At 56.5% G+C, this 70110-nt stretch overlaps 1 protein-coding gene across 1 annotated transcript; it reads right to left on the reverse strand.

The window, feature by feature from the left end:
* Positions 1–5474: 5474 nt before the first annotated feature.
* On the reverse strand, positions 5475–53354 carry SHANK3 (SH3 and multiple ankyrin repeat domains 3). The gene is made up of 22 exons (XM_044229404.1): positions 53055–53354; positions 52458–52661; positions 51500–51571; positions 49197–49305; positions 48970–49121; positions 48709–48876; positions 48421–48537; positions 47951–48028; positions 46914–46980; positions 40761–41034; positions 37525–37727; positions 36302–36415; positions 31172–31247; positions 30799–30881; positions 30145–30269; positions 29912–30044; positions 28913–28993; positions 24948–24971; positions 21083–21213; positions 20443–20527; positions 14464–16717; positions 5475–6073 (listed from the first exon to the last, which is right to left on the reverse strand). The coding sequence occupies exons 1-22, from the start codon at positions 53352–53354 to the stop codon at positions 5476–5478; spliced, it is 5448 nt and encodes a 1815-aa protein (XP_044085339.1). The 3' UTR covers position 5475.
* Positions 53355–70110: the final 16756 nt, after the last annotated feature.

The raw sequence follows: 70110 nt of genomic DNA on the forward strand, positions 1-70110 counted from the left end.
TGCATCTCTCCTGTGGGAGAGCACTGAGGCTTCCTGATGTGCCAGGAATTCTCATGCCCCCACCTGGCTGCTGGAAGTCTCCTGCCCCTTACGTGAGTACAGTCTCCCTCCCTGCCTAAGAGTCATGAGCTTTTATCTTCTCTACCTGAACATCACAAGGTCTCCTTTACTCGGGAAATGTCTGACAATCTCATCCCAGCTCCCTGATTGTCTGAAGGTTTCTCTCTCCTTCCTGGGGATCTTGAGGTCTCATGTCCCCTACTTGAGGATCACAAAATCTTCCCTCTCCCATCTGAGTCTAAGGAGGTCTCCATGCCCTCCCTGAGTGTTCCTGCTTTGTCTCATCCCCCTGAGCGTCAGGAGATGCTCTCACCTCTTCTGCTAGATCTGGAGTTTCCATCTCTGGTCTCTTAGGGACAAGGGGTCTTCTCTTCCCGCCCTGCAAGTCAGGTGTTTGCAGTTCAACTCTGTTGTCAGGCCTTTTATTTCCTCTCCATGACACTCCATGAGTGTCCCCATGTCTCCTCTAGGCCAGAAGATCTTGCCTCTCCTCTTATGGGGTGCCGGGTGCTGACAGTGCTGATTCCACTCAGTCCATGTTTGCTCAGTGACCTCTCTCGGGGCTGCGTGTTCCAGGCCCTGTGGAGACGGACTTAACCCTGAGAAACGCCTGCAGAGGCCAGGATGAGGGGAGGCTTGTCTGGGCCTTCCAGGAATCTCTCAGAGATGGCCTCGTCTTTCCCGTCGCTGAGGCTGGGTGGCGGCCCGAGATCTAATGACAGGCTCGCTGTCAGTTAGGGGCATGCACGTCCTCTGGGCGGCTCTCACTGCAGTTCCTTCTACGAGTCCTGTTGCTCTGTGAAATCTGCGGGCTAAGGTCTGGAGGGAAACCCTGCGGCCGTGCAGACCTTCCTCCATCGGGACTCCTGCCAGGGAGTCACCTGAACAAAACTGTTCCGCCGGCGTGGAGTGGCCTGCTGGGACTTCCAGTCTCCAAGTGCCTTCTCTGTTTGGGGAAGCCCTTCCTGTCCCTCCTCCGCCTTCTAACGCAGGGCCAGGACATCTTCTCTTTGTTTGGTAGGGAGAGGCAAGGCCGGGGGGGTTATGAGTATGCTGTTCCCATTCCTGCCAAGCAGCGAGCTGGGTTTCACCCACATGAACGTAACTGGGCCCCAGTAGCCTCCCCTTGGGGGGTCTCACGGCTTTGATCACTGCTCCCTGCTCAGCGGGGAGCCTGCTTCTCCCTCTGCCCCTGCTGCTCCCCCTGCTTGTGTTTGCTCTCTCTCTCTCTCTCAAATAAACAAAATCGTCAAAAAAAATTTTAAAAGAAAGAAAATATTTTAAGCTTCAAGATGAAAACAGCACCTAGTTTTTCAAAACACTTTGGGTCACGCGATGACGCAGTGGAAGACCCAATGCCTGGCTTCTAAAAGGCAAGTACTATCTGACCCCACAGAGTAACACTCACTTCTGGCTCTAGAAAGAGCTGCTGGTCACAGTACCTGGCCACAGGATAGGCACACGGTCCCCCAGGTTTAATTTTGTCCTTAACCCTAATGGAAGAAGCAAATGTCTCAAATACGAGTGTTCCAAAGCCCAAGCGAGAGAGGTAGGAAATTGCCAGACAGGTAAGACTCCAGCAACAGAGGGTACGGTCCCAGGGGCTACTGGGGGCTTGACTCAGGCCCAGGCAAAGCTCCCATCATAGGAAGCACGATGAGGGGCTCCCCACCCCATGCCCCTCCACCTCACCTCCCTCCCTGCCCTCCTCCATTCCCACCTCGATATGCCCTCGTGCTTACCCCAGCCTCCTTCTGCTCTTCACTTCCAAACCCTACCCCCGCCCACCGGACCAGTCCAACTCCCACCGCATCTTCCCTCACCCTAATCCCTAACCCCTCTCCAGAGAGGTCCTCTGCAGAGCCGACACCATGTCCATCCAGCCAGCCCAGGTTGTCCACGGGACCTCGGACAGGGGTGGCTGGGGTGAGGGAGAGTTAGGGCTACAGCCTCTGCTCCAGGCCTGAGGAAGAGCGTTGGTGAGTTTCTTGGGGGCCCCAAAAGGACATCCTGAGGCCAAGACGAGACCTTTGCCCTGAGTGAGAATGTCTTTGCCCCAAAGTGTGAGGCTGCAACTCCCCCAGCCCTGAACCTACACTTTCCTCTGCCACATCTTCTCTCAAGGTGTGTGTGTGTGTGTGTGTGTGCGTGTGCGCGCGCGCGAAGGGTCTGACTCCCCTTCTGAGGGGAGGGGCATATTCATCTTCTCCCCCAAATCTCTTGGGAGTCAGAGTGGGTGTTGCCGTGTCCACGGAAGGCTGCCTCTGCCCCTGCTCTTACTTTCTTCTGTCGGAAGCTGTGCTAACCCCAAGCTCGGACCCAGCCCCAGAGCGACTTAGGGCTCCGCGTGCAGCTCGGAGGGTAACAGCCCCCACCCCCAGCAGAGGCTTAGGTCCAGAGCAAGTCGGGGTCCTGCCTCCACCCCTACACTGAGAGCCCCTTGCCCAGTCCCTACTTCCAGATCCCAGATTCCTGACTTCCTTCATGGCCTCTTGTTTGATGACCACAGTTTCTAACTTGAAAGTGAAACTTAAAAATTTGAAAAAATTGGAAATTTGAAATTGTGGGGCTTTCTAGACAAATGGCAAACCTCTCGGGGTCCGAGCCTCACAGGGCCTTCCCCACTCCCTCCCAGGCGGTCTGGACCTGGCTCACACCCTCCAAGCCCCTCTGCCGCCCCCACGTCTTCTCAGGGAAGACATGGGAGTTCATGCCTCTCCTACGCGCTTTGCTCCCTCTGGGGTCTTCACACTTTCCCATGGCGTCTCCCACTGGCCCCACGCCTGACCCAGCAATAGCCCCAGTCAAGGTCCACATTTATCACCGTGTCCTATCCACACGCCCCCTCGCCTTCTGACCGGTGCCTGATATGTCTTCTGCTGGGGGGGGGTACCCTCAGCTCCCACGGGGCCTCCTGCGCCCACTCTGCAGAACACCCACCCACTGGCCACACTGTGACTCCTCCTCCCACCCGCTGAGATGCCTCTGCCCTTCCTGTGGGCGGAGCACCCCCCACCAGGCGCCACAGCAGACTTGCCACAGGGCTGGCGGGAGGGGGGTGGCAGCTGGAGGCTCCTGAGACGGTCAGCTCGGTCAGTTCGGAGGGGAGAAGGAAAGCCTGAACAACAGGAGGAGCCGTGGGGGCAGGACAGCTGGGACAGACAAGAGAGGGTTCAAAGACGGGAGCCACAGGATTCAGAAACAAAGGGACATGGCGGGGGAGGGGTTGCAGCAGGGGTCACAGAGGACAGACAACCGGACTTCTAGCCCAGGGCAGCTCCTCGGTCAGCTGGTAAACAGACGGAGAAACCTCCCAGTCCGCAAGCCCAGGCTGGGGTCCTGCAACAGTGCCAGACGAGACGAGAAGCGCGGCGTGTGGCCACGGAGGCCGGCAAGGACACCGGGTCGGAGGTCTGAGAGTTACCAGAGCCCAGGCGTGGATACCTGCGACAAGGCTGGGGAGATCTGTCCAAGGGACAGCAGTTGGTGCTCCTAAGAATTCCTCAAACAGGCAACTGAAAAAGTTTCATTTCTTATAAATTTATTACATAATAATATTATAATAATTATTATCAATAATAATAATATAAGAAACATAGATCTCTGTGGGGTGTATCACAACATCAGGGTCAGGAGGCCTCAGGACTGGAGTAGGGGTGAAATCCCCTGGATGGAACTCCATACAAAAGGAGGGGTGAAGCGGAACTGACCCTGTAAAGTTAAAAACCCAAATTGAACGGAACCAAAAACCCACAGGTGAGTGTGAGACCGAGTGTGTATGTGGCAGTCTGTTACAGTGACTGCTGCCGTGTGTGTGACCTGGTCTGTTGGTGAAGGGGTTACTGGGTGTGACTCTGCCCAGGGAATGGGGCCGGTGGGCCAGGGCGGGGCGGGCGGGCACAGACCGGCGTGCCAGGCCCCTGGGCTGTGAAAACTTCAGTTTTCTGTGTTTTTTTTTTTTTTATTAAAAAAAGCTAGAAATATAAACAGAAACTTGTGAGTGACGTGGATGGAGCTTAGTCCAGACTCCAAACCCTAGGTTTAAAAACGTCCCAGGGCCCCCCCACCCCACAGATCATTGCTGAGTGTGAGGAGTCACAGTAAGGGGGGCTGGGGTGTCCTCTGGGGTCTTTGCCTCTCCCCAGGGCCTGCGGTGGCCTGACTCTAGGGGTCCTCTATGATCCCCCCAGAAGCCCAAGGTTGGGGGGGGCATTGCCTCCAAGGGCCCCTGGGAGCCTGTCGCAGCAGCAGAGCTTCACCAGGGAGGCGGCTCTGGAAGGACAGGCTGGGCAAACAGCAGGTCCTAGGGTGCCTCTGACTTTCTTTGGAAGTGGGGATGTGCTTCCATGGCGCACACCCATACGCGCACCCCCGCACACACTGCTGGAGACCCCCCAGGTCCGGAGTGGCCCCGGGACCGCGCTCCAATCAGGCACACACAGGGCTCCCATGCACTCAGCCGCACCCAGAGCTTCACGCGCTCGCTCATGTGCGCACACACAGGGCAGGAACAGGAGACTTTGGGGTCTGAGGCAGGGAGGCTTCTCTGCTGTGGTTGCCCAACAGTGTGGGGAGGAGGCTAGACCCCTCCTGGGAAGGGGCCACGTGAGGGACTTGGCTGGGGGGCGGATGCCAGGGCTCTGCCCCTCCCCAGGGCAAAGGTCACCCAGGTCACCTGACCTTGCTAGTGCCCAGCAGGACTCTGCTGCCTGCCGCCCCTCCTCGCAGCACCTGAAGGGTCGGTGGGGCACACTATAGCTCAGCGATGGGAGAGGGCCGAGCCGTGGGCCCCAGGGCGGGCTACTAGGACCCTGGCCAACCCCAGACCAGCTGGAGCGTCCCCCGCCCCACGTGGGGTGGCAGTGGCAGTGAGGGGCCAGAGATGGAAGACTGGGCAGCAGCAGCGGAACCAGTGGGGGGCTGTAGGGGAGGGGAAGGGAAGCTATTAAGGACAGAGATATTTGTTCCTTTTCTCGTTCCAAATATAGGGTGGATTAAAATATGCAAAACAGGGGGGCTCCTAGGCCCCCAACCGAGAACCCCAAGTCTCCCCCCTCCCCCCGAGTCACCAAGGTGTGTCCTGACCTCGCATGCTGGACTAGGTCCCCCCCTCTGGGAAAGTAGCCACCAGAAGCTGTGCGGGAGATGGTCAGGCCGGAGCACCCCACCCCCAACCCTCTCCCGCTCCAGCCCCCCTGGCCCTCGCCCTTCCTGACCGTGTGCTGGGTGGGACTCGCCGGCCGGGGAGGGCACTAAGCAATGTACAGGGCAAGTCTCCGAGCAACAGCAAACAGGACGATTCATGCAACATTCCTGGCCCGGGCGCCGTTGTGGGGGGCGGGCCGAGCCCGCGGCCCGGGGGTCGGGGTGGGGGGCCCTGCCGGCAGGGCGCGGCTGGGGCGTGGGGAGGGGGCGTCAGCTGCCGTCCAGCTGCCTGAGCGCGCGCTCGATGTTCATGCGGTGGCCCACGCGCGTGACGCCCAGCTCCACGAAGTCGTCCTTGGTGAGCGCCGGCAGGTGCGCGCCCTCGATTTCGTGGTCCTCGAAGCGGTCGCGGTGCTCGCCCAGGTGGATGCTCTCCAGCCAGTCGCCCACGTCGAACTTGCTCCAGAGCTGCAGCGGCTTTTGTTGGAAGGGCCGGCGCGGGCCGGGGGCCCCGGGGCCGGGGCCGGGGCCGGGCGCTGGCGAGGGCAGCGGCGACGGCGAGGGCGAGCGGCTGCGTGCGCTCACGCTGCGCACCACAAAACGCACCTCCTTCGGCTCGTGCGGGATGGAGAGGCTGGACGACTTGAGGATGGTGGGAGGTGTGAGGCCGAAGGGCCGCCCCGCGCCCCCCGCGCCCGCCCCCAGCCCCTCCACCCGCTCCAGCGACGCGGGCTTCACTGGGCTCGGGGCGCGGCGCGCCACGGGGTAGCGGCCGCCGGGCCGCACCGGGTAGGAGGCCCCGCCGCCCGGGCCCCCGGGGCTGCGCTGCGCTGAGATGGAGCTCAGCTCACCGAGGCTGCTGAAGAGCCTGCGGAGGGAGAGGGGGTCAAGGCCAGGTGAAGGGCGCCAGGAGACGCGGGGGCAGGCGGAGGGGGCGCGGCTGGCGGCCCGGAGGCCGCTGGGGGCGGAGCTTGGGGCTGGGGGCGGAGCTTGGGGCTGGGGGCAGGGGCGGGGCACCAGGAGACGCGGGGGCAGGCGGAGGGGAGCGCGGCAGGCGGCTCGGGACGTGGGGAGCCTGGGGGCGGGGCCTGGGGCGGGGCTCGGAGTGGGCGCCAGGAGACGCGGGGGCAGATGGAGCGGGGCGCGGCCCGCGGCCGGGAGGACGCTGGGGGCGGAGCTTGGGGCTCGGTAGCCTTAGGGCCACCGGAAAAGAGGTGGGATCCGAGGATTACGACGGCCATTCTGTCTGGCCCCCAGGGTCAGAGCCAGGGCCCTGCTGGGGGAGAAGGGGACTCGATTGAATGGAATATAAAGAGTAAAACCAATCCCCTTTCGGAGCCCAGCGGAGGAAAGGCAGCCTTTCGCGGCAAAGGGAAGACCGCCCCAACCCTGACAGCCTCCCACACTGGCCCTGGGCACTGCCCCATCCACCCGTGCCCTGGAGGGGAAGACTGTGGCACTACCCCTCACCACTCCCACACACAGCTCTGCGCCCCTGAGGAAACCCAGAGGAACCTGGGCGGGCTTCAGGGATGGCGGAGTCGTGATGACGCCTGATTGTGGCACAGACTGACCCAGGCCATGAGTCAGAGACAGACCCCAGGCAGCGTTCGTGCCCACGCAGAGCAGCCGCGTGTGCAGGACAGGTGTGAGGCAGCGACACACCCATGACACGCGGCCTCCCTGCACAGGACAGCACACTGCAGCGGCAGGAACACCCACACGTGTCACAGACATGCAGCAGTGTGGCAGGAATGGCAGTGGACTGCTTGTGAGAGACGCAAGTATGTGCAGACACACACACACACACACACACACACAGCGCCTCCCTACCCAACATCAGCTGACGGGACCCCAGACCTGCAGCCCCTCCCCAGCATGGCCGCTCCCCAGTGGGAGGCCGACCTGGGAGGACCTCCGGAGAGTCCCACTCCCTCGTCCCTCCCCCTTCCTTTCCGTTCTCCGCCCCAGTTGCGCCCGGGGAAGCCCGGGGAGGGGGCTGTCCGTGGGACAGAAGCCCCACGAAGCCGAGCAGAGCGGAGAGCAGGGCGCCCGGGACAGCGCGCGGACAGCGGAGAGCAGGGCGCCCGGGACAGCGCACGGACAGTGAGAGGCATGGGATGGGCATGCTCACTTACACAGCCGGCGCTCGGGACCACCGCGCAGCTAGACAGAGCAGCCACATGCAGATGGGCAGGAGAGAGCAATGAGAGAGAGTGTTAGCAGCCAGGGCCGCAAGGCAGGCACATGGCCCCCAGTCACAGCTACAGTGTGCCAGCCAGGTGCAGGGCTCCCTGGCCAGACACCCACGGGAGGAGGGACTCGGGTGTGGTGGGAGGAAGGCACCCTGGAGCCACTCGGGAAAGGGAACTGCAGGCCAGACCTGGGCGGATCTGGGTGGATCCCTGGTCTAGCTGTGGGACCTATTTTCGAGTTTATGACGGGCAGATCAGAACGGTGCCCATCCACTGGCTTTACTTGGAACACTGTGAGGCGATGCTTCCTGTTCCCTTGCACTCTCTGCGGTCTGACCGGCCTCTCTCCAGCTGCCATCCCACCGCCCTCTCCCTGCCCCTGCCTAAGCCAGGCGAAGGACCCTCCTCTGGGTTCTCCCCGCTTTGTGCAATCCTGCCTGGTGCCGGTCCCATAGGGCTCAGGGCACCCTCAGCACCCTCCTCCCCTTCATGTGGGCTTTGTCTTTTCCTCTCGCACCTGCGCAAGGTCAGCCTCTCCCTGGAGATCCAGCTCTGTCTCTCCCACTCCTCCTCGATTCCAATTTCCAACCTCCCTCACCTTCCTCTGGCTTCTCTCCTCAGCCTCCGTCCCCAGCCTCCTCCCAGACCCACAGCAGAGCCTCTAGACCAGGCCTCACACACACCCGACTCCTAAGGGGTCGGATGGATCCCTATCCATCCATATCCTAAGGACACCTGGGGTGCTCTCAGGGGACAGGCACCAACCAGAAGAAATCCTCCCTACTCCCACCACACCTGTCCTCCCTGGCACCACCTAGGCTTTGGGGCACAGTAGGGCAGCAGTGAAGGGGAAGGGGGAGGATTCCCAGGGAGATGTTGCAGCAGGTGGTGGTGGTTGTTGGAGGCGGGGTGGGGGGGCAGTGCTGGGTAAGATGCTGAGGGAATGGTGCCCAGGACAGCCCCACTAGAGCCCTCACAGTGACCCCAGCCCAAAGCCCTGCATCTCAGGAGGAAACCCTGCCTAGCCCTGTCCCAAGGGCTGGGTTTCAGTGGAACCATGTGGGTGTGCCTGGAGCCAAGGGTCGACAGAAGCATACTGACAAGTCGGCAGGACCACAGCCTAGCTGGGAAGGCAGAGAACAGGGTGGGTGCTGGGTAGTGCAACGGAGAGGCTTGGCCTGAGCCCAGAGCAGAGTCTGGGTTCCAGGAGGCCTTTCTGGACAGTGCTGGAGCCTCCCTGCCTGGCGGAGGAGGCAGCTGGCTCTAGTAGCACCCACAAAGACCCCCTGAGGAGAGGTGCTGGGGGCAAGAAGATGAGCCCCTGCCAGAGAAGACGGCTGATGCCAGGAGGTGCCCTGGTCCACCAGGCTGGGAGTAGGGAGAGACAGCCAGTCCCAAAGGTGCCCCGGCACGCTGGACGTGGGAGGACACCTAGAAGAAGAGCCTAGGAAGGAAGGCTGGGCGCTCCCAAGGCCCCCGGACACAGCAGGGCGTGGCCGAGGGGTCCCCATGGCCCCAGTGCCTGCTCCTCGCCCCCTTCCTTTTGGGGAACAGGGAACAGCCCGCATCGTCCCCTGGACAGGAATTCCAGCAGTGTCCATAGCCAAGTTTCCATGCCCTTCTGCACACCCAACACTGTCCATCACTGCTCCCAGCTGTCTGATCACACCACCCCCCACCCCAGCCAGGCCCAACCATGGCATGGACACATCACAGCACCCACCAGCCTCCCAGAGGGCTTCTGGGCTGCCCACCCTCTAACAACCGGTACCTCACCAGGCACCCCTGAATGCTGCCGGCAGCCTCCTCCAGACGGCTCAGCAAGGCTCCATGCCCCGGGCATCTCTTCCACCAACATCTGAGTGTGGTACTGTCTCACTGCCTCAGGACTCTTCAGCCACTGAGGTCTGGCCTTGCCCCCCACCCCCCCACACACACCCCTGTAGTTACCAAAGGAGTACCAGGACCCCTTGCTGACCTTTCTTCCACCCCTTCCTTCCTAGATGGGTCTTGTGGGTTCTCCTTTTGTTTCCCACTTTCCTCTGGGCGGTGTGGTCCATTCCCCGTTAGCTGGGGCTACCTGAGAGACCCAGCTAAGCTCAGAGCCAGATCTCCACGGGGACCACCAAACACACTCTCCCTTGACCCAGTCCTCCCCGCATCAGGGACCAGGGAGCCACCATCGGCTCCTCCTTCTTTTCACCTGGAGGGCTCCTAGCTTTGACCCAGGTCCTCATCCCCATTCCCACCCCTCAGCCAGCTAAGGGTCCAGTCATTTGATGGTCTCGCTCAGGACCGCTCACCTCATTTCCTAACTGTTCTCCTTGACTCCTAGTCCTTAGCACAAAACCAGGAACACAACTTATACTGAAAAAAATGCCATCAAACAAAAATCATTTGACATATCTCTCCCAGGCTTGACTACCTGTTGGCCCACGGGTGCCAACATATGAGGAAAAGCCAAGCTCCGGTCCTGGCATCTGGCTCCGGCCTTCTGCTGCTGCACTTAACGCAGGGCAGGGCTGGGCCTGGGGACCTCTGGGGTCTGGGAGCCCTGCCCGGGGAGAGGGTGCTCAATAGCAGCACAACCAGACACAGACTTGCAGGCTCCGAGGCGCCCCCTCTCCAGCCAGGCGCCTTCTCACCGCCCACATCCACTCACAGCTGCGACCTCAGCACACTCCCGGTGTCCCTGCATCCCCTCATCCCTCCCAGCAGAGTTCAGGGCTCTTGAAGCCAGGGACCCGCGTGCGTGGGAGCCGCGAGGACAAAGCCGATCCTGGCCCCAGTGCCCCGGCCGTCATGCAACGGTGTCCACCCAATCCCAGGAGAAGCCCAGCAGGCCTTTACCACCTGCCATCACACCGGGTTGGATCCAGATCCCTGCCAATTGTGGTAGAAAAACAGGGCCCACAGAAGGTCACCAGAGTGAGGTTCCTACCCCATGATGGGAGAGTGTGACCCTTATTAGTGACTGTCTGAGACCTGACAGCTGAGAGGCCACAGCACAGAGCACATCAGAGGGCAAAGATGTGTGCAGGACATATACCCCCTGACTTCAGATTTCCAAAGCTATGTCTCCAGGAACGCCTTTCAGTAAAACTCAACGTGGGGGCAGACGGATGTAAAACTGAGAGCTGCAGCAGAACTCGTGTCCCTGAGGAGCTCAGAGCCACCAGGGACTTCAGACCACATGCGGGATTCCAATCCACCCGTGCAGTGTGGAAGACAAACGGAGTTGGGGTGCACACGTGGGCCTCAAAGACCGTGGTGGGGCTCTGAGAAGATGGAGGTTCTGTTTATAACCAGGGCTAGACGTGAAGCTGGAAGCATCAAGCCGGTGGGCAGTCTGGGATTGATGTGCCAGAGGTCCTGGACCTTCCACCTGGAAAGATGGCCCCAGTACAGAAGAGCCAATCGTTTCAAGTTCCTGAGCTTCCAGTCTGTGGCACACAGCGCAGCTTGAGCTGCCGAGAAGATCCAGGGCTGCAGAATGTCTTGGGACTGAATGGCATCGGGGCTGTCAGTGGGGAAGTGAGCGGAAGGGGTGTTTACTGTCCTGGGATGCCCACTGGGTGAAGAGAGGGACAGGCCTGGAGCTGAAATCAGGGGAACCCGGGGACCAAGGCTCAGAGGTGTGACCCCCCAGGTGGCCAAGGCTATTACTCTGGGGCCTCTGCCAGGAATGGTCCTGGGAAGAAGGATGTCAGGACCAGATGTCAGGACTTCCACACTTTGAACACCCCTCTAAGAGACAGTGTCACCGGCAGCTCAGCATGAAACGGGAGGTGAGTGCTAGATTCTGGCCGTAGCCGACCGCAGAGCAAGAGCAGCGAGAGGAAGGCGCCAGGGCCCCCACCAGCCACACAGACTCCACGTGGCCACAGCATCCCCTGCTCGGCCCCCGGCCGGGAGCCAGAAGCCAAGGGTGGGCAGTGGGGCCCGCTCCCCAGGGCTGTGGTTTCACCCAGGTCTGAGGGAGAAAAGAAGTGTGAGCGGGAGCAGAAAGGAGTGCAGGGGGGAGTGGAAACGGGAAGGCAGGGCAGAGGGACGGCCCAGGAGGCGGGACTGATCCGGTGGCACTGTGGGGCCTTGGGCATCAGGGATTTCAGAGAACGCATGCTGTCCGGGATACACGTGACCCGTTAAGATGTCCGTCTAACGAAGGAACACGTGTGCAGAGGGACTACCGCTGTCACCAGAAGGGCTTTCACAACAGAGGCTCCAGACTACGGTGAACAGAGACTCAGGCTTAGGGCCAGACACACACCACCACCTCCTGGCTGCAGCGGACTTGCTCACGCTTCGTTCTCCCGCCTGGATGATGGTGAGTTTACTGCTGTCCCTCCAGCAGAACTGCTGCAGAGGTGGAAAAACGGGACCTGTCGTTTTCTAGGGTAGCAGCTGGCACTCTTTTTTTAAAGTTTATTTATTGAGAGAGAGAGAGAGCAGGGAAAGGGGCCCCGGGAGAACCTCCGGCAGACCCCCCACCGAATGCGGCGTCTGACATGGGGCACGATCCCACAGCCCTGAGATCATGACCTGAGAAGAAGTCAAGAGTCGGATGCCCAAACGACCACGTTCCTGGGGTGCCCCTAGCACCTGGCACTCTTATTTCCCACAAAGGGCCTGGCTGAGCACACACAGTGAGAGCCCGCCATGCTGCAGGCCTGAGCTCTGTGCTTCAAGATGACGCCATGTGTCACCCCCGTCATGTCACAGGAAAGGGCTGACGTTCACAGAAGGGAAGGGGCTGGTTGCAGACTACCAAGCTCAGACGCAGCCAGCTGAGAGGTGGGGTCCAGGGTCCTCTGGCCCCAAGCTGATGCCAGGGAATGAAGCCAGCTGCTGAAGTTGAGAAGGGCCCTTTCACAGGGACCTCTGTTGTTTTAGGTCATCTGGCATCTGGAACCCAAGAACCACCCTCCCTCACTCTCAGCATCTGTCTGCTAGGTGAGGCAAGCCCAAGCCTCGGCTCCCAGGACAGAGATGACTCGGGCCTGGCCAATGGCAGCCTCACTTCTCCCTGACCCCAGTGACTCATTCAGAGGAAAGCAGGGGACCCACGTGAAGCCAGTCAGAGGCTGGAGCTTTGTAAAAAGTACTGAGCAAAAGAGGCTTACTTTCCCGTGGACCCGTGGAGCAGAAGGGATGTGAAGTCTGCAGCGGTGGGCCTTGCCCTTCCCCAGCCCGTGTCCAGAAGAGAAAACAAACCAGCTGGTGCCACCCAGAGCCATGGAACAAGAGATCCTTCCCCAGACGCCCACGGGAGCCGGCAGAGCAGATGACAAGACCCGGCCTCACCTGAGCCTGACCGTGGGGTTCAAGAACCAGTAACCCTGAACCGACCGTGCACCGTCCCTCAGTGGTCTTGGTCTTAAGCCGCCTCCCTAGATCTCACATCACAAAAGACAGTGCTTAATTCAGCCCAGTTCTTTCATCTGTTCAGCAAATGTTTATTGAGGGCCTGCACGGTACCCGGCACGGTGCTGCCCACTTTAAATGGCTTTAATTTGCACTGGGGCCAAGGGACACAGAGGAGTGGAGGGCCTGTCGAGGGAGGAGAAGCAGAGATGAAGACAGGGGCTGGTCGGGGGTGGGGGTTGTCAGGGAGCCACCGCCCTCAGGGGCCAGGTCCTGCAGAGGCCCAGGACCTGGACCGTTCATCCCAAATGGACACCCCTGGCCATGCCTCCTCTCGGGGCATTGTCAACAGTGCCCTGCTGGAAAGAGGGCTTTCACATTCAGCTGGAAGCTGGAAGAGGCCGAGCGGGGAGAGAGCCCCCGAGCAAGCGCCCGAGATGACAGGGGCTGAGGGACAGCATTCCTGGACCACTCAGGAGAGGCGCCGCGAGCTCCCCAAGCCCCAGTTCGCCTTTTGAAGAAGGTAAATCAGACAAGCCTCTGTGAGTAAGACCCGAACCCCTCACTGCTTTGGGAAGTCTGCCTTCCAAGGCCAACAGGAAAGGGCCCGCTAAGCTAGTCTTCAGGGAAGGAGGAGGAGGGGCCAGCTGGTGGCACCCCACACGCTCCCCACAGAGCCAGAAGAGGGAGGCGGGCCTACGGGGCACAGAAGGCAAAGGCAGCTGGAAGAGGGCCAACAAAGGCCAGCCAGGGGATGACCAGCTCTGCCTCAGACCGGCACCAGTGGGCAGGAACCAGCTCTCCCACATAGTTATGGAGCCCACAGGCCCAAGAGGCCCTTTCAGGAGCAGAGCCCTGGGAATGGGGTCCTCAAGGAAGTGTCCAAGGGATCAGCCCAGGGGCTTTGGCGGCTCTCTCTACCAGAGCAGCACCCCAGCCCCTTGCTCAGCCCTTCCCCTCTTGGGTCCCCACCCTGGCTAGGAGGTAGGAAGAGAGGACAGACAGACAGACAGACAGACAGTGGAAGTATGGAGAAAGCGAGAGGGCAGATGGAGGGTGCAGAGGCAGTGTGACTTCCACCAAAGAACGGCTTCCAAATGCACTCTGAAAACCATGCACTGGGCTCTGTTTAAGGGACGCGGAGGCAGAGCGAGAGACAGCAAACAGGAAGCTGGTGGTGTGCCCTAAAAGAAGAGGAATCCGTGTTCCCTAAGCCTCCAGAGGCAGCTCCAGGAGCGGTGGTAGCAGCCATGTGGCCATGGGGGGCGGGGGGCAACCCTTGACAGAGGCTTGGACCAGAACGGACCAGAGAACAACCCTTGACAGCCGAGGCAGCTTTAGTCAGGAGCAAGAGAGTGCCAGCCCACGGGAACCCGCGGCAGGGCGTCTCCAGGAGGGCTGCGGAGGTGTTCACACCCCGCTGGGGCCCCTCCTCGGCGGCCAGCTCCCACTCCCAGCACCACAGGGATGGAGAGAACAGCAGACCTGACCTTTCAGAACCCGAAAGAGACTTCTGTCTCAGACAGATGGCAAGGGCGAACGGAGGACAGAGCGGACAGGAAGGGATGCCACGGACAGGTAAGGGGTGGGATAAAATGGACTGTGGAGGGGGGACAGAGGACAGCGTGGACGCACGAGAGGAAGACCACAGAGGGGCTGTGGACCCGGGACAGGACCCTCCCCACACCGCCCTGCTCACCGAGCTGCCGCGATGGGCGACTTCTTGGCGGGGTCCAGCAGGCCGCCCAGGCCACCAGCCGGCTCTTCCCCCAGGGAGCGCGTGTCTTTGTTCAGCTGCTGCAGGCGGGAGCTGAGCTCACTGATCACAGCTGGTTTGTCATCTTCGGGCCCAGGGAGCCCCCGGCTCTCCACGGGGTCCCCCCACAGCTTGGACCTTCTCTGGAAGAGGTAGCGAGGGCGAGCAGGCCCGGCAGCGGAGGCCAGCCCGGCGGAGGCGGCGTGGTGCTGCTGGGCCATGAGCTCGCTGTCCGAGGACTGCTTCAGCAGCGGGTCCCTGAAGGTCACCGGCCCCTTCCCCAGCGGGGACTTGAGCTTGGGCTTGGGAGGCACTGGTGGCTTCTCGAGTAGAAAAGTGTGTCCGTCGGCGAAGGAGGTGTGGGTGTCGGTGAGCTCCCCGCTCTCCGAGCTCAGAGTGGACATGCTGGACACCGTGGAGATGGTGCTCGTGGTCTCCAGGTGGGGGTCGCTGGAGCTGCGCGTGTCGGCCTCCTCCACCCCTGAGTCAGCCGCAGACTCGGGGGCGGGAGGTGGCTCGCTGCTCGGCTTCCCTGAGGCCGGGCCTGGCACCGTGGTGGGCGAGGGACCTGGGCCAGGAAGTGGGGTGGCCAGCAGGACGCCGTTGGCAAACTCTTCGGGAGGCGGCACCAGCCCAATGCGGGCCAGCTCCTCCCTGGTCTCCTCGTCACTGGAGGACAGCTGGGCAGGCGGCAGGTTCACAGCAAATACCAGCTCCGGCTCCTCCTCGGAGCTGCCCTGGCCTGGCCCGGGGTCGCTGGGCGGGGCGCTGCCAGGGGGCTGAGCCCGGGGGCTAGCCAGGGGCTCCGCCACCACTGCTGACTGCGTGGGGGTGGGGGCCAGCTCTGGGGTGCCCGGACGCTCCTCTTCGGCCGCCAGCCCACTGGGCTCCTGCCCATTGCTGGTGGCGTGCACGACGATGAGGCCGGCTGGCCGCTGCAGGGACGTGTCCAGGACACTGAGGATCATGGACTTCTTGTCCTCCGGCGACTTACGCTCCTCCCGGGGTGCTTTCTCCGGCTCCCTGCGAGCAGGCACAGGAACCCAGGCCGGGCTCCTCGGGGAGAAGGCTGGGGAGGCCAGGGCCCCTCGCTCAGAGTCTCGGGCCTGGACATCCACAAACAGGGGCCCAGGGCGGTCGGCGTCAGGGCTGTGCACCGGCGTGGGAGACCGGGAGGGCGCCTGGGAGGCCAGAGCCCGTTCCCGGGCAGCCAGGGCGAGGGCCAGGGGGGAGCTGGGGTCCAGGGGCTTGCCGGTGAGTGGGTGGATGAAGGTGGAGCCTGAAGGCCCAAGGCTTGGGCCGCCGACCAATGGCTTCAGAGCAGAGACGGGGGAGGGCAGGAGCAGGTCACGGCCGGCGGTGGGGCTGGTCCCCAGAAGGCGCTCATCGATGGAGCGGGAGGGCTGCAGGGAGGGCAGGTCCGCGCTGGGCTGGCTGCCCTCGATGGCTCCCACCGACAGGAACACGGTGGAGCGGCGCCGCTCCTCCAGCCGCCGGTCCTTGCCGGGCCCCGGGCCCCCAAAGGCGAGGCCGGGGCTGTCCGCAAGGCCGTAGTCGAGACCGCTTGGCCGAGGGCCCCGGTGCGTTGGGGAGGGCTCGCGGGCGAAGCTGCCGCCGGTCGGGCCCGGGCTGCCCACGGCCAGGGCCGCGCGCTCCTGGGCGTCTTCTACCTGGAGCTGCTTCACCAACGGGCTCTTGCGGCGCTGAGGCTTGGAGGGCGCGAAGATGCTGGCGCTAAAGGCGCCCAGGTTGGCATAGGGGCTGTCGGGCCCTGGCGGCCGCGGCCGACGCTTGGGACGCTCTGGCGGGGTGGCCGCAGGCGGTGGCCGGGGCACGTCGCCCATCTCCGGCGCGGAATCCTGCAGGATGATCATGGAACGCGCGCGCTTCTGCCGCTCGGGGTAGGGCAGCGGCCCCAGCGGCGCGCCGGGATCATACAGGCCTGCGGCCCCAGCGCCCAGGCGCGCTTCCAAGCCGGGCTTGAAGCTGGAGCGCACTGTGTCGTAGGCGCGGCCCGGAGGGGGCGGCGGCGAGAAGGCAGGGGGCGGCCCCGAGTCGAAGTAGTAGGGGGCGGGTGGGGGCGGCGGCGCGGTCTGCGGCGGGGGCGGGATGCCGCGGCCCTCGCGCACAGGGTCTTGCATCGAAGTGCTCCTCGGGAAGCGTCCCTCCAGCAGGGATGCCAGCTTCTCGTCCTCCCCTGCGGACAGAGTAGGTCCAGTGAGACGAGGCCCTCGCCCTCTGCAGACGGCAGCCGTGGTCCCAGACACAAGGGTTGCAAAGACACCCCCTTGGAAATTGGCGGGAAGCGCTAAGTGGACGGGAAGGACGGAGTCAGGGAGGGCTTGGAGGCTGGGGTTGGAGACCAAAGGGGAGGCGGAGAGCCCAGCGCATGGAATCCGAGGAAGGCCCCCAGCCTGGGCTCCTCTCCCAACACCCAGGCTCTCACCCCAAGCCCCCGGCTGGGTTGGGAGGGCTCTTGGGAAGACTTGGGGAAGGTATTCGTTCTGACACAAGGCCGAGGAGGGCTCCACCGATGGACTGAGAAAGGACTCGGGTATACTGGGTTGGGGCCAAGACCTGCCCAAGCCCCACCACACTGAGAGGGCCCCAACAGCGTCCCCAGTCGTGAAGACAGAGCTGCAGAGAAGAGGCAGGCGGCTGGCTTCCACCCCAGACTGAGCAAGGCCACACCACAACAGTGGAACAAGCAGGGGTTGCTGGGAGTTCCTTGGTGGCGACCAGAGACGGGAGGAAGGGAGAAGGTCAAAAGTTAGGGGGACGCGCTCCCAGAGTAGGAGTGGCAGACTGTGGTCACAGGGGAAGCCGACTGTGGCCACCTGTGCCATGCACCTGGCAGAAAGTCAGCTGGTGCCCAGGTGACAAGGTGCTCTGGGAAGAGGTAAGCCCGGAGACCCTCCACCCCAGAGACCCAGATGGACTGATGAGAGACACCGCCCGGTCACTGTGGTCACCTTAGTGGTTAAATCTCAGTAACGCTGAGTGAAAAGGAAGGAGGAAGAATTAAAACGGCATTGTAGACGACGCACCCCATACACGCTTGAGTTTTACTCCCTATTGCCTGTGTGACCCCAGGCCAGGCCCTGAGCCTCTCTGAAACTCAATTATCTCATGAGCAACACAGTCTTAAAATGACGCCCACTCCGTCTGCCTCGATGTGGCGAGTAAGGCTCTGCGCAAGACTGGAGCTGGAATGCTCAGAGGCCTCACTGGCCTCTGCCGGGCCAGAGCCTGGCAAGACCTCCCAGGTGTACTAATGGACACGGTGTGGACCCCTGTGCTACAGGCGTGTTCCATTAGGCTGCAAGTGTTGGCCGGATCTGAGGAGAGTGGATGAATGGCCCGTCCGTGTGGACACACACGGTGCCTGGCAGAGTGCCTTGGGGATCTACACCCGGCTTCACTCCGTGCTTGGTCACATTTTTATGAACTCGCTACCATGCAGATTGCCTGTTCCCAGCCACCCCCTCCTTTAGCCACTGCTTTGGTTGGCTCAGGCCTCCAACACCAAGCTACTGCCATCTTGTCCTGTACTACAGCTCTTGGGCCGTGGGCCCAGCAGAGATGGGCCTTCCTGGAAAGACCGAGGCTTGAACTCCAGCATTAGGGCTACCGGCTGGTGTTCCTTAACCTCCTGACATGCCAGTTCCCTAACCTCGGGAGGAGTGCTGGCCCCTGTGCTGGGGAGCCAGTGCGGGGGCCATTTAAAGCATGCAGCACAGGACTGAGCACCTAGCAGTGTCCGGCGAGGAGCCTGAGTTCCCCATTCATTGTTACCATTTTTAACCTGCCACCCCCTCCACTGGACACAGACGTTGGGGCCGGGTTCATTGGAGGTCTCCACCCCACTGCACTTACTGTACAGCACGTCAGCCCCCGCTGGGCTCCCCTAAGCAGATCTGCCATGCCGAATTCTAACTTAGGGTGCAGACAAGTCACTTGGCTGGGATGAAACGGGGAACCGGTTCTGTCACCAGCCCAGGTAATCTGGTAACACCTGCCCAACAAACACAGCAAGCATTTCTCCAACATTTACTGTGTGCCAGCTTCAGGGTGCAGAGCCTGTGTCTACCAACAATTCCAGCAGCTGCTGCCTGTCCTGTGCCCGTAGGACAGCCCACTGGGTCAGCCTCAGAGCAGCCTTGAAGGCAGGCACGAGACAGTCCTCAAGTTACTGAAGTTTCAAGGACCAAGTCACGTGCCCATGGCCACAAGGGGGGAAAACCTTGGGAATCGGACACCTCGGCCAACATGTTGGTGACGAGCAGCAGGCCAGGGCCAGGAGACTGAAGATGAAACCCTCTCAGTCACGCATGGAGTCTGCACAGGAGGGTCCAGGAGAAAACCCACCAAGAGGCTCACATCCTACAGGGCAGACACTGAGATCTGGACCCGTGGTGGTCAGTCCCAGCATTGGGCTAGGCTGAGGGACAGGCCATCTGGGCAGAGTGAGGGCAGGTGCAAAACAGCAAAGTCTGGTACACCTGGTAAGAGGAAAATGGAGACAAATGCCTCCCAGATGAAGCAGGAGAGACCTGGGGCCAGTCCACAGGGTCCCAAGGCAATGAAGAGCCCTGTGGGTCAACCAGAGGGACGGAGGGTGATGTCTACTCTGCAGAAAGCCCCCATTGGCCAGGCCTGAGCAGTGGGCTGGCCTGATATCTTACCAGAAGACGGGTAAGGCAGCTGTGTGACCTTGGGCAAGTCATTTTACCTCTTTACCTGTTTCCTCATCTGTAATACAGAGGTATTAATAATATTACCTCAACAGGGTTACTGAAGTCTTAAACGAGCCAGTGTGCAGGAAACAGTTGTGCAGTAAGTGCTAAGTAAGCATGACTTGGGTGGTGAACAGATCATGGGTGTGGTGGGGCACACATGGGCAGATGGACGGACAAGTGGACGGGTCTGTAGGTGAACGGATGCACAGGTGGGCAGGGGAGGGTGCCTAGATGCAATGAGCAGCAGGTGAGGCTTGTGAGATGACCCGGTCGAGAGAGACGGCTAAGTGGGGAGGTGAAGGCAGTACTGGGAATGATGAGGTCCCAAGGAGACAGGTGCAGAAGGCAGAGAAACTAAGGACACAGCTCTTCGAAGGACCCATGCTTAGTGGGGTGTGTTTTGGGGCAGGGGGGGCATGAAAGACTGAACAGCCTGAAAACGGAGGGAAGAACTGAGAAATGTCCGAAAGCCCTGGGAAGGTGAATGTCATGCAGGGAACAGAAAGACCAAATGCCCGCTGAGGTTGGAGGCACTGGCCATGTGGTCACTGGAAGAATACCCTGAAACCACTGGTGCCCGCTAGTGGGAGCGATTTCAGTTTTAGGTAGGGACAGAGCTAATCTGCCCCAGGCTGAGGAGCAGGTTGGCGACAGGGGCCAGCACGTATAGGTGGCTTCTGGAGAAAACTGGCTGTGAAGGAGAAAAGAGATACAAGGCAATACCTAGGGCGAGGGGCAGGTAGGTTCAAAGGCAAGTCTAGGGTTAGAAACCTGACATATGTTCACGCTACAGAGGAAGCAACCAGGGTAGAAGACCCAGGGCCAGGGATGCTGCTGTCAACGGAAGGCACAGAAAGGTGACACCACAGGACAAGAGGAACAGAAGGGGTGTGCACATAGGACGGGGACGGCGGGCGGGGGCACACGGCGTGGGGAGAGGTGGACGGAGTAAGGAAGCCTCAAGGGTCTCTTGGCACAGCACATCCAAACTGGGGGAAGGACGGACCCCACGTGTGCCCACAAACAAGGAGATTCCTAGGCTGTGACTTGGGCGAGGCAGTTCTCAGAGGGAAACTGGAAACCCCAGTAGAAGGATCAGGGGAGACAGTGTCCTCCAGCCCCACATCCACCCCAGCCCCAGCCCCTTCCTTCCAGCCCCGTGCAGCCCCCAGCCCAGCCGTACCTACAGACTTGGTCCGTGGAATCCCCTTCCGCAGGGAGCCGGGCAGCTTTTCTGGGCCTGGGAGGCCCTGGCGCTCAAACAAAGACTGTAGGAGTTGGGGGGTTACACGGAGGCTCGGGGGCTCCCAGTTACCCAGCCCCAGCCGTCCTCCTCAGCCTGAGGTCCAACATCCCATGCACTAATTCCAGTGGGGCCAGCGCGGATGGGGCTTGACCTAAGACTCGGACCCAGGTCCTGAGGTCTCCAGGGAGCAGGGCACAGCCAGTGGGGCCCTGGGCATAGAGTATGGGTAGGGTTGGTGTGGATGAGGCTGGAGGAGTCGCCCGGAAGATGCCAAGTGAGAGCAGTGGCGGGGGGCACAGTGCGTCGTACCCTCCACAAGGCCGGGGTGCTCTAGGTGGTCCTGGGTGTGACTGTGCAGGAGATGCTGACCCACAGCCAGGGCAGTGAGCACCCGGCCTTGTGTTAAGCTGTGGCCGTTCTAGGGGCTCGGATTTCCCCACGTGTGGGCAGAGAACCCTTCACCCCCACCCCGGAGAGGAGGGTTCCAATGATGGGCTTCCACCCCAGAAGCACACACGCACCAGCGGGGGACAGGGAGCTCCGACCCCCGTGCCCCCCCGCTGCTGGGGTGACTTACACTGATCTCGGCGGGGGTGATCCTCCGACTGGTGGGCCGCTGTTTGACGGTGGCGGCTCTGGAGTCGGCATCGGCGATGTCCGGCCTCAGCGCAGGCTCCGCGGCGGCTGCCAGGATCTCATCCAGTTTCTCTGCACGGCCAAGGGAGGCACCGTCTCAGCAACCTGGACCCTAACTGGCTCCTTCCCTGTGCAGCCCCACTGCTGAGTCCTCCCCAAAAGACTGGTCCACGCAGGGCCACTCAGGGAGCCCCTGGCCCCCGCCCACCCCACGTCCCTTCCTCCAGACCTGAGACCGGGGAGACCGGGAGCCAAGCAACATGCATCCCATCTGAGTCCCGTGACCGTTCTGTCCTCAGCAGCTGGGCCGGGTCACCCCTCCAGCCTCCCTCCAGGAGAAGCCTGACTGACTACTGGGGAGAGGACCCAGGGAGGGACAGCACTGTTCAGAGCCTGGGGATGTCCTGAATTCGTTTCTTTTCGTCCTCTCCCTTTTCTCCAAAGCATCTGGCGGTCCTCGTCTGTCGGGGCCGCTGCACCAAGAAGCAAGCTGTTCATGGGGCTGCAGACCCAGGACACACCCTGGTCTACACCCGGCGCCCACAGAAGATACAAGTAAGTCAAGAACAAGTGAACAGGGGAGCCTTCTGAAAACAGAGCTTTCGGTCCCAGACTAGGGACCTAAAAAAAATGGCCCTAATGCAGATGAGGAGACCAGAGACCCTTGCCCCCCCACCCGGCCCCATCTCCCCCAAAGAGCAGCCCCACCCTGGGGGAGAGACAGGAGGAAGGCACTGGGAGGGACGGTGCTGAAGGGGCTTCCACCAGCCGCAGAGGAAGATGAGGAGGAGGGCTGACCGAGAACAAGGCCCAGGAAGGGAGAAAGGCAGCAGGAGGCCTCAGGCAGCGTTCAAACCCATCCTAAAGAAAAGCTGTGTTTGCTTATCTTTATTAAAGCTATTTCATCTTTTTACAAATGGTGTTTTTCCTTATCACCATGACTGGGAAACTGTGTTAGATACGTGTGTCTGAGAACGAGCAGCCTGGATGCCTGGGGCGGGCACTCAGGCCAGCATGTGGGGTGCAGGAGGCGTGGGGGCCGGCTCCTGCCCACAGCAGCCCCACCACACCCCCATCATCACTCAAGCTCTGAATCCCCAAGGCCTTAGAGGTTCTGGCACGACTAGAGGGCTGCGCGTCTGGTCACACTCAGCCTCGCACAGAATGCCCCCATCAGAGGACACAGTCAGCCCCAACACCTCCTACTCAGCGGTCGCCATGGGGCAAGAAGTCAGCTCCTCCCAGCTGGCTGGCCCCCAACCCAGACCAGACCCACACCGCGTACCCACTCTGTCCTGACTTAACCTCTCTGTGCCTCAGTTTCCTTATCTGATAAAGCAAGCGTGAAAACGGCCGCTGCTTCAGTGTCTGCTCTGAGAACTGGCAAGGACATGAGAAGTGTTACACCTCCACCTGGGTGGTGAGCCCTGAAGACATGCTGCCCGCATCTCCCCAGAGAGCCTGTGGGCTCCCAGAATGTGCTGCGTGTCCAGCCTGGGCCCTGAGTAAATAGAGGAGCTCAAGAAAGGGGACAGCTCACCACAGAACCCTAAGCCACCTACAGATCTAGCTCACAGGTCCTGTGCATGCCTCCCATCAGCACCGAGCAGGCTCGAAAGAGGTCACCTTCTTTGTTTTCATAAGGAAGCAAGGAATTTCCCTTCGGAAGCTGAACCCACCATCACCACCCTTGGCTCGGTCCTCAGTGCCTTCTGGTTCGGAGAGCTTCCCATGACCCTTCTCTCGTTCCTCCAAAACACACAGAGGAGATGCTGGTACCACCCTCGTTCCACCCAAGAAGAAACGGAAGCTCTGAGAGAGAATGCGCTGCAGATCACAGATCAGGTAAGAGATCGGACGTCACCGTGTTACCCGGAAACCGCAGACATAAAGACACGAACGGAGTAGACACATTTCCACCGGGCATGAGTTCACCTGAGCCGTGCTTTTTAGAGGCCGCATCTCTAGGTCCGGAAGAACGCAATCCCATTAACCAAAGCAATGCGTACATGAGGTTGGCAAAGCAAATGTCGGGAAAGGTCGGGGGGCGGGGGGGAGCAGGTGCTGAGGCCAGTCAAGAATTACTTCCAAAAGAGAAAAGAAGCAAGAATTCTGCAAACTACAAACTGGTGAGGTTGACAACAACACCCACCATTATTAGAAAATACAGTCTTCAATAAAGTATTTTAGATACTTAAAAAGAAAATGAAGGGGAGCCGGGGTGGCTCAGTGGTTAATCGTCTGCCTTCAGCTCCGGTCATGATCCCAGGATTCTGGGATCGAGCCCCACATCGGGTTCCCTGCTCAGAGGGAAGCCTGCTTCTCCCTCTCCTGCTCCCCTAGCTTGCATTCCCTCTCTTGCTGTGTGTGTGTCTCTCTCTGTCAAATAAATAAATAAAATTTAAAAATCTTTAAAAAAAAAAAAAAAAGAAAGAAAGAAAGAAAATGAAGCCCATGAAGCCCATGAAGAACCAGGTCTGGGCCTTGGGAAATGAACCCTGCCCTCGGCCACACATACACTGGCTCTCAAGATTCCAGCCGCAGTGGGGACACAGCTCAGAACCCAAGCAGGAAGGAGGGTCCCAGGGGCGATGACCTGCCCGTCACTTCCCCTCCAACTGGAAGAAGTATGCAGCCCACAGCCCAGCACCCTGAGAGCCCTGCTACTGAACTAAGGGACAGAGCCAAAATATTCCAGAAACAGCTTGTATGTCTGCCTCATAGGGTGAAGAAAAGCGTTCCTAGAGGACACCTAGTTTCAACACCTGGAAAGACACTGAGGAAAGCACCCAACCTGGGACTGGGGCAAGGAGCAACGGGAGAGCCCCAAGGGCAAGACTGTAGGCCATGGTGGAGAGTCGGGGCCCAGATAGACGGGGCCAGCATGGCCCTGGCACAGGGAAGGCCCTGTGGATCCCAGAGTGAGGGGAGGGTGGGCCCCAGGCACACAGACGAAAGTGCGGATACACCTGCCTGGGGCCACAAAGCCACCACAGGCATCCATCTGGCTCTGACTCCTGTTTAGCCAAAAATGAGTGCCCTGTCCACTTAAGAGACGGAGGAGGCTCGAAGAGGCCAGGCCCTGAGATCTCGCCAGAGGCTAGACCTCAGGCTCTGACCCCACAGGGAGGCTGCATTCCTCACAGCAAGGCTAGACACACAGAACATACCAGAAGGAGCCTCAAAGGGTACAGGTGAGGCCTGAAGGGAGCAGCAGGGGGACATATGGGCCAGAGGAACTCCGAGCTCCCTCCCCAGTGCTGCTCCGAAGGGCGATCATCAGCACTGGGCTTGACCCCACAACAGTTCAGCACAGAAAAGGGAACCACACACCAGGCGCAAGGACCCCCCAAAAAACGGGCAGAAAGGAGCACCATGGGCCAGAGCTGAGCACCTAGTCAGTGCTGCTGACCCCACTGGCCCACTCCCCACGCGCCCTAGGGAGACGCACAGCGGAGCACTCCGAGCCCTTCTCCCAGCCAGCTCCAGGACACCGCACTATGGCCTCCACTGGTGTGGAGCCTCACCAGGCTGCCTCAGTGGCCTTCACACCCCACCCTACCCCAACTCACCTGAGACCCCAAAGCCCACGGCTCTGCCTGCCAGGACACCCCCACACAGCCACACCCCTGGGAACTCCCCATCCATCCTTCCCCAGCTCCCTCTTCCAGGGAGAAGGCCAACAGGAAGGTACAGCCCAGGTTTCTAGACCACACTGACGTGAAATGGAACCTCCTCACACATCAGCACTTCCCTAGACGGGGATCAGGTAAAGCTGGGGCCTGGGGACCGAGCAGAAGACTCACCCCCTTTCCTTCTCCGAATGGAGGCTTGCAATCAGAAATAGAGCAAAGGGAGTAAGAGGCAGGCTTCATCCCTCAGCATCCGGGCCCCCTTCCCACTCCCATGTCCCCGTCTTCCCCACTTCCCACCCCTCCCAACAACCAGGACCCCCCAGACCTCCTACAACCCCTGGCCTACACCTCCCTATCAGCCCCAGGGTGGCGGATGTGCCCAAATGCCAAGGCGGTACGTGGCCTGAAACTCACAGTGGAAACCACCCAAGCTGGCACGTGTACTTGCGCGCATGCGAACCCAGGCACATGCATAGACACACACACACACACACACACACACACACACACACACACGCATGCATAAAGGTGCTCATGCACACATAGACATGCTCACGGATCTGGACATGTCCACACAATCAACTGTTTGTTCAGAAAAAAGACACAACCGCCCCACCACCACCAAAAACAAGCTCAGCGGCTGCTAAGAGCTGCAGTGCTCAGTCTTGAGTGCCCCATGCACGGTGTTTCCACCAGACCATGGCCCATCAGGGCCACACACGGGCATGTCTCCTGCCCTGACGTTCTCATCACAAAAGCAAAAGGGACCCAAAAGTTCCAGACTTCTCATGGGAAAGCGGATCAACAGGAGGGACTCAGACCCTCCCAGGCCCTCCCTGGCCTGCGTCTCCACTGATCTCTGCAGCCCCAGCACATTTCTGGCTCAAGCAGACGAACACGTGGTCACAAGGAACCCCCATGCTGGAGGGCACTGGGTGCTTCCCCCTCCTCCGACCACCCGACGCAGGAGGAGGGCTCCTCTCCCAACCTGTTCCTCTCGGGCCTTCTGCCAGCCCCCTCAGGGCCTCATTTTCCGGCATCACCTCTGCTCACAGTATCCCCCACCAGGGCGCTCCTCTCCTCCTCCCCCTCCCGCAGGACCTGGCTTCTCCCCAGCACCCACGAGCAGCGAGCAACTGTCTGGGCGTGAGTCCCCACCCGTGCCACCTGCCTTTTCTGCGGCCTCACACTTGCCTTTCTTCCCACGGGCTCAGGTCATCTTGTCAAGAGACCACAGCACCCTAAGGGGCTCTACCACTTCTCAGCACCACGGCCAAGATCCAGCGCATTCATGCTGTCGGTAAACCCACAGGTCCAGTTTCTATCTGAGGAAAGTGCAACACCAGACCCTGGACGACCCTCAGATACGTGGGGAAACCCGGATGCTGGCCTGGCCCCCTCAACCCTAGAGAAGGTCAGCCGCAGTCTGCATTCCCGGGACAGCTCCGCTGGAGGCAGCAGGGCTTCTCCTTCTCCGAATGGAGCTGCAGGGAGAGTCTGGGTCCAGCTTCAACAGGAGCAATGACCCCTCCTCACCCAGCGGTGTGGATGGAGCCTCTGTGCGAAGCTGTCCCTTTGTCCTCCCCCACACTCCGCCGTTCAGGTACGAACTGCTGGAAATCACACTGCGCTGAGGCAGCAGCAGTGAGCCCCTCGAGAAGACGAGAGTGTACAGCACAGCCCTGCCGCCCAGCAGCAGGAGAAGCCAGACCAGTGCACAGAGACCAGAGGCTCTCCTGCCACTGCTTTCTTCAGACAGAAGCATCCCAGGAAGCAGAAGGCAATTTGCTTCTACAGGGCTCAGTCCCCCGGCCCCTGGATGCCCACACCCCTCTTCACGCAGAACTAAGAGGATCCCTTCTGAACGTGTAGCTGAACATGGCTGTGTGCCAGCCTCTGGAAGAAATGCCTGCCTGGGACCCACCCACCAGAGCCTGGGTCTGGTGTCTAGCCAGACCCAGTTGCCTACTGGTACTGGTTTATCCATCAGTCTGGGCCCTCAACCAGTGAGACTGGTCAGCTCCCCATGATAAGTTTTGGACCCTTGTGACCCTGGGGCCAGAAGTCTGCTGGTTTCTCTGCCTCAGTCGTCAATGAGCAGGTTTAGCTGAGTACAGAATTCTAGGGGGAAAAGCATTTTGGTTCAAGACTTTTAAGTTATTTTTCCATTGTCTTCTGGCATCTACTGCTGCTGCTGACGACAACTCTGGTGTTGTTCCTTTCTAAGTCATCCGGCTGCTTTGGTAGTTAAGATCTGTCTTTGTCTATGATGTCGTGAAGTTTTAGTGTGACAGGTCTAGATGCGGACTCATCTTTATTTCCTCGTTTGGAACTTACAGTTCTTCAAAATGGAATTGCATGTCCTTGTTCCATTTCAGAAAATTCTTAGCCATTTACTCTTCAAATATTGCCTCTTTCCAATCAGTTCGTTCTTTTCCTCTGGAACCCTCATCATACCAGGATCTTCTCGCTTGTCCTCCATTATCTCTCATATTCTCTTTGATAGTTCACCTCTCCCTATCTTTCTGTGTGCATTTTGGGTAATTTCCTCAGAATTATCTTCTAATTCGCTGTTTCTCTCTTCAGCTAAATCTAGTGTACTGCTTATCCCACTCATGGATTTTTTTAATCTCAGTGACTATACGTTTTCTTTCAGTAACAGCTCTTTAGGGACCCTTTTAAAACATGCTTATTCCTTTTTTTTTTTTTTTTTTTTTTTTTGGAGGAGTAGGGAATACGGTCCTTTATGGGCTGTCATAAAGGGCTATCCTTTATGAATTCTGTTACTTCTTTAAACTTTGTATTTAAACACTTCATTTTGTGCCTTACTTATTATTCTTCTGTAATATCCAGTTCTTTTGATGCTAATGCCAGCCCCTGGGCTTGGTTCTAATTTTCCCACTTCTCATGGGTCCACAGCCCCATCTCTCAGCTTTGTGGAAGCATAAGAGCCCCAAGCTCTGCCCTCGGGATCTATATACTGTCCCCAGCCCTCTTGGACTATGGAAGCATCAGCAGCTTCCTCTCACTTTCTTCACTGATTCCTCTATTTCTTGAGACCCGGGAAATTCCTCCTCCTTTGTTTTGAGTTGGCTATCTATTTTTGACTTTTACTTTATTCCGAGTATTTATGGGGAAGCAAAGTATGACCACATCAGCCTGGTCTATCTTGGTGACTGTCCTCCTCCTACAATGCAGACAAGAGCACCTGCGTGGAAGGACGGTGGCTCGACGTGTGGCCAGGACGAGGTCAAGGATCACTCTATTAGTAAGGTCAGCAATAATGTGGGGGGACAGGTAAGTGTTCTTTCTATGGCTGGGGAAGAACAAAGCCTGAAGCCAGGGTTGAGGGTCAGTCTAGAACCAGGACCAGGACCTTTCCTGCAGCGAGGATGAGGTCAGAAGCCAGCCTAGGACCAGAGTCGGCATTCTTTCCACAGGTAGAGTCCTAGTCAAGTCTGGGACTAGAACTGGGTTCAAATTACAGGAAGACAGAGCAGTCCTGCATATCAGGACATGCCTACGATGGGGCTATTAAGGGTCACATGGAATGAGACAGGCCCACAATGAGGCTACTGGGGGTCATTCTGGGATCATGCTCCATCAAAGCCCTGACACACTCTTCTTCGCCTCCTGGAGCTCACGAGGGCCTACCCCACCCTCACACTGGTGATGTTCGCATGGCCCTGTCAGGTCAGCGGTTCACTGTAACCCCTGCTTAACTCGCAAGTGAACAGGGACTAAGCGGGCAGCAAGAAGCAAAAGGCCACACAGCCGGTGCCAGCAGAGCCCAGAGGGAGCCCAGGTCCCCTGACTCCTGCTCTTCCCACCCCTAGAGGAAGTGAAGCGGTCGAGCCCGGCCGGAGGCAGCAGGGGTACATGCACGCAGACCCACTGGAAGGCCAGGTCCTGCTCCCTGACCATCTGTCCCGGTCAGCTCCCCGTCAGTCTCCAGCCCTCCTGCCAGCCACGTGTCATCCCCCTGCCCAGCGCTTCAGCACCCACCCCTTCCCTCTGACCGTCGCAAGTGTGTCGGTCTGTCCTTCCTCCCCTGTCCCTGCCCAGCTCTGGCCCCAGCTCACACTGCCTGGCTTCCCGCTGGGGCTGTCTGCCCGCTGTCCTCCCCCGCTGCTCACCCAGTTCCTCGAGCTCGGCCGTCATGGACTTGGAGCGCAGGGTCAGCGTGGTGCTGGGGGCCCTCTTGGGGGGCGGTGGGGCTGCAAAGAAGAGGGAGGCCTTGGCCCTCCTGTCCAGCGGCAGGCAGCGCGGGGTGGCCAGGTGCAGATGCCACTTGCGCTCCACCGCCTGGATCTCCTCGTACTCCCGGGACGACGAGTCGCACTGTGCCAGGATCTTGTTCAGGCTGCGGCTGGATGCAAACTTCTTCATGGCGCTGGGAGCTTAGGGGGTGCTGAGGGCCCGGCAGGGGCCAGGGGAGTTGGGGCCTCGGGAGCCAGGTGGTCAAGCGCCCCAGCAGGGGTCACAGCGCCGGCCGGCTCCTGCCTGGATGCCCACCCTGGAGGCTCCGAGGGCCAAGCCAGGGGGCACGGGAGCCATGAGGTGGGGGCTGGGAGGGGTCTCCCGGCAGGCTGGGCTCCTGCAGCTCCAGGGCTCCCCCCAGGCCCTGGAGGCCACTGCCCCTCGGGGGACCAGGCTGTGGTCAGCCGAACCGGGACCTGGGCTGGGCTGGCCCAAGCTGGCAGAGCCTCCTGGGCCCAGGCTGTGCCGCGACGTCGCGGGGAGAAGACGCTTTTCCTCTTCCCGCAGGTGCCGCCTCCCCCTTCCCTCCGACAATAAGCGGCAGCAGCGTCAACCTCACAGTTGCTATGGCAACCCCGGCCTCCAGGCAGCTGCTGGCAGAGTCGGGAAGGAGGGTTCTTCCACGCCAGGGGCTGGGGGGACGCCGGGAAGGAGGGGTGGGGATCTGAGGGGGAGCGACCTGGGGTCAGGGGTCAGAGGCTGGGGGGCCAGGGTTGGCAGTCTGACATCAGGGACTGGGAAGGCACCCCGAGCCCTAAACGTTGGACACTTCACCTACGTTTAGGCATCTGACGTCAACAGTCTGGGGTCAGGGGGTGGAGAGAGGAACCGGGGCCTGGGGTCAAAGGTCTCAGGTCTGAAGCCCGGCCCCTCACCTCTGCGCCGAGCCCCATCTTCTTCTGGCTTCCTCGTCACAGATACAACCTTCATGACGAGGCGGTTCCCGCCCTGGCGGATCAGGGCCACCACCTGCTTGTGCCCGACCTTCACCACGTTCACCCCGTTCACCTGGGACAGACAGGTGGGTGGCGGGGGCGTTCCCCGTGGGTCCTCCTGGGGACTCGAGGTCAGCACCCCGCCTGGCCCCACAGGTAAGGCCCAGCCTCACCTCGATGAGGAAGTCTCCAGTGCGCAGCCCGGCCCTCCAGGCCACACCCTCCACATCCACCGACTCGAGGTACTGGAGCGCAGGGAAGGCCGGCGTGGGTGTGAACTCCTCGATGGGGGTCTCCGCTGCGGGGGGAGGCAGTTAGGAAGGTGCCTCACCGGCACGGTCCCGGCAGAAGCAGCTGGCATGTGGCAGCCTCCCACAAGGGGTTCAACACGCCGAGCCAAAGACGACTGAGGCAGGGTGCCCAGGGGCTGCCCAGGGTGGAGACCCGCCCTCAGCCCCACCAGAGAGGACTCCCGGTCCAACAGACACGCTCCAGCAGAGATCTCGGAGATCAACAGAGTGAAGAGCAGAGGCTACTGCCTCGGACTGGGACGTTCCAAACCAAGGACAGTCAGAGCAGGGGAGCAAGACAGGGTGGGGCCAGAAGGAGAGAGGGTCAGGGGCAAGACAGGGGCATAGGGGCCAAAGAAGCAGGGAGAGAGAGAGTGGGGGAGGCAGGGGCCAAGGATGGGGCAGGAGTGAGGGAGAGCAGCGAAGCTGTGGGGCAGAGGGGAGGCAGCGAGGAGGAACAGAGATAAGAAACCACCCCTGCCGGCCTGACACCCCAGCCCCACACGCTGGCCCGCAGTGCCGCCCACCCCCCATTACCTTTCGCTCCGCGGAGCACAAAACCAAAGCCCTCGTGGTCCCGTTTCTGAAGGACGGCCACCTTGTCGTCAATGACATAGTCACTGGTGGAGGAAAGGGGCGGCGGTGAGGAGAGCCCCGCCAGAGAGCACAGCTAGCAAGCGGACCCCAGATGTGCCCCAGACAGGACCGACAGGCACAGCCCACCCTGGGAAGGTGTCCCGGGACAGACGCAGGAAGGCAGAGGGCAGAGATGGGCTGGGGATCACCTCCCCGCCTCTGCCCTCTTCACCCCCAGGCCTCCTCGACCAGCTTTCGTCCTCCCTCCGTGTTTGACGTCCTACCCGCATGCAGGCCTGCCCTTGCCCACCCACCCCGCCCCCTCTGCCTGTACCTGTGAGAAGTGAGGCTGTCATAGGAGCCCACCGTGTAGTGCCGGAAAAGGCGCTTGGTCCGGTCCTCCCGGGTTTCTGAGGGAAGTGTCAGCAGATGGAGAGCCACGTCCTCCAGCTGACCTGCACTGCCCCTCAGCCGTGCGGGTCACCAGCCTCTGCCCGCACACACACCTCCCCCGTGGAAGTGGGGGGCCCCAGGGCCCTAAGGTGAGAAGGCTGAGGGGACCATGTTGGAAACCCTGGCCTTGGGGGGTCAGGGTCCATAAAGGGGAGAAGCTTCAGCTCATCTCTCTCCTGAGGGGTTGCACACAGCAAACAGGGCAAGGCCAGGGCTGCCTTCAGAAAAGGCTGAGAGCGAAGAAGGCGTGTCCCTGTGTAGGCGTATGTGTGTGACCTGGAGTCACGTATAAGTGCTGTGTTCCTACGGGCGTCTTGCGCTGTAGGCGATCCACACTGGCAGGAGGGGTCACCAGGTCCTCACTGAAAGCCTCACAAGAGCCCCCAGACGCTCAGCCTCCCAGGGTCCCTTCCTCCAGAGCCTGCCTCTGAGTGGGCAGGAGGTCCCTGGAGGGCTGGGGCCCTTTCCTGATGTCCCTGCACCCCACAGAGTCTTGTCGCCTCCTGTACTCTCGACCCCAAAGTCCATCACAGCCGTCACAGGGCCACAGCCGTCCCCCTGCTGCCCCACCACGGCCTTACCGACCTCCTGCACGCCCGCAGGCTCCAGCCCACACCTGCAGCCGCTCCACTGCTCCGGGCGTTCTTGTCCAGCTTCCTGGAAGCAAGACCCTCCTGCACCTCACCCCCACTCCTGCCCCCACAGCTTCCAGCTCTCCAGGACCCCCAAGGACCCCAAGACAGCTCTGCCACACCTCACATCTCAGCCACAGCTCCTCTGTCATGCCCTATCGTCCAGCATTTCTCGAGATTCATTCATTCATTCAACAAGTATTTAGGGAGCACCAACTGTATACCAAGCACTATTCGTCTTGGACTCTGAGGAAATAGCACAGAGCAGGACAAAGGCCCCCCGCCCCAGAGTATACCATCTACTTGAAGAAAGAGAACAGAAAGACAGGAAACGGTATGTGTGTGACAGGTCAGATGATGGCCAATGTTAGGGGAGAAGCAAGCAGGACAGGGCACAGAGAAAGTTCGCGGTCCCAGGGAGGTCACGTGAAGGCTCATCAGGAAGGGACCGTTGAGGAGAGGCCCAGAACATCAGGGAGCAGTCCGAGGGCTCTGGGTGAAGGGCTTCCTGGCAGCAGGGGCCCACAGGGCAAAGCCCACATGGCAGGACTGGCTTGGGATGCTCAAGGGACAGCAAGCAGCTTGTACAGCTGGGGCAGAGGGAGGAAGGGAGAGGCAATTAGATCAGAGACAGAAGCCACAGCTGACTGGGAGTTCCTCCTGGGTAAGGACCACAGCTCGTGAGTCTCTACGATCCCAGCCCCTCGTACAGTGCCTGGCACATAACAGACCCTCTAAGTGCTGACTGGAAGGATAGACGGGTGGAGGACAGATGGACAGACAGAACAAGATATAGACAGAAAAACAGATCTGATCAAAGGTAAATGGATGTAGAAGTGGACGGAGGGAAAGAGAACAGGCTGGAAGGGCGGGCACGGATCGAAGGGCAGCAGATGGGTAAACGGTGGCTGGGGGGGTGGGGGTGGACAGCCGGACCGGGAGACGGAGGGACGCACTGATCAGTCCACGGATAAATGGGTGGGCAGACGGACACACGGAGAGAAGGGTGGCTGGCTGGGTTGGCAGGACGGTAGCCGAATGGCAGCAACGGTCAGTCAGTCAAGGGACAGACAGACCCAAGAGTAGCTGGAGTGGGGGCTCGACGGAAGAAAGGACAGAATTCCCGTGAGCACCAGAAGACACAGCTGCCGGCAAAAGCACGGGTCTCGCTCTCAGGGTCCTGCCGCTAACACAATTCTCGGGAAGTCGACAGACCCCTTTGAGCCTCTCCTTGTCGGAAAATTCTACCTGGAGGGTCCTCTCGGTTCCGATGGCCTTTATCACCCGCACCCTCCGTGCAGCTCCTCTGCTCCCTTCTCTCCTGTTCCCACAGAGCGCCTGTCACGCACCTGCTCCCACCATCCTGCCGCTCCCAAGGCCAGAGCAGGCCAGGCCTCGTCATCGCTGGGGGGTGGGGGGAGCACATCCGACCCCTTGTTGCCTCTGTCACACCCTTCTCCAAACTAGCCCCACTTCTAAACATTCACAGCGCCTGCCTGCAGAAGGACCCCCTCAAACCGCAGTTCATTAGCCTCCAGGTTTTAGATTTTGTCAAATTATATTTATTACATAACACAAATTCATTTTCCAGTTTTATTAATCAGACACACAGAAGCCAGCTGAAGTGAAAACACACAGCATGACCCCCCAAGTACAGCAAAGAGCGGGAGAGCGGAAAGGAGGGGGAGGAGGGAAGGAGGAAGGTGGTGGGCGAGGGGAGGGGGGACCTGGCCAGAGCCTTCCAGGTACCCTCCATACCCCTCTGTGCACATAGGACTTGCCTCACTTCTCAGCGTTCTGCCTGCAGCTGCTCCTTTCTCCCGTCCTGCTCCAGCCAGGGCCCCGGGAGGGGCACTGTCTGGTGACCCTGGGCATCAGCTGGGCCCGTGCACGCTGGCACAGTGTCCCCTTTTTGGCCTCTAAGTCCCTCTCTGTCCCCACTCCAGTCTCAGAGGCAGATCTTTCTCTGGATCTGGGCCTGTTGGAAGCGGGTTCCCATTCCTGGGCTGCCCTCTGGCCTCTGGCAGAACTCAGCCCCTGGGTCCCAGACTAGACACGACACGCCCAGAGCGGCTGGTGGCTAGGACTCGGGCTGAGGACAGCGATCACTCCTACCCCTTGCAGCAGGCAGGCCCCTCAGGCCGCTTGCCCTCTCCCCACCCAGGAAAGGGCTCCACGGGCCAGGTACCATCTGATACTCTTTCAGCAGACACACAGCAGAGCCACCCTGGTCTAGCAGCCCTGCCCTCGCCCTGAGGCCTGCAGCTCCCTCTTCAGGTGATGCCTCGCAGTCTCCCATGCCCAGAGCCCCAGCCCCGCCACGCCAGCCCTCTCCACCTCCTCACTCTGTCTGGCCTGGGCCTTTGCCCCAAACCTAAATGGCCTGCACCATCAAGACCGCGCACCCCAGTCTCCTGCAGCCGTGCCACAAACTCTTCCACCTGGGCCACGGCCCCCTGACCAGCCTCACGCCCCCCACCCCAGCCCGCCACTGCTCCATGCACCCCCGAGCTCCACCCACCCAGAGCCCCTGCAGCACAGCAGCGCCAGCACAGACCCTACGGGCCCTGCCCACAGCACATACCAGACTCTGCCTTCCTAGAAAGGAACTAGGAACCGCACACCTCCCAGACCTGTGCGACAAGTCGGAGAATTCTCTTATGTAAAAGTGCTAACCCTACACCGGACATCCTGACACGGCTAGGAGTATGCCAGATCCCAGCTAGATCCCAGCACATGCAGATCTGGAACACCAGGCTGTGCCCCAGCGGACAGGCTCTGCCCCTGGCCCCAGCAGCTGACCACCTAGCGGCCTTCCAGCGGTCCTGCAAGGCTGCTCTCCGATTCCTCCCGGCCAACCCCAGGGGGCTTCTGTGTGCTCCCCCCACCCCGAGGGTACAGGAACACTCCAACATACCAGCTGCCGCTGCTGTGCACACCTGCCCCTCTCTAAACAGACAGCTGGCCTCCGTGATCCCACTCCTAACACAAGGCCCAGTGTCCATCGAACACATTATTGAGATTTGCTGCTCTCAAATCCCAGCTTCAAACTTAGCTTCTGGAGCCACACAGTTCTCACACCAGAGACCTTACTGCCCTCCCACGGGGCAGCACAGGGCCCAGTCCCGATTCAACGAATTCAGAGGCCCCTTCTTCCCCACCTCCCTCCATGAAGTTGGTACCAGGACCCAGACCTATTAAATCATTCCGCACCTGGACACACTGCCTACCTACCCTCCAGAGGCAGAAAACAGGGGGTGGGTGTCCCTTCCGTGCTCCCCGCCACCAGGAGAGCCGTCAGGGCAAGACAGAGAAAGGTCAAGTAAGGAGGAGGGGCACCTGCTCGGGAGGTCAGCAGCCGCTCCTGCTTCGCCGGGCCATGGCCACACTCCACATAGAGCAGAGGTCCAGGATACATAGGGCTTGGCTCCTCTTGGGAAACCCTCAACCAACAGCCCTGGGCCTAAGCCCTCCATGTGCAGAGGGAGGGATGTGAGCACCCTCGGTCTAGACACGCCACAGCTAACTACCACCGGTCACCACTCAGGCGGGGGCTCCCTGTGTGACACCAGACCTCCAAGGCAGACATAACACTCATGGGTCTGGGCCCCTCCTAGGAGCCCTGAGTACTCACTGCAGACACACAGCCAGACCTGGCCTGGGAGCTCCGAAAAGGGCAGCCACTACTCACTACTGGCAGGACCACCTCGGATCCCAACACGCAGAAGGCTCCTTTCTGGAGGCCCAGGCAGTCGGCAAGGTCTGACTACAGTTGCTCCCCAGCCTTAGAGCAACTTTGCCCTTACATCCTCCCTCCAGGAGAAGGCTGCAGCCGTGCCCCACCTGCTGCCCTCAAACCATCCCGGCCCCAAGGCACCCACAGCAGCCCCTCCGGGCCCCACTGGCCTCATTTCCTCTTGGTTGGCCCAGGCCTCCCTGCACTGCCCACTTGGACAATCTGTCCACTTTGGAATGACGCCTCTTTTCTCATCCTGACCTCTTTACTTGTCTGCCAGCCACAAAGGCATCTCGCACTCCAAACACCCAGGATTTCTGTGAGGACTATGCTGGGGGGGGGGGATTATGGTCACAGGGAGTCACGTGTGGGGTCACAGAGAGAGGCACCACGATACCGTGTGTCCCGTGAGCGGGTCCCATGTGTCTCTATGGCTGTGAAACACCCACGTGCACCCACAAGGACGCACGCGGTGTGCACGCTGTGTCTGTCGTGTACGTGAGTTTGTGTCCACTTTGAACGTGTCTTTGAGTTTACTCTAGGCTTTCCTCTGTGAATATCCATGTATTTAGCTCTGAGCAAGACCAAAGGGGAGCAGAGGGCAGTGCCCCTCAGAGCTGCTCAGGGGCGTGGGGTCACTCACCGTGCCGCGTGTCATACTGTCTCATCTGGACCTCCTCCACGCAGTCAGCCGGGAACCAGCCCGTGCGGCCTTTCACGGTCCCCTCCCAGAAACCGCCCTCCCCAATGCTGAGCACTGGAGGGACAGAAGCCAGACAGCTGTCAGGGCACTGCAGGACACCCAGGGATCACCCCACCCACCACCGCAGGCTCAGGGTCTGCCCACCGCCCCCCTCCTTCACTCCTTCTCGTCCCTTCCCTTCCTTCATTCTCCTGGCTTTTTCCCTGGGAAGATTTTGGGATCCACACAGCAGACAGAAATGAACAGATGGACACAGCACCGGAGAGGCATGTGGAGGACAGAGAGACACACAGACGGACCCACGCGAGGGGGACATCAGGCAGGGGCAGGGCCACAAGCTCCTGTCCTCCCAGTTGGCGCCTCTCTTCCCACCTCTTGAACCAACCCCATCCTTGCTCTGTTGCCCACCCCAGGGGTCACTGCCAAAAGCTCAGGGTCATTGTGCGGTGGCCAAGAGGTTAGGCCACACAACAGCCCAAGGGAGGGTTGACCTCACAGCTGTCTCCTTCTCAGGATCCCATGGACGTAGGGCACCCATGAGGGTAGGACCCCAAAAATGACAGAGGCCCCATAGTGAGAGGAGCGTGTCACGGCACAGGAACTCCCCAGAACACAGAAAGCGTCAGTGACAGAACCCTTCATGATACACAGGCACTCACATAATTGTCACAGATATCCCCCACATTGGGACAGGGTCCCCACATATCACAAGGATTTCCAATGAATAAGTCCCAGAAGTGACACGGGAATCCCATAATTGGAGGAAGGTCCCCGATGGGATAGGATCCTTCAAATCCACAGAACCCCAATGACACCAACCTCCATCGTGACACAAAAACACCCCCATGACGAGAAGCACCTCTGTGGTGACAACAGGGAACCCAGAGTGGCAGAGGACCGAGAGGGACCCACATGACAGGACCCCCGTAAAGAAAGACACCCCTCCCTGACACAGAGCCCTTCACGGTGACACAAGGAATCCCCCAGTGGCAGATGCATCCCATAATGACCACAGCGGCTCAGAGTTCCAGAGATGCCCCCAACGACAGAGACCCCGAAAATGGCATCGGCCCTTCCACGATCGCGGAGGACCCTCATCGTGTTCCCGGGAGGGGTGCCCCCCCGCGCGCGCCCCGCGACCCCGCCCCCCGCGCCCCCCTCACCCTTCACGGCCTCGCCGCGGTGCAGCGGGATCTCGCCCTCGCCCTGCGGGCTGTGCGCCTTCACGGCGATGAACTTGCGGCCGGGGACGGCGCTGTAAAGTTTCCGCTTCGGGCCCCGGGGCGGCGGCGCGGGGGGCGCGGGGGGCGCCGGGCCGGGGCCGGGCGCGGGGCCGGGGCCGCCGGGGCCGCCGGGCCCGCTCGGGCTGTAGACGAACACGTAGGTGACGGACGCGATGCCGGGGGGCAGCGGGCACGCGAAGCCGGCGCCCGGGGCCTCCATGGCGCGCGGCCCGGCCCCGCCGCCGGCCTCACCGCAGCCGCCGCCGCAGCGCCCGCCGCCCGCCGCCCGCCGCCGCCGCCGCCCGCCCGCCCGCCGGGGGCCCGGCCCGGGGCCGCTCCATGGGCCGCGCCGCCGCGCCCGGCCCGCTCCCGCCAGCGCACAAGCCGCGCCCGCTCAGGGCTCCGGGGCCGCGGGGCTGCGCTCCCGGGCGCGCCGGGCTCGCTCCATGCCGCGGCCGCTCCGCGCGCCCCGCCTCCTCGGCGGCCGGGCTCCTCCCTCTGCGGGCGGCGGCGGCGGCCGGCCCCCCTCCCTCTCCGCCAGCGGCCACCTCACCGCGGCCCCACGGCGGGAGAGGCCACGGGCGAGGGGCGCCGCAGCGCACGGAGGGCGGAGGAGAGGTCGGACTGCGGGGCGCGCGGAACGCGGTCGGCAGAGCCCGGCGGCGGCGGCGGCGGCGGCGGCGGGGGAGGGGTGGGGGGGCGGCCCCGCGGCCGGGAGGGGCTCCCCCGGCGGTCCGCCCCCACGTCCCCGCTCAGGCCTCGGCCTTCTCGCCACCTGGCCGCTGCCACGGGCTGGGCGCCCAAATCCTCCTCCAGACCTGGGTCTTCTCCTCCTCGACACCTGTCCCTGATGCCCCTGCTGACCACTCCGTGCTGACCACCTTCCCTGGCCGGCTCCCCGGACCTGGGCACCGAGGCTGAGGCGCAAAGTCCTCCACCTTCGCGCTGCTCGGAAGCCTGCACTGGCTCCCCAGTACCTGGACAGTCCAGGTCCACATCCTCGGGCAACAGCCGGGCTCTCTGGGAGGTGAGAACTAGCTACTCCCCAGGCACAAGGTCGGGCATCTTCCTTCTGCTCCTCCGGGCTAGTGGTGGCGCCGTCCCGGACACTCCCACTACCCTAACACTACTCATCCGTCCAGTTCAGTTATGCCTCTCAGCTACAACCCCATTTTTCTCTGCCCTGCTCTGTGATGCTGGGGGCACCCCCCACCCCGCCGCCACACTCTGCGGGGCGCTGGGGGCTCCGTGGGCTCCGCGCCAGGCTCTGCCGACAGGGGGCGCTGGGTGGGGGGGTGGGGAGACTCTGCCTCCCTCCAACATTGCCCAACCCCCACCGCCACCCCCCAGCTCAAATGCCACCCTCTCTCCTTTAACCAAAGGGGATCTCCTTCCCTGAGGTCTTCTCCCTCCACGGTGCACCGAACTTCCTCCGTCCCCTCCTGGCCACTCACCAGGAGCTCCCCTTATCTGAATCACTGCCCATCTAACTGCTTCTTAGTCCTGGGCCCCAGCTGTCAGTGTCCTTCTGAGACCTTTAGGACCCCCTGCTATTAGCTCCCCCCACATCTGGCACTCTAGGCACCCACTAAATGTTTGTAGAAAAACAGTAATAACCCTGCCGTCCCACACAGAGCAGGTCTTAGCTCTACGTTTGCCGAGAGGATGAATGAACATACAACAAATACATGAAGGGCATCTACAGGTTTCTGTTTCTGCAAAACTGAAGCATCCCAAAGTTTGTTCTTTTAGTCACTGGGCTGTCCTACCCTTAAGAAATCCATGGGACATGCAAAAGCTTCAAGGGAGAACTGAGGTGATTTGGAGCAGGACAGACAGCGTTGGAGTCTGGGCAGAGACACGGAGATAGAGGAGACATCACAGATTACAGCTGCACAAGCAGGGACAAAGGCAAAGGGAGAAATTGCTTTCATAAGTTCCTGCTGCACCCAAGCCCTCTGCTGAACACTCAGGCTTAGAAAATTGGGGAACGAGGTCTGCCTGGGGCCCATTTATGCCGCTTCCTAGCTCTGTGGCTTCGGACACGTCACGTCCCCCATCAGAACATCGGGACCCTCACCCACAGAACAGTGCTAAGAAAGCACAGCCTCACGCATGGCCAAAGTGAAGGGAAACGACCCACGGGTGCTGCTCGCCCAGCTGTCGTTGTGAAAACAAAATGCTATTCGTGTAACTCATCCAACAATGTCTCCTGAGCACCTCTGTGTGACTGGCTCTGGGAAAGCGGCAGGAAGACAGCTCCTGCCCTCCAAGTGCCAGGAGGAAAGATGCCCTAACCAGCAGCAGCTGGACTGTGCGGTGGGCCAGGGGATCCCGGTAGAAACCCCTCACCTGCCCAGGTTCTGGAAGGTTTCCCGAAGGAAACAGCTCTGTGGAATTACTCCTCCCTTGCTGATGAGACCCAGGCACAGAGTGGTTAGCCCACCCATTCAAGGCCACGGTCAGCAGACACCAGGTCTGTCTGCACTGGACCCCGACCATCTGCCTGCAGAGCCAGTGCCCACCCCCCTACTCCCCACTGTCCAGCCCACCGAGGCCAGTGGGGCCTCAGCCCAGGCTTCTTCCTCTAAGTTCTGGGGATGGCAAGTCCCTCCCGTGTCCCTGGTTCTCAGGGTCCCAGCACTAACAGTAAGGGGTACAGAGTAGAAAAGCAGAGAGTCTTGGGGTTCTACAGGGCTGGAGATGGGGGGAAGACGAAGACTCCCTCCTGGAGACAGGGCTAAGGGTCACCTATAGGTTTCAAGCCCTTATAGAGATGAAGCTGCAGTCCCTAACCCCTTCCCACACACCACCCAGCCCTGCCGATCTCAGCCTTTATCCTCCTCCTAGCACTGCAGGAACCTCTGGGAAGCACAGAGCTGGCCAAGCCCTCTCCCTCCACATCTTCCCTGAGTTCCCCCCAGGACAAACCCAGCTCCAACCAAATTAGCATAGGGGAGCCTGCTCTAGCCCACAGGGCCTCACTCTCTTCCCACTCCTATCCAGGGAGGCCTGTTTGGGGGGCCTGGGAGTCATCCACCCCAAGTCTCAGCCCATCACTGCAGGTGTGCCAGGCATCACTAGGTCTCTCCCTGCCTCTCCATGCTGGCTCCTCCTGCTTGGGTCCAAACACCCCGTCCACCCAGACCCTGCCAGGGCCTCCCAGACCCTCCTACCTGATCTTGCTCTGGCTGCCCCTGCCTGCTGTGGGGCCACCGATGTCATTCTCTTGGTCACCATCCCGATCTCGGTCTTTCTCCTCTTGCAGCCGCTGGAGCAGCAGCTGGTGGGGGAGGCTGCGCAGCGAGGGTCCTGGCGAAGCTGCTGGTTGCACCTCACCCTTCAGGTTGATGTCACTGGCTGAGCGCTGCAGGGGCCGAGGGGAGGCCAGGCCACTGGGGCCAGCCAGCCGCCGTCGCTTTGCATAACTGGGGGTTTCCCTGAATGGGACTGGGATGGGAGTGGGGAGTACAGATGAGACTCTGGGCAGCCGGATAGGGTGACCAACTGACTCTGGTTTGCTTTCCAGATTTGAAAACTAAAATCCTACATCCCAGGAACTGTCTCAGTCCTGGGCAACCAGGACAGTTGGCCAGCCTATGACTGAAGCTCCCATGGAGGGGGTCACATCCCAAACTGCCTCTAACTCTAGTTTCAGGGGTAGAAGCGCGCTCCTCCGGTCAGCCAAGTAAGGTCTTGGGCATGCTCGGATCTGCTCTTGGAACTGTCCATGTCATAGGCTTTAGCAGAGGCAGAACAGGCAACACATGACGAATCTAACCAGGCTACTGCCGCACTGGACCATCGAGAGCTAATGATAACGAGGGAAACCATAAAAGACGTTCTAGACCAGGGTTTGGCAAACTTCTGTAAAGGGTCAGATAGCAACTATTTCAGACTTTGCAAGCCATATAGCCTCTGTCCTAAGGACTCAACACTGCCACTACAGCATGAAAGCAGCCACAGACAATGTGCAAGCAAATGGGTGTGGCTGAGTGCCAATAAAACTTTATTTAAAAAGCAGATGGTGATTTAAAAAACATGACCCAACTATACGCTATTTACAAAAGAATCACTTTGGATCCAAAGACACAAGTAGGTTTGAAATAAAAGAATAAAGGAAGATATTTCATGTCAATAGTAACCAGGAGAGCTAAGTAGCTATATTTATATCAGACAAAACAGACTTAAAGATTAAAAGTGTTACAAGAGACAGAGGACATTGTATATTGATAAAGGTGTCAATTCATCAAATACATTAACAATTATTAACATATATGCACCAAACAACAGAGCATCAAAATATATGAAATAAACATTAACACATTTGGAGAAATAGACAGTTCCATAGTAATATTTAAGACTTCAACACCCCATTTCCAATAATGGATAGACCATCTAGAGGAACAATCAATGAGGGCATAGGAGAATTGAACAAATTAGACCTAACAGATATATGTATAGAACACTACAGAAAACAAGAGAAGAATATCTATTATTCTCAAGTGCACACACAACATTTTCCAGGACAGAATACATGTTAGGCCACAAAACAAGACTCAATAAATTTTAAATGACTGAAATTACATAAAATATCTTCTCCTATTACAAAGGGAGGAAGCTAGAATTCAAGAACAACAACAACAAAAAAAAAAAAACCTAAAAAAAACCACAAATACATGACAATTAAACAACACACTCTTAAAAAACCAGTGTGTCAAAACACATCACAGAGAAGTTAGAAAACACTGAGAAAATAAAAACAAAAACACGCCAAAACTTATGGGGTGAAGCAAAAGCATTGACAAAAAGGAGATCCATAGCTGTAAACATGTACATCAAAAAAGGATAAGTCTCAAATCAATAAGCTAAATGCACCTCTTAAGGAACTAGAAAAAGAGAAGCAAACCAAACCCAAGCTAGCAGAAGGAAGGAAATAAGGATAGACAGAGATAAAATAGAGAAGAGAATATAGAGAAAATCAATGAAAACAGTTGTTTGTTTGAAAATATTCACCGAACTGACAAACCTGTAGCTAGACTGACTCAGAGAAAAAAGAGAAAAGGGTCACAAACAACTAAAATCAGAAGTGAAATTATGGCATTGCTGCCAATCTTACAGAATTAAAAAGGATTAAAAAAGAATACTACAAACAACTGTGTGCCAACAAATTAGGTAAGTTAGAGGAGATGAACAAATTTCTAGAAAAATATAGATTACCAAAACTGACTAAAGAAGAAATAGAAATTCTAAGCAGACTGCAGTAAGAGAAGACATGGCTCAGTGATCGCAAATCTCCCAACAACGGCAAGTGTGGCGCCGGACAGCCTCCCTGGTGAGTTCCACCAAACACTTAAACAAGAACTAGCACCCATCCTTCTCAAATTCTCCCAAAAACTAGAAGAGGAAAGAACACCTCCTAACTCACTCCAGGAGCAATTAAAAAATAAGCAAAGGACTTGACATTTCTCCAAAGAAAATCTACAAATGGCCAAGAAACACATGAAAAGATGCTTAACATCATTCACCAGGAGGGAGATGAAAATCAAAACCACAATGAGGTACTACATCACACTGACTAGAATGGCCGTAATAAAATAATAATAGTAACAATAATAACCGATGATTACAAGTGTTTGCAAAGATTTGAAGACTTTGAAATTCTCATACATTGCTGGTAGGAATTTAACTGGTGAAAAATAATTTGTCAGGGCTCCTGGGTGGCTCAGAGGGTTAAAGCCTCTGCCTTTGGCTCGGGTCATGATCTCAGGGTCCTGGGATCGAGCCCCACATTGGGCTCTCTGCTTCCCCCTCTCTCTCTGCTGCCTCTCTGCCTGCTTGTGATCTCTGTCCGTCAAATAAATAAATAAAATCTTAAACAAAATTTTTGGCAGTTTCTCAAAAAGTTATCTATAGAATTATCCTATGACCCAGCAATTCCCCTCCTAAGTTTATACCCAAAACAACTGAAAACAGTTACCCAAACAAATACATTTCACACATGTTCATAGCAGCAATATTCATAAGAGCCGAAAGGTAGAAACAACCCAACGGCTGAAGAACGTGTGGATAAACAAAATGTTACATGTGCAAACAAAGGACTATTATTCAGCCGTAAAGAATGAAGCAGCGATAAACCCTCCAATATGGAGAATTCAATTCCAGCTGAGTGAAAGGTGCCAAAGCCCAGGAGTCCCACCTTACAGGGCTCTGCTCCTGTGCGTCTAGAGGAGGTGAGTCTATAGAGACAGAAAGTACGTTAAGAGGTAAGAGGGGTTAAGGGGGAGGGGAACGTGGAATAATTACTTCACATGTGCAGGGTTTCCTTTTGCCAGGTGATGAAAATTTTCGAAATTCAATAAATGTGGTTGTAGGACACTGTGAATGTTTTAAATACCACTGAATTATTCAATTCACACTAATTAATTTTATGTTATATGGATTTGATTCTATATGAAAAATAAATCCTCAATTTTAAAGCCTCAATTTAAAAAAAAAAGAAGAAGAAGAAGAAGACTGTGGGCTGAATTTGGCCTGTGAGGCCTCATCTGCCTGTTCTGGACTCCTGTGAGCAAAGCGTGGCCCACGGAACATCAGCCTCTCCTCAGAGCGGAAACTCTTTGCAAACGCAGACTCTCCGGCCCCACCCACAGCCACTGAGTCGGAACTTACACTGAACAAGATCCCTAGGTCCAGCGTGAGAAAAACACCCCTCCGGCACAATGGGACAGCAAGTCGGTGAGAACATGGAAGCGTGTGTGGGAGACGGCAGCAGAGAATGTGGGCCCTAATTTGGCCCAAGAGCACAGGTAGCGGCCTCCAGACCAGGTCTCTGCCTCGGGCCCATCAATCTAGAGAGGGCTGCCAGTAGGTTTCGTGGTGTCCCGTCCCTTGAAGAGTAACCCCAGCCTATCAGACCCTTCACCAGGGCTTCCCTTCCTGAGGAAGAGGAAGGGGGACAGATGGGGAGAGCCTCCCTCCAGCTCTTCTGTGTGCCGGCCCATCCCGGCTCCCCAAGCTAGGGTGAGACATAGCAACTTGTGACTATCACTGAGGGAGTATCCCTAGAGAGTGGAGGTGTGCAGAGGGAGTAGGGGTGACAAGGACAGGTCCAAAGACAGCCTCTGCCCTAAACCCCCTTTATAAAAATGGACAAATAATAATCACTCCTTGCAGGGTTGTTGAGAGAGTAAACTAAAATAACAAGGCTCCTAGTAAACACTCAGGGACACCTGGCTAAGTCAACATCTGGCTACTTCATCTGAGTGTATGCATGACCCCTGAGCAGGCTGGGGTACACAGGAGGCAAAGCCAATGCCACACAGGGGCTACCTGCTCTGTACGCCTGCTCAGCAGTGACACGCCAACTCTAGCCTGGCGAGCACACGCCAGGCCAGCCAGCCAGTGAGTCATAATAATGGGGACCCTAGAAGCTCTAGTATCTCTGCCCACAGTCAGGAAAATGAGGGGTAACTAGAGCCTCCTTCTCTCTGGGCCAGAACCAGATACCCTCCTCCCTCTAATCAGTTGGCCCAAGGAGTTCAGATGCATAGACTCAAATCCCACATGAGGTCAAGGGATGGAATGGCATACACATAACCATTAAAAAACATATTTTACTTAACATAAACTGAGGCAAAGAGGTCCTAAGCAGCTTTCCCATGGTCAAACAACCATAAGACAAGAGGATCCTACATGTGTACAAACCAGGGTTCTCCCAGGCTGACAACCAGACCCTAACTTAGCCCTCACTCTGTCTCTTGTCCCCAACTCAAGCCTCCAACCTTATCCTCATTCTCTCCCAACCAGAACCTAGACCCAAATTCTGTGCCATGTCATTAGTTCAGTCGTTTCCTCAACATGGACCTGCAGATACTCGCAGAACTGCCACAGCCATGGAGGGACTGCCCCACCCCAACTGTAGAGACTCGACCCATGATCGTGTCCCCTGGCCGTCTTGGGACATGAGAGATGCAGAACCAAGCCTCACTGGAGGTCTGTTCAGGGGAGACACTACAGCAGAAGAGTTCTTAAACAGGAACTTGACCTTAACCTTAACCCCACTTCAAAATTCAACCTAGCCCTGGGGCGCCCGGGTGGCTCAGTGGGTTGGGCCACTGCCTTCCGCTCAGGTCACGATCCCAGGGTTCTGGGGTCGAGTCCCGCATTGGGCTCTCTGCTCGGCGGGGAGCCTGCTTCCCTCTCACTCTCTCTGCCTGCCTCTCTGCCTGCTTGTGATCTTTCTCTGTCAAATAAAAAAATAAAATCTTTAAAAAAAAAAAATTCAACCTAGCCCTGCCATAACCTCACAACAGAACCAAGACCAGCCCTAGCCCTTTGCTGTCTACGGTCATTTGTTTGTTTTGCTTTGTTCTGTTTTTTTAATGGGGACACTGCAACCATGGCAGAAAGGGAAGCCTGGGAGTCTGTGTTCCAGACAGAACCATGGACAGAACAACGTGGTCCACGCAGGACAGAGGGAGCTAAGAAGGGAGCCCCTCTGTGGCAGTCAGCTGCAGGGGTCACCTTTCCAAGAGGAGAGACCTACCCTCTCCCACAGCCCGACCCATTGCACATGGGAGACAGAAGGGAGGATTCCAAGAACAGGTCCCAGAGCAGCCCGGCACCCAACACTGACACTGGCGGGGGTGGGGGGGAGCACCTCCTTGAGGCTCCCGTATGATGGCCGTGCCCGTCCTCCTGCCCTGCCCTAGAGTCAAGACCCAGTGGCATCTCCTGGCTTTCCTTCTGGGACCATGAGTCAGACATATCCTGGGCTCCCCCAGTGTACTCATTCAGAGCTCAGGGCCGTGAAGATAGCTCTTCCCTTTTCCATTTGCATCCCGACCACTGTGCTTTGCTTTCTTACGTGATCCTGTCCTACTGAAGCATGCTGTGGGCCACCTAAACCGGCTCTTGCCCCAAGCAAGAGTGACACACTGAGGGTCAATGTCTGAGATCTACTGCTCCAGGTTCCCTGCTGACCCTTCATATGACCTAACAGGAAATGAACCTAGACCCTAACTTCAACCCTACTCTCAATCTAAGTCGATCCCTAAACTCACCAATGGCCCCAACCCAGAGCCCTAACCCAACGATGCTCTTAGCCCTTTCTCACAGCCTGTGTCTGCTCACACCGGCCCTGCTCTCGGCAGATTCCCCAGACCTTCAGGGGCTGTTAATGGACCTTTGACCAAAGCACAGCTGCAAGGAAGAGCCTCAGGGATGGGAGCTCCCTTGTACCATCCCCACTGACCCCTGTACCTGTGGGGCCCTGACAACTCCCGCAAAGCCCCATCAAACAGGGACCGGGGTCGGGCAGCACTCACCAACGTCCGAGTCTTTATGGGTCTTGATGACCTCGGCGAGCTCAAAGTTCCCTGCGACGATGGCCACCTGAGGAGGGAGGGTGAGAGGGGCACTTAGGGGCGCCAGACCCGCCCCCCCAACCCCTGTGCACCCCCCTGGGCTCCTGTGTGGGAGTCTCCCTTGGTTCGGGGCCCCAGGCGCGGACCCTGGCCCCCGTCTAACCTTCCACCCCATTCTGCCCAGGACCAAGAGAATTCTCAGGACATGAGACTTTCAGAGCCAAAGCCAAGACAGCCCAGGCCTACGGGTCACCTACTGACTCTCTTAACAGCGCCGTACACACCATCGCTCCCGCCTCAGCCGTGGCCCGCCGCCGCCTCGCACCTGTCACCCACCTTCTTCCCTTCCCTTGTCTCTGCATCTGGTCATCCAACAGGCCCTTCCAGACTCGCCCAAACCCACTGGGCTCTTCCACTGCCACGTCTGTCCCCTGGCTGGACTGCCATAGGAGACCTACCTGTTTCCCTCACGTCTCTGAGGAAACCCCTGAAGGCCCTCACTTCCCCTGAAAATAGAATCCCAGCTCCTCTTTGGTCGAAAAATTCCCATAATGCGGTCTTCATTCCCTCGCCCACAAACTCCAGGGCACACAGAGACTCGCGTGCCTGGTCATCCCAGGGCCGAGAACAAACCCAGCTGGACAAGGGGCTCAGAAATACCACCTGAATTGAGTCAGGGACGGTAACGAATCCTCCTACCCTGGTTTGGCCGCTCCACCCCCACCTGTGTTGGCAGGTCAAGCCCACACTGGTTCTCCCCTGACCCCAGAGCCCTATGACCCTCCTCTCTCCCTGGAAGACAAGGGAACCATGCACAGTGAAGGCCCCCCCAAGTGGGCCCCGTACTGGCCCACCCCTTCTTCTCTCACCCCGGCCAGTCCTTCAGTGAGAGCTCCCTTGCTGCCTTACAGGGAAAGAACCAAGGTTCCGAGAGAGCAAGTCACACAGAGACAAACACCCAGGGCTCTGCCTCACCCTCCTATAAACCACTCTTGTACCTGGAAGGCGGTCTGGCTATTGTAATTGCGGACATCCTTGTTAGCTCCACGGAAAAGCAGGACTCGAGCACAGCTCTCCTGTTGGGGGAGTTGGAATGGGGGTCACAGTTGGGCAACCAGAGGGGCGTGGCCAGGATGGGGCACAGATGGGGGCCCGGGGCGCACACCCCCACACCTGTGTGTCCAGTGCCTATATGCACAGCAGGGGGACGAGCAGACGACGTATACAGGACACACAAGCGTCCCACTGGCCCAGAAAGCGCAGATGTGCACAATTCACTCCCAGCTGTTCGGAACACACGTGTGCATGTGTGCCCCGGGAACGGATGTGCGCACACCGGCCCGGAAGGCTACAGTTCACAGCAGGACACAGAACACGCACCCACGAAGGAACAGCAGGACTGGACAGGCAAGCAAGCACTGCACAGGGGCAGCTGTGCGCACACACGCACGTGCACACAGAGTCACACCTGGTTATAAAGGGCACAGATGTGCAGGGCTGTGTTCCCTGAGGCGTTCTGAGCCCCCATGTCAGCTCCGTAGAACAGCAGGTGTTCCAGGTGCTGCACGTGCCCAAAGCGGCAGGCCTGGAGGTAAGGGAGATGAAGTTGGGTCCCTGAACACAGTCCAGGACCCCCAGTCCCGCCGACGGGGCCGGGCAAGCCCCCACTGTCTGACAGAGCCGGGAGCCTCCCCCAGACCCCTAGACAGAGGCCAAGACCCCAGCCCCAAACCGTGCCCTCCCACTCCCTGCCCACCTGATGGATCTCCTGCCAGCCATTCTCATCTGTGGTCCCCAGCTGAGCGTGGTCGTGAAGAAGGAGCTCACAGCAGAGGGCGTCCCCGCCCCCCAGGGCGCTGTGGTACAAGGGCGTCAGGCCGCGGCTGTCCTTGTAGTCGGGTGAAGCGCCCAGGTCCAGCAGGGTCTGAGGGCAAGGAGCCTCAGCATCCAGGCGGGCCCGCTGCCTCCCCCAGCTGGGCCCTGTGCCCCTCCAGGCCAGGGCCCCGCCCACACTGACCGTCAAGGCCGCGGCGTTCCGCCGGCGCGTGGCGCAGTGCACGGCCGTGAGGCCGTCTCGAGTGCGGAAGTCCAGGTGCGCGCCGCCGTTCCGCAGCACCTTCAGCAGGTCCGCGGCATTGTCCAGCTGGGCCGCGAGGCTCAGAGGACACTCTGGGTTCAGAAGACAGAGGAAGGTCAAGGTCCCAATCACTCCAAGGCCATGCCCCTGCTTGCTCTGCTTCTCACCTCCTGAGTCAGGATCGTGGAAATTGGGGTCCAGCCCCTTGTCCAGCAGGCGGGCCACCCTGTCCGTGCTGTGCAGCTGGACGTAATCCATGAACTTCTTCAGGTTTGCCTGGAATGCCCAGCCATCCCGGTCAGCCCGGCAGCACAGTTACCCACTTCCACCAGCAAGCCTCAGGCACGGGTCACCCTACAGGAGCTGCTGCCTGCTCACACGTGACACCCTGCAGCATGACCTTGTCACCCCCTCCCATCACCTTAAGCCTTGTACTCCCACGTGGCCCACCTCAGCTCCCTGGGCCGATGGGCTGCCTGAAGCCCTTCCTGGCACCCTAGGCCCACGGTAGCGGCCAGCCTCAGCCGGGCTGGCCCCTCACCAAGGCCAGGTTGCCCTGGTCATGCCCCCAGGCAAACTCCCGCCCCCAGCCTCGGCCTCGTGCCCCCCCCCCCGCCCAGCCTGCAGGAGCCTAGGGCGCCCATGCAGGAGCGCCCCCCTCCCAGCCCACAGCCCGTCACTCCGAGGTGGTCCTGTTCCTTCTTCTCCATGCGTCCACCCCAAGGCAGACCCTTATCCCCAAGGCCCTTCCTCACCTGCAGGCCGCCCCTCCTGTGACCTGACTTGGCCTGCCTTGCACTCGCTGACCTAGTCGCGCATTAGTTCACTCTGCAGAGACTCAGTGAGGCGGGCGCTGCAGATGCCACACGGCAAGGCACCTTGGCCAGGCCCCTGGTCTTCTCCAAACACTCAGATTGCATCCAGACGGGAGAGGACACCCACGGGAGGTGGCCCCCTAAGGTGGGTCTGGACCATCAAGCAGGAAGAAGGGTGCTCACGATGGGGAGAGAATTCAGCCAGACCCAGGGGCGAGGGTGTGATGTGAGCACTGGCCAGAGTAGGGGCAGGCAGACACATGCGGGGCTGGGGCAGGACTGAATCTCAATCTGGGGCACCTGGGGGGCTCAAACAGTTACGCATCTGCCTTTGGCTCAGGTCATGATCCCAGGGTCCTGGGATGGAGCCCCGCATCGGGCTCCCTGCTCAGTGGAAACCCTGCTTCTCCCTCTCCCACTCCCCCGACTTGTGTTCCCTTTCTCTTGGTGTCTCTCTCTGTCAAATAAATAAATAAAATCTTAAAAAAAAAAAAAGAAAGAAAACTCAATCTAAAAACAACTGGGACTCACTGGGGGTCAACAGTCACGAGAGTTCTGTGAGCTGCTCATGACAGTTTTAAGAGATAACCATGGGGGGTGACCCAGAGTGACAGGATCACACTGGGGCAAATGGAGAGCGAAGCCACAGTCTCCGCCCAGCCAAAATCATGTCCTCTGACCCCCATGTACCCTGAGAGCAGCAGAAAAGCCTGGCATGGAGGCTCCATGGTCACAGAGGGGTCACTGTGGCCCAATGCTCTGATCCTTCTCCTAGACAGAGACAAGCTCCAAAGATTGTCAATGAAGCGTCCAGTAAGCAAAGGCCCACCAGTCACTGGAACCTGAGGTGGCAGCTGAGGGAGGCTGCCTGTGGGTAGGGGCCGTGGCACCCTCATTGCCTCTCCTGCATTCAGAGAAGGTAGTGAGGTGGCCCCCAAAGAACATTTGGGGTCAGGCCCACTGAGCCCTGGCACTCAGTAGGTGCGTCCAAGCACAGGCCCCCAGCGTCAGACAGATCTGGATTCAGACCCAGTTTCACTGGCTGCACACCCACAAGCACGTCACATAACTTCCCTGGGACTCAGTATCTTCGTCTGGAAAATGGGATAACAATAGCCCCTCCCAGAAGAAAATTAGTGAGTGCCTAATTATTGGTGCCCAGCACTGTGTAACCACGAAGTGCAAGGCTCCTAGTCCTCCCCCCGCCCCCAGGTCCCCTACACAGAACATCAGGTGCTTCTTCACTCCCATTCCACCCAGGCTCTCACCAAGACACCACGTGCTATCATAGTCCACCACCACGCCCAGCCAGGGGCCCCCCAGAGGGGTGAGCAAGAGTCTGATCTCACTGAAACCCGTCAGTAGACCACCCACACAAGAGCCATGGTGCTGGAGTCCGCACCCAGCCCCCCAGCTGCCCCAGCACCTGCTCTGGGCCCCTGATACAAGAGAAAACAGACTGAGCCAAGCTGGAGGGACAGCGGTCAGCCCCAAGCCAGGGTGGAGGGTGCTGGGGGCAGAGGAAGAGCTCTTGGGAATTTTTTAATGGCATTTTTGAGATCACAAAATCCAGTGAAGCCTGGGGTGAAGGGAGCACTGCTCATGGGGGCCGGGGGGTCACCTCTGGAGTCCCTCCTCTGTGGCTTCCTCCTTACCTTTGTGTGAAGCTTTGCAAACTGCTTATCATCAATGAGGTTCTGGGCATAAACTCGCCTCTTGTATCGAAACTGCTCAGGTAAAGAAAAGGCAGAGAAAAGGCACCCACCTGGGCTGAGTGAGCAAATGCACACACAAAACCAAGTCCTGTTTCCTCAGCCTGCCGGCCACACCAACCTCACGCGCACTACACGGACACAGCGCCAACACCAAGTTCCGACGGCGCGCGCGCCCGCTGTCCCCTAACCCGCAACACCCTTTCTCTCACTCCCGCCCCAGGGTTCCCTGGCAAATGCCACTCCTTTTCCAAGACCTGATTCCAGGCTTACCTTCCTAGACATGCCCTGAGTGGAACTGACCCCATTTCCCTCTGCCACCAGAGCGGCCAAGCCGACGTCGAGCTCAGCCACCATAATGCTCACTGCACTTGCCACCACCACCCCAATCTGTAAGTCAGTCTGTGTCCCCACTCCGGACAGCGCACTCAACCCTTTCCATCGTGAATGGGGGTGAGCGAACGACAGAGACTGAGGTGTGCCCTCAGAGACTCCAGGGGCGGGGGAGGGGCTCAGACGTGCAGACACAGGTGAGGCGCGGCTTCCTCCACACGCGGCTCTGCGCACGGACACCGCGCTCCGCAGAAGCCCCCCGCGTTCCCCGCACACGAGACGCGGACTGCAAACACGCTCGCGGCACGTACCGCTCCACACCTCACACGCCCCACACACGGCACCCCGCGCCTCGCACGCACACCGTATGCACCGTTCGCTGAGCGGGGCTCACGCAGACCCCCTCCCGCACACACACACACGCGCGCGCGCGCGCGCCCGGCCGACTCCTCCGGTCCGCGTCCCTCGCGGCCGTGCCCTTCACGGCTCTCGTTACGGAACTCCAGGGTCGTGCCCCGCGCGCTCCCCCACCCCCGCCCCCGGTCGCGCGCCCCCGCCCGCCGCTCACCTCCAGGTAGGGCAGGGGCGTGTCCAGGTTGGGCGGGTACTCCTGCAAGAGCCGCTCCTCGTCCAGGAACTTGCCCGCACGGCCCCGGGAGGGCGGCTGGAAGAGCCCGTAGTTGAGCGCGTCCTGGAGGCTGTGGTTGAGGGCGCAGAGCACGCGCTGCTTGGCGGCCCATACGGGCGCGGCCGGGTCCAGGCGCAGACACTTCTGCGGCGGAGCGGGATCATGAGTGCGGACCGCATGAGCGCCGCCCGGCCCCGCCCGGCCCCGCCCGGCCCCGCGCAGGGCACCAAGTCCCGGGAGCCACGGCAGGACTCCGGGGCTCCCGAGCCCAAGCCCGGGACCCCGCGCCTCCGCGTCCAGCCGGCGAGAACCCGCCCCGAGGGCGGTGCTTCCCCGGGCCCCGCCCCCGCCCGAGTGGTGGGGAGGGTCTCCGCGGAGGCGGCGGGGGAGGGGTGAGTAGCCGCGGGCCTGGGGTCCCCGGCACCCGCCTCCGAGCGCGCGGGGGGTGGGGAGGATGGGGGGGAGCTGGTGGACGGGGTTGGGGGGGGCTGGGCGAGGAGGGCGGGGGCGCTGCCGGGACGGGGCGGTGGGGCTTACCGTCTGCTGCAGGTCCGGGATGCCGACGCGCACGACCACGGCGCTGGCCCCGGGGCCGTCCATCCCAGCGCCGGCGCCCGGGCCGGAGCCCGGGCGGCTCGCGGCCGAGAGCGGAGCGCGCTGAGGCTCCGCGCGGCGCCCCGGCCCCCCCTTCCCCCCCGCCGGAGCCCCGTCGGCCGCGCTGCGCGGGAGGGGGCCGGGGGGGGCCGGGGCCGGGGCCGGCGCGGGGGACAGCTGCGCCGAGGGCTCCGCAGGGGCGGCGGCGGCGGCGGCAGCGGCGGCGGCGCGGCTCAGCTGCATCGGCCCCGGCTCAGCTCGGCGCCTGCCTTCCCCGGGGGCGGGGGCGGCGGGGGGAGGGGGCCTGAGCCGAGAGGGAAGCGGGGGTGGCAAGGGGGCCGCGCCGGAGGCGGGGGCCGGGAGGGCTCAGGGCCAGCCGGGGACCGGGGGCGAGGGGGACTGTTCGGGTCCCCGGGGTGAGGTGGGAGGGTTCGTGCGGAGGGCCTGGGCCGCCCCACAGGGCGGGGGCCCTGGGGGCTGCGCGGGGGGTGTGGGGAGTCCTAGGCCTTGGCGTGGGGGGAGTGGCTGAGCCGCGAGGGCCGCGCCGCCCTTCGGCTGCGTGCGAGCATCCGCGGGCCACCGGGGAAGAGTCCGCGAGACGGGGGTCCTGAGGCGGGGGTGGGGTCCGCGTTGGGCACAGGGACCAGAGAGGGCGGGAAGGGGAGAGAAAAACGGGAGAATTAATTTCCGGGGGTAACAGCTTCTCCCCCATTCTACCGACCTCCCTACCCCATTCAAGGCCCGAGGGAGATGACGGTGACCAGCCCTGCCCCAGTCCTGGGTGTGAGACGGGGGAGACATCAGGGCCAGGGAAGGGCTAGGGGCTCTCCCACCGTGAGAGCCAGTTAACCCTCCGACTTAACCCTTACGACCACCCCAAATAGCGTTCAGCGCGGCTGCCTGCATCCCCAGCCGAGTTTGGGGAGTTCGCTCTGGACTCCACGGCCGCCCCGTCCTCCCCACTCTCCAGGCCCCGTGGTCTGCCTAGACCAACGCCTGTCTCCCCTTTTCCGTCACCTTAGCGACGACAGGATGGGGGCGCGACCTATGAGGACAGGCTTAGGGGAGGGGGCGCTACTAGTCTCCACCTGCACGGGGAAGTGAATTTTAGTTTTCTACGTTGTCGTGGCAACGCGGGAGGGGGTGATGAGTGGGCGGAGAGGAGGGGAGCGCAGTAAAGACACTAGCTCAGGCACCACCGCCCCATTGGAGCATTTCAACCCCCCCCCAACCCTGATAAACCGCACAGAACTACCCCAGTGCTGCGAAACCTGGGCCCTCAAGACCCCTGAGAGCAAAGAGCAGCCCCTAACTGTCGGAATATCCCTGAGCTCCCAAGAAACAGCTCCTGACTAACCCCAGAACTCCCCAACATGCCTTGACTGTGCCCTCAAAGAAAGGCCCTGAACCCCATAGCGGAGATGCTCGCCCTTTCACTGGACGTGCTTGATAATGGTCACAGAACAACCAAGCATGACCCAGCCTGGTCCCCATTAGAAAAGAGCCCCTGGGCGCCCCCCCACAGCCTCCCCAGCCTTCTCCTAGAACAGCCCTGAATCCCCCGAGGCTCCCAGGAATAAACTTGAATGAACCCCCTACACAGAGAAAAACCTCCCTACCCCTCCCCCATGACAACCTGGAAACACCCCAACCCCTCAAGAACAGCACTTGGCACTCCCTCCAAGAACAGACCACTCCCCACAGAGCCACCTTGACAACTACCTGCCCACCACAAAGCCCCCCCCATACCGACCCCTATGCCAACAGAGCGATCTCTGATCACCCCAGAGCAAGGCCCTCTTCCCAAGGACCACCCCAACCCCTGAGGGAGCCCTGGCTCCCCCCTCTTCCATCCACTACCGCTTTAGGAAAAAAATCTCTGCCTCCCAGGACTCCACTGACCCCACAGAGCCGAATCTCCAGCGCTGTCTGTGGGTCTGGTCCTGCTTTCTCCTCAAGCCCAGTTGGACCCTCCCTGCCGGGAAGTGTGGCCCCAGGATGCCCAGACCTCCCACCCCCTTGTCCAGACTCTTCCCAAGGCCACTGGCCTGGCCGGAGTGGGGGAGCTGAGGGTCCCCTGGGGACTGAGGCAGGATGGGAGGGCTGGGGAAAGGGGGGAGCAGGAAGGGGCCTGTCAGAAGGCCACTTTATCTGCAGGAAGCACCTTGGGAAGTGTGAGGGTTGGATTTCCTGCGGCCCAGCCCTAGAGAGAGGAAACTGCTGCTTCCCAGCCCCTCTCCTGTCTCCACTACCTTCCTGCCCCCATCCCCCAGCAAGTCACCAGACCCACAATTCCTGCCTACCCTGCCTTCCCCAACCCTCCCACCACAAACCGCAGCTGCCTTTACTCCCAGCTCCCAGCCTTTCGTCCCTCTGTGGCTGGCTGCTAGGCCAGGAACCTGCTTCCTCGAGTGCTTGGTTTCGGGGTGGGGGGATGAAGGCAGGAGGCCAAGAGGAGGCTGCCCCTTTCCTCACCACCAGTCCCAGCAGCCCAGACCTCTGCACTCACCCTGCCAAGCTGCCCACTCAGCTTGGACTTCAAGGGAGCCCCTGCAACCTCCCAGCGCCTCCCCGCCCGCCCCCAATCCACTGCCCCCCCTGCAGTGCAACCACAAAATCTTTTAGGGGAAAATGTCCTTTTTTGCTGATCGCAACCAACAGATCTTTGGTCTCCAGGCCTAGGTGGGCCCAGCACTGCCCCAGGAGATACCAGAGCCCTTGCTTGGTTTTGTCCTGGTTCCACAAAGTGCCTGGCACATAGGATGGGCACATAATGAATGAATTCCAAGCCTGCACATTCCCCCGGCTCTTACCACCACCCCAGCAAACAGCAAAAATAACAGAACCCAGAAGCACCTAACCCACATTACGTCCTTCCATCCCCGCAGCATGGTGGGTTTACAGAGGATGAAGCCAAAGCATGGTGGGTGTCTTTGCCCTTTATTTTGTTGGGAACAAAACAACCAGGCCCCTCGCCAGCCCCCATAACTCCTGAGCAGCCCCTCACTCAGCAAAACTCCACCTCCCGGGAAGAGCCACCCTTTGCCTCCCACTGCCCACCTCCCTGTCCCAGCCCAGCCTCTCCGCACCCGTGTCTCTGTCCAGTCACCAGACCCATGGCCCTCTGCTTCCCACTCCTTCCATCCAGGCCAAGATTCCAGAAAAATGCTTCTCACCCACCCTGCTTCTTTCCCACATTCTCTCACCACATATATTCAGACGCAAACAGGCCCCACAGGCCCTTGGGGAATTCATGTGGGCAAAGCACCTAGAACAGTGCCTGGCGCATCCCGGAATGGGCCCCTAACCCACAACCATGCAGCTGGCCCAGGCCCACAGGCCACACAAAGGCCCTTGCCTCACCACAGCCTGCCCCACCCCGCCCCACCCCACCCTGTGCCCTCTTCCTCCTTGACCTCCCAAACCTCAGTTGTCTGGTGGCCTTGATTTACTTCCCGGCCCCTTAACGTTCTTAAGCCCCCTTCCAGCGTCTGGGGTCCGTACCCTCCTGGCCCCTGCTCCTCTCCTGGGCTCCTCTCCTGGCAGTTCATTGCCTCCTTTCACTTCCTTGTATTGCCCCTCCCTCCTTCCCCACTCCCGGGGCGCTTCCTCCCCCAAATCCCAACCCTGCCCTCCCTCAGCAGCTTCTCCCAGCTCCCCCACTCCCCCTCGGTTTCCATGACAACTTGGTGGGGCATCCGTTCTCAGCCCCCCACTGACTGCCCTTCTTCTCTCCTGTCCGCACTTTTCTCCCCGTGTTCCGCCACCGCCTCCCTCTGATCTAGTTCCCTTTCTTCCACCGCACCGGTCCTAACACACTGGAATGCCCTTACTTACCGTTTCCTGTGGTTCCCTCCTGTGTCTGTGGCCCAGGAGGAGTGCCCGGGACACAGTGGGGGCTCCAAAGCTCCCACAACTTTCTCTGCAGCTCAGACCCTCTCCCAAAGTCTGGAGCCCTGCGAGACAGGAAGTCTCGGATGTCGAGGTCACTGTCAAACCGTCTGGGGCCGGTGTCATTGGGGCTAAGTTTGATCCCCTCCGTTTATTTAATGTCCGTCAATATATTTAGGTCCAATTTCATCCTGAGTCTGATACACTAAGTTTTACTCTTCTGGGAATACAAATTATTTCTAAAGAATCAGCTTTTTAGGGCACCTGGGTGGCTCAGTGGGTTGAGCCTCTGCCTTCGGCTCAGGTCATGATCTCAGGGTCCTCTGCTCAGCGGGGAGACTGCTTCCCCCTCTCTCTATTTGCCTGCCTTTTTGCCTCCTTGTGATCTCTGTCTGTCAAATAAATAAATAAAATCTTTTAAAAATTAAAAAAGAATCAACTTTTTAGGGACACCTGGTTGGCTCAGTAGGTTAAGTGTCTACCTTTGGCTTGGATCAAAACCCCAGGGGCCTGGGATCAAACCCCACAACAGGCTTCCTGCTCATAAGAGAGCCTACCTCTCCCTCTGCCTCTGCCTGCCACTCCCCCTGCTTATGCTCCTGCACCTTCTCTCTCTGCCAAATAAATAAATATTTTTTTAAAAGAATCAGCTTTTTATTTTGCTAATCATCTGTATTTTCTATTTGGTTTTATTCTGTTCTATTATCTCTATTTTTTTATTGTGTTATGATTCTTTTTCTAATCTCTCGAGTTGGATATTTAATTCAATTTTTAGTCTTTCCCTTTTCTGATTGTAAGCTTTTAAGTTTATATATTTCCAAGTGGCACTTCAGTTAATGTCCCTTAAGAATTGATAAGTAGTATTTTTAATTTCACGTTCTTCTGATTTTCTAGTATCAATTTTTTTGGCTTGGGAATTGCTGAAAGTATGCTTCTTTACATTTTCAAATGCATAATAGGTTTTTTTGGAGGGAGGACTAACCTTTAGTGGCTGATTTCTTACTTTATTGTATATGGTCAGAGGAGGGGGTCTGCATAGCCCTGATCTTTTGGGATTGTGTGAAGACTCTCGTGTAGCGTGGCTGCACTGGCTCTTTCTATAAAGGTTTCCTCTCTGTTCCATAGGAATTGTTGGGTGCAAGAAGATATAGAGAGCCACAGATACAGAATCTCCGTTATATCCAGCTTGTTAACTGTATTATTTAAATATCCCATGCCTTTTCTAATTTTGCATCTACTTGATTTAGAAATTACTAAAAGAAATGGGTTAAAATCCCACTACTATGATATTGGTTTTAGCAGTCTCTCCACGAAATCTGCCAGTTTGGGTTTTATATTTTTGAGACTCGGTTTTTAAGAGCTATGAGGTTTAAGATTATTATACCTTCCTGATAATTATTTCTTTTGTTATTATACACTACTGCTCTTTATCCCTAATAATGTTTTACCTTAATTTTCTTTTTTCCAGTAATTAATCTACCATACCATAGCCATTTTTTGTGAATATTGACCTCATATATCTTTTTCTATCCTTTTCCTTATATCTTAAGTATGCTTTTGATATACAGTCTCTGTAGCTAGATTTTTTTAATCAATCTTGTAGTTTTCAGCCTTTAATGGTGTGTTTATTATGATTGTGATAGGTTTTAATAGATCTTTACTATCTTATTTTGTAATGTCTGTCTTTTTAAGATAGGCATCTATCTTATCTATGCTTCCTTTTTCTCCCTTTCTGTCCTCCACTGGACGGGTCAAGTGTTCTTTATTCCCCTTTCCCTCAACTCCCGTTGGCTTGGAAGTCTTGCATTCTCTATAACTTTCGTAAGTACACTTTCCAACCTGCATAACTGACAAATTCTACAGCCAATTACTCTCTCCACCTCCCTTCTATGGAATGAGAAGAACTTAGACACCTTCACTGTGACCTCTCGCCTCCCCTCCAGGTGCTGGTCCCCACTGGTGTTGCCTCCAGACTGCTCATCCCGTCTCCTGCCCAGCGCTGCTTTGCACTTCACTCACTTTTCCTTCGAGGCTGAAGTCTCTTTTTCCGGAAAGCACATGCTCGAGATACTTTTAATGAACGTCTGTTAGTGAGAAATTCTTTGTCTCTGAAATGTCTTATTTTGCTCTCTTTCTTGAGTGAGAGTTTAGCAATGCAGACTTCTAAATTGACAATTATTTTCCTCACCTTATTTTTTTCTCTGTGTGTGCTCTGTTCTGGGTAATTTCCCAATTCTGACTTCCACCTCATTAATATTCTCTTTGTCTGTGTTCAATCTGCTGTTAATTCTCCTCATATGTTTTTGGTTTTGGTTTTTGGGTTTTTTTTTTTAAGATTTTATTTATTTATTTGACAGAGAGATCACAAGTAGGCAGAGAGGCAGGCAGAGAGAGAGAGGGGGAAGCAGGCTCCCTGCTGAGCAGAGAGCCCGATGCAGGACTTGATCCCAGGACCCTGAGATCATGACCTGAGCCGAAGGCAGCGGCTTAACCCACTGAGCCACCCAGGCACCTCTCCTCATATGTTTTCTTTTTCATAGAGTTTTCAGTTTCAATGACCACAGATTCTATTTCTCAATTTAGTCAATTTAGTTCTATTATACGACCTTTTTGGTGGTCTAATCTTGCCTAATCTAAGCTACGGTGCCTACCAACTTTCACTTGCGGCAGATTATTTCTGTGAAAAGTTTGTAATTTGAAGTTATGAACTTAGTTGGGCCTAATGTATGTGGGACCCTAAGCAGCCTAAATGTGTCCCTCCAGAGGAGTCCTATTACCCCTGGACCCCTTGTACATTAATTTCCCGGAGACTACAAAGAATAATATAACTCAGACCTCAAAACAGATGGGGGCAGGCAAGGGTTACAACCTCACAGGGGGTTTTCTACAGAGAGACCACCACAAAGCTTTATGAAAATTGCTTAGATTTTTTTAAAAAATGCAATAAGAATTATGAAAATTCACTCTTTACTAAGGTGTTTGAGCGCTACATGCCATTCACTGAGCAAGCCACTGTTACTGTTCTTGTGACACAGATGAGGGACCAAAAGCCATCAAGAGTAAGTAACGTAAAGGGTCCAAAGTCATGCAGGCTGGACAGTAGAGAACCCAGGACTCGAACCATGGCAGTGGGCATGGGACCCAAGCAGGGCAAGTGACAGTTCTGCCCTGGGATTTTTTTAAGATTTTATTTATTTATTTGACACAGAGAGAGGAAGACCACACAAGCAGGAAGAGGGAGAAGCAGGCTCCCCACTGACCAGGGAGCCTGATGTGGCACTTGATCTCAGGACCCTGGGACCATGACCTGAGCCAAACAAGGGCAGATGCTTCACGACTGAGGCCCCCAGACATCACTTGTGCTGGGATTTTACCTTTTACAACTGTTCCTCCACTCTTACACTCTCATGGTTACATAAGAGTCATGAACTCAATAGCTACTGGTGACCAAGATTCCAACCTTAAGAAGAGAGCAACAGTGGGGGAAGAACAGATACGGGGAACAGAAGAGGTTTTGAAGGGTAAGTCCCTAAACACGCCCTGAAATCTGAAAGCACTTCAGTTTTTCTTGAATTTGGTTTCAAGAGCCAATAGATTTCCCTTCTCGGTTGAGAGGCCACCTACTGGACAGGTGGAAGGTTTGTCCTTGGAGCAGGTGTCGGGATTAAAATCCCAGTTCAGCCTCCAAATACCCACGTGGCCTGGAAAAGCTTCTTACCTTCCCTCTGTCTTTCCTATGTCTCCAGAACACCATGCCACACTCTGCCAGGCTGGGGACGATGGTCGGCATTGTGTCATTCCCCCATTTATTCTGGCCACGTGCCAGGTCCTGTTTCGGTTGCTGGACATGATGAGGCAAGCACTTGCCTTCGCAGCTCAAAGGTTGGCTCCTGGCCTTCTGGGCCATTGTGCAGGCTAGATGAGCTTAGTGAATATGAAATGCTTACCATAGGCCTGGTACACAATGAACACAGTTTTTATTAACATCATAAACCTAATTCTGATTTGGTTTCTGTCATCTCCAGAGTGCCTTCTAATGAACATTCTTCATATAGAGTGATGTGAAGGGCTGACTGATCTTTGTTATATACTCTTAGAGCATTAGATTTTAAATATTTTAACTGGGAAATTAATGGCAGAAATATCTGCCTAATTAATTTCACATTTAGGATTCCAATTACTTTTTCTTTCAAGAGCATGTGTTTTACCCACGAGTTTACTCTTCCCTGCAAAGGTCACTGACAATTCAAGAACTCTGCGGGTTTTTTGTTGTTATGGTAAATAAAACATAACAGCAAAGTCACCATCCTAACCATTTTTAAGTGTACAATACAGTAGTGTTATTATTTTGAAATAATAAATCCATCCCTGCGTTGGAAGACAGGCACAGGCCTTGCAGGCGGAAAAACGGGTTAGGGGCCTCTGGCGGAGGGGAAGATGTGGTCCATATATATGCACGATGGAGTATGATGCCTCCATCAGAAAGGATGAATACCCAACTTTTGTAACAACATGGACCGGGCTGGAGGAGATTATGCTGAGTGAAATAAGTCAAGCAGAGAGAGTCAATTATCCTATGGTTTCACTTATTTGTGGAGCATAACCAATAGCATGGAGGACACGGGGAGTTAGAGAGGAGAAGGGAGTTGGGGGAAATTGGAAGGGGATGTGAACCATGAGAGACTATGGACTCTGAAAAACAATCTGAGGGGTTTGAAGGGGCGGGGGGGGGTTGGGAGGTTGGGGTACCAGGTGGTGGGTATTATGGAGGGCACGGATTGCATGGAGCACTGGGTGTGGTGCAAAAACAATGAATACTGTTAGGCTGAAAATAAATTAAAAATAAAAATAAAAAAAAAAAGAAGAAGAAGACAGTGAAGCCCACCGGGACCGCAAGCGCACGCGGCTGCTGGAAGAAAGCCGCCTCCGCGCGCGGTTAGGGTTAGGGTTAGGGTTAGGGTTCGGGGCCCGGCTGGAGTGGGGTGCGGTCCCTCAGACTAGCCTGGGGCACCAGCTGCTCCCTGTGTGGAGTGGAGGGGGCTGGAGAGCCTGCGGAGCCAGGGAAGGGGCCTGTCCCGAGAGAGGTAGAGGGGCTATGTCTTAGGATAGACCTACGCTCACTTTTTAAGAAATTGGCAAGCAGTTTTCCAGAATGGTAATATCATTTTAAATTCCAACTTCTTCCATTTCCTCCACATCCTTGCCAACACTTGGCATTGACTGTTTTTTTTTTTTTAATTGTAGCCATTTTAATGGATGGTAGCAGTATCTCCTTGTCGTTTAAATCAGCATTTCCCTGATGATGTCGAGCCCCTTTTGGCATGCTTGTAGACCATTCACACGTCTTCTTTGGTGACATGTCTGTTCGAGTCTATTCTCCCATTTTTAAAAAACTAAGTAGTTTGACTTACCGAAATTTAGTAGTATCTCTATATATTCTGGACACAAGCTTTTTTGTCTAAAGTTCTCTAATTTTGTTGCTTGCCTTTTCAAAGGCATTTTCTTTCAAAGAATAAAAAGCTTTCATTATTATAGAATCAATTCACATTTTTTCTTTTCTTTGTCATATTCTTTATGTCCTAAAAAATCTTTGCCTACCTCAGAATCACAAAACGTTTCCTCTGTGTTTTCATCTTGAAAGTTTTATTTGCAACAGGTCTATGATTAATTTCAAATTAGTTTTTATCTGTGATGTCAAAAAGGGTTGATACTTGTTTTTTCCGTTTTGGGGATGTTTTGGGCCACTTTTCAAATTATTTCAAAATAGTTTTTACTGTGGTGAGATACATATAACATAAAATACACCCTTTTAGCCACTGTCTAGCTCAGCGGCTTCTCGTCCCTCTGCATTATTGTGCGACCGTCTCCGCTGTCCATGGGTCTCCAGAACTTGTGTCATTACCCACAAGAAACGGTGCCCGGCATGCCGTAACTCTCCATCCCCCTCTGCTAGCCCCTGGACCCAATATTCTGTCCTCTGTCTCTATGGGTCTTACTGCTTTAGCACCCTCCCAGCACCATTTTTGAAAAGACTTTGCTTTTCCACTGAAATACCTTTCCACGTTTATTGAAAATCTGTTGATCACATATATGCAGGTCTATTCCTGATTTTTCCTTCAATCTCCATTTATATTTTCACTAATACCAGATTTCTTAATTTCTCCAAAGGTTTTTTTTATTTATTTACTTGACAGACAGAGATGACAAGTAGGCAGAGGCAGGCAGAGAGAGAGGAGGAAGCAGGCTTCCTGTTGAGCAGAGAGCCCCGATGCGGGGCTCCATCCCAGGACCCTGAGACCATGACCCGAGCCAGAGGCAGAGGCTTTTAACCCACTGAGCCACCCAGGCGCCCCGGATTTCTTAATTTCTGTGAAGTCTTGAAATCAAGTACTATAAGCCCTACAACTTTGTTTTTCTGTAATCTTTTTGGCTGTTTTAGGTCATTTTCATTTCCATATAAAGTTTAGGATCAGTTTGTCAGTTTCTACAAATTTTTTTAAAAACCCGATGGGAATTTTATTGGTACTGAATTATATCTATAAGTATATCTAGAAAGAATGGATTCTTAACAATATTGGATCATCCTATGTGTGATCATGGTAAATCTCTTCATTTATTTTGGTCTTCCTTAATTTATTTCAGCAAGGCTTAGTAATTTTCAGTGTAGAATTTTTACACATTTTTCTTAAATTTATGCCTAAGAATTTTGTTATTTCACATTATTGCAAGTGAAATTTTAATTTCATTTTTTATTCTTGGGATTTTTTTTTTATTTTTTAACATTTTTTATTTTTTAATGCTCTATTAATTTCATGTGTACAATAACACAGTGATTCAACGACTCTACAGCTCCCCAGTGCTCGTTGGGGTAAGCACACTGTTGGTCCCCTTCACCTATTTCACCCGTCCCCCTCCACCCCTCCCTTCTAGAACCATCAGTTTGTTCTCTACAGTTAGTTCTGGTTTTTTACTGGTCTCTTTTTTTCTTTGTTCATTTTCTTTTTTATTTTTTTTAAAGATTTTATTTATTTACTTGACAGAGAGAGGGACATGGTGAGAGAGGGAAAACAAGCAGGGGGAGTCGGAGAGGGAGAAGTAGACTCCCCACTGAGGAGGGAGCCTGATGCGGGGCTCGATCCTAGGACCCCGGGATCATGACCTGAGCCGAAGGCAGACGCTTAACAACTGAGCCCCCAGGCACCCCTAAGTTCATTTTATAATTGTTTGTTGTTAGTATAGTATATCCAGTATACTAGCCAAAAAAAAAAAAGTTATCTACAAAAAAGTATATATTTTTGTATATAAACTTTGTAGCCTGTAAACTTGTTAAATTCACTTAGTTCTAGTAGCATTTTTATATATTCCTCAGGATTTTCTACATAATCAGGTCATCAGCAAATAACAAAATACTTATTTCTTTAGAATTTTCTCCATTTTATTTATTTTTCTTGCCTTATTCCAGTGGCTGGGACCACCAATACAGTGTCATATAGAAGTGGTCAGAGCAAGCAGCCCGGCTTTGCTCTCAGTCATGGGGGAAAAGTATCTGATATTTCACCATTAAGTATGATATTATGTGAAGGTTTTTGGGTAGATGGCCTTTACTAGATTTAGAAGGTCCTCTTCTAGTTGTCATCTGCAGAGAGCTTTTTTTTTTTAAGATTTTTATTTATTTATTTGATAGAGAGAGATCACAAGTAGGCAGAGAGGCAGGCAGAGAGAGAGGGGGAAGCAGGCTCACTGCTGAGCAGAGAGCCCGATGCGGGGCTCGATCCCAGGACCCTGAGACCATGACCCGAGCTGAAGGCAGAGGCTTAAACCACTGAGCCACCCAGGCGCCCCTGCAGAGAGCTTTTCATCATGAACAGATGTCTGACCTCCTTAAGGATTTTTTTTTAAACCCTACTCAATAACCCGGCTTTATTTCACTGGTCAGAACTGAGTCTGGCTGCAAGTGAGCTTAGGAAATAAAGTTCTTTCTTAGGTGAACACATGACTGCCCCCCACATCAAAATCAGGGCTCTATTAATGAGGAAGAAAGCATGATGGATATTAGAATAGGCAGGTAGCAATCTGTCAACCTGCGTATTCAATTCTAGATTAACAGTTATTTACGCTCCACATTTTTAACTTACGATTCTATTGTCATCTGGGTTCTACTGCTGACATTGAAATAAATGCTGTTAAGTTGTTATTCTTTCTGTATTTGTTCTTTCTGGATGTTTTTAAGAGCCTGTCGTCTTTAATATGATTCAATTTCAATTTACATATAGGTGCTGTTTTGGTTTTAGTTGTCCTGTTTGGGGTGTGTTATGACTCCTGGGTCTTACAGCCTACGTCTTTCATCGAATCTGGAACTTCCCGGGTATCATCTTTTTAAATGTTGTATCTCCTCAGTATCCTCTGTAAAAATATGTTAGATCTCATGGGTGAGCCTTGAAAGCATTATGTGAAGTGAAATAACCAACTCACAAAAGGGCAAACGTATGATCAACTTGTATGAGATATTTCTGGGGCTGGGAGAGGTGGCTGATGAAATACCCATTATTTCATGGGTACAGAGTTTCTGTTTTGTATGATGAAAAGTTTTGGAAATGGATAATGGTAATGGTTCTACAACATTATGAATACATTTAATGAAATTATAAGGTATGAAATTTTTTAAAGATTTAAAATTTTTTAAATATGTTAGACCCTCTCATTCTAAAATATTCTCATCTCCCAGTCTATTTTGTATTCTGGGTAATTTCTGTAGACCCATCTTCTTTTTATCTTTTTTTTACGATTTTATTTATTTGCTTGAGAGAGAGAGGGAGAGCCTAAGAACAGGCAGGGGTAGAGGCAGAGTGAGAGGGAGAGGCAGGCTCCCCACTGAGCAGGGAGCCCAATGCAGGGCTTGATCCAGGACCCTAAGATCATGACCTGATCTCAGGATCAGGTCTCTCTGAAGGCAAACGCTTACCTGAATGAGCCACCCAGGTGTCCCTCTAGGGCCATCTTCCTATTCAATAATTCTCAGCTGTGTCTAGTTTGCTGTTTAATCTGCCTACTGAAATTTCAATTTTATTTTTGTTTTCTAAAGTTATATTTTTGGGGGCACCTGGGTGGCTCAGTCAATGAAGTGTCTGACTCTTGATTTCTGCTCAGGTCGTGATCTTAGGGTCCTGGGATCCAGCCCTGCACCAGGCTCTGCACTCAATGGGGAGTCTGCTTGAGATTCTCTCTCTCCCCCTCTGCTACTGCCCCTGCTTATTCTCTCTCTCTCCCTCTCTGCCTCTCCCTCCCTTTCTCTCTCTCTCGCAAATAAATACATAAACCTTTAAAAAATAAAGTTTTACTTTGTTCATTTTCAAATCTATCAGAGTCTTTCCCTTTTTTTTTTTCCCCCAAGATCCTTTCTGACCATTTCTCATCTCTTATCCAGGTTTTCAATTGCATCTTTTATCTCTGTGAACATTTTTAGCATACTTATATGGTTTATGATTTTAGACTGTGACCTCATGTTTGGCTAACCCAATCTGTGAGAACCTGGAGAGCCTGAGTTAAGACGGTGGTCCTCCAGAGATTATTTGCATCTGCTCCTGCTAGACACCCCTGTGCTGCCAACCTACAACCACTTCAACCCAATTCCAAACCACCCAGGTAATATATATTTAAAACCCACACCCATTTGAAGGTAAGTCTATGCTTATGAATTCTGAGGAGAGATTGTATTTGCATCTTGTGGTGAGATCATCACAAGATCTTTTCTCTTTTTTGAAAATCAATTTTTTTTCTAGTCTTTCTAGCCCATCACTGAAGTTATGGGTCTTTAAAAATCCTGAGAATGTCCCCGATAACATGCTTTCTTACCCTCTTGCTTTTAGTTTGCATTTCATTTAGTGTCTCTCGGGATATCCCTTGCTTTCTTTCAAGCTCAGCTACATACTTTAAAAGAAGGCAAATTATATTCTAGTGAACATTTCCAAATGTTTTGCATTGTGTTATGTTGTTGAAAATCTTTTTCTTTTTTTTCTAACTTTTTAAAGTAATCTTTATACCCAATGTGGGTCTTGAACTCACAACCCCAAGATCAAGAAGTGCATGTTCTGGGGCGCCTGGGTGCCACAGTGGGTTGGGCCACTGCCTTCGGCTCGGGTCATGATCCCGTCGGGGTCCTGGGATCGAGTCCCGCATCGGGCTCTCTGCTCAGCGGGGAGCCTGCTTCCTCCTCTCTCTCTCTGCCTGCCTCTCTGCCTACTTGTGATCTCTCTCTCTGTCAAATAAATAGATAAAATCTTTAAAAAAAAAAAAAAAGAAGTGCATGTTCTACCTACTGAGTCAGGTGCCTCAGAAATGCTTTTCTTTTCTTTTCTTTTTTTTTAAGATTTTGTTTATTTATTTGACAGAGATCACAAGTAGGCAGAGGCAGGCAGAGAGAGAGAGAGAGGAGGAAGCAGGCTCCCCGCTGAGCAGAGAGCCCGATGTGGGCTCGATCCCAGGACCTGAGATATGACCTGAGCCGAAAGCAGAGGCTTAACCCACTGAGCCACCCAGGCGCCCCAGAAATGCTTTTCTTATTCAACCACAGCAGTCAGCACACATAAGTGTTTAATGATTGTTTGCTGGACAGATGTTAAATGAATGTATAAATAACAGAAGGACAATTTTACATTTTAAGATGTTTATTATAGAGCTATACACACACAAACAGACCCCAAAATATGAGGTACTAGGAATATGGCACTGTACCAATGGGTCCCAACTGGTCACCTAGATCTCTCATTCACTTAGGATTTGGGCATGTTTTTTTTTTTTTAAGCAGGCTCCACACGGGGTATGGAGCCCAACTAGGAACTTGAACTCATTACCCTGAAATCAAGAGTCAGATGCTTAACTGACTAAGCCACTGAAGCACCCCAGGATTTTGACACCTCAAGTTCTGACATCACCCATGTCCCTCCAAGTGATCCCTCACACACTGGCCCCCCAGTTCCCCAACCTCTCGTCTCACTGAATGCAAAAGCTAGAGTTTGGATATAGATTACAGAATTGTGCATAGCTAATTTGACCAAAAAGGGATTTAATACACCAGGATTAGTGCCTACAAAGTCGCTGGAAGGACTGAAAGAGAAGCAGCTAGTCTGAGCTTCTAGAAATGCACCCGGCCCCCAGCAACACCGTGGAACTCGTTCTCTAGGGAATTACTCTCCTGCCACAGTTGACAAACTGACCTGTTGGAAAGCTGGTGCCCCAACTGCTGGCCCCAATAGGCCACACCTCTCAACCCCTTTTGCATCTAAGTAGGGTCATGTCACAGAGATCTGGAACTGATCTGGGTGGAAATGATATGTGCTACTCTAACCCTAACCCATAAAGGCCTCCTGCTCAAGCCTGCATGCTCTCTCCTCACCCTTCTGCTTGCTGGATGTAGGTATCCTGGATGACTGGAAGTCTGTATGTTGAAAATAGCAGCACTTCCTTTGTCCTGGTCCCTAAATGACTATAATGAGAAGAGAGCCCCGCCCCCCCCATCCCTGCCAGTGTTGCAAACTGGACTTTCTGAAAACAAGAAATAAAATCTGTTGTATTAAGTTCTTGAGTCTTGGGGGTTTAGCTGTCAAAGAAGCTGGTGTTTCCTCAGCTGATACTCGAGCGGTGTTCTAGAGGCCTCACTGGGCCTGCCTTGGAAGTCCTTGCCTGGACCAGCAAATAGTGTTGCATTGGCTGCTCAATATACCTTGACAACCGGGGAAATTAACACAAGATCAATTTGCATAGCCACCATGTCCAGCTGTGAGATGGACTTATGTCCAGGGAATGGCTTTAGCTCAAAACGAGTACCCGACAATCCCTGAAAACTTCAAGTGCCTCCCCCACCCCCCACCCCGCCCAGTGCATAGCAACCTTGGCAAAGTCTGCACCTCCCTGCAGTGGTGGCCACAGGGAAGACTTAGCATGGCCTTGAGTGTTTCCGCCAGGTCTTTCCCTCTGGCACAGGGCTCGGGCCTGTGAGTGACTCATGTCCAGGAATTGGAGGAGGAGCTGGAGCGACTTTCCTGTGTGGTGAGTCAAGTGCAGGCCAGTTCCTGAGACCCAGGGTCTTCCAGCACCACCCAAGCCTCCACCGGCACTCCCCTGTGTGTCCTGGAGGGTGACTCCGTGGCCAATGAGCCAAGGCAATGGTCTCTGTGTTTGACCAACATGATGACCACACCTGCCTAGCTGCGTGGCCTCTGCCACCCCATTATCTCCTCGTTCTGTTTCATCTCACCCTACAGCAGCCTCCCCAGGGCCTCTCAGGAGGGTTGCTGCTCCCCTGCCTTCTCCAAACTACAGCCTTTATTATCTTGGTGATGGGGGGATGTCCTCCAGGCCCTCGTAGAGGACACATGGGGGACAACTGAGCAGGTGAAGCACAGTATCTTCATGTCTCAGACTTTCGATGTCTTTTTCTCCACTGCTAAAAAGAAACGACAGGCTCCAAAATGTAGTCACTTTTGCTAAGCCCCCCAAGACTTATAACCTAACCTAACTGCAGTTTCAGCCTCTCCCAGTAGGGGAATTTCAGCCAGTCAGTCTGGAATTTCCTGCTCAGCCCAGTGAGGTCCTCTGTGTGATGAGACCCCTGCCTTCCGGAAGGAAAGGGGACCGTGCCTGAAGCAACCCACTCTTTTTACTTCCTTGTCCCCTTTCTTCTGCCTCTAAAATCCTCCCAGTTTGTACAACTCCTTGGAGCTCCCTTCTCCTTCCTGGATGGGATGCTGCCTGATCCAAGAATCACTGAATAAAGCTAATTAGACCTTTACATCTATTCAGTTGAATTTTGTTTTTCAACACCACCAAGCCAAGGACTTTTCAGCATCTCAGCTTCATCACATGGGCTGTCGTGAGCCCTGGTTTTAATTGCTAGTGCTGGGTCAACACCATCCCAGTCCCTCAGATCCAGAAGGACGCTCACTGTCAGTCTCACCTGATTTAGGGTCATCTTCCTCCAATATCCATTCCTCAGGACTTTGCTGAAGGAGATGTGCAAAATGGTGCAATTCCCTTGGTGTCTAAGTCTTCTCTCCTGCGTTTACATTAAAATGCCCCTGTCTTGACTTGGAAGGCTAGACTCTGACCCCCG

This window comes from Neovison vison, chromosome 12, assembly GCF_020171115.1.
Source record: "Neovison vison isolate M4711 chromosome 12, ASM_NN_V1, whole genome shotgun sequence".
Lineage (NCBI taxonomy): Eukaryota > Metazoa > Chordata > Mammalia > Carnivora > Mustelidae > Neogale > Neogale vison.

Excerpts from the sequence above, each read along its gene's own strand:
- SHANK3 (XM_044229404.1), bottom strand. The coding sequence starts at position 53,354 with ATGCAGCTGAGCCGCGCCGCCGCCGCTGCCGCCGCCGCCGCCGCCCCT. Across the intron at positions 51,572-52,457 it reads CGCCCCTGCCCTACCTGGAG|TTTCGATACAAGAGGCGAGT; the intron begins GTGAGCGGCGGG and ends TTACCTGAGCAG. Across the intron at positions 20,528-21,082 it reads TCACCCCCGCCGAGATCAGT|TCTTTGTTTGAGCGCCAGGG; the intron begins GTAAGTCACCCC and ends CAACTCCTACAG.